At 35.7% G+C, this 72,089-nt stretch overlaps 2 protein-coding genes across 9 annotated transcripts; one reads left to right on the top strand and one right to left on the bottom strand.

Moving 5' to 3' along the window:
- Positions 1 to 25,477: 25,477 nt before the first annotated feature.
- LOC114264874 (vesicle-associated protein 1-2) lies at positions 25,478 to 35,180 on the top strand. 5 transcript variants are annotated; one of them, XM_082881609.1, is made up of 10 exons: positions 25,498 to 25,550; positions 25,583 to 25,666; positions 26,633 to 26,694; positions 28,081 to 28,151; positions 28,364 to 28,445; positions 29,526 to 29,641; positions 29,714 to 29,893; positions 30,856 to 31,032; positions 32,178 to 32,255; positions 34,817 to 35,180. In XM_082881609.1, exons 3-10 carry the CDS (start codon positions 26,646 to 26,648, stop codon positions 34,925 to 34,927), a joined length of 864 nt encoding a protein of 287 aa, XP_082737735.1. In that variant the 5' UTR covers positions 25,498 to 25,550; positions 25,583 to 25,666; positions 26,633 to 26,645; the 3' UTR covers positions 34,928 to 35,180. The 5 variants fall into 5 exon arrangements, with proteins under 5 accessions (XP_082737732.1, XP_082737735.1, XP_082737733.1 ...); XM_082881607.1 differs by having other exon boundaries at positions 25,505 to 25,546; XM_082881608.1 differs by having other exon boundaries at positions 25,518 to 25,546; positions 25,577 to 25,666.
- Positions 35,181 to 36,170: 990 nt separating this feature from the next.
- On the bottom strand, positions 36,171 to 46,428 carry LOC114264872 (sodium/hydrogen exchanger 2). Of its 4 annotated transcripts, none has more exons than XM_028205587.2 (16): positions 45,962 to 46,062; positions 45,747 to 45,805; positions 44,399 to 44,745; positions 44,184 to 44,302; positions 43,225 to 43,322; positions 41,306 to 41,365; positions 41,160 to 41,206; positions 40,882 to 41,076; positions 40,741 to 40,787; positions 40,263 to 40,329; positions 40,016 to 40,116; positions 39,792 to 39,893; positions 39,514 to 39,652; positions 39,360 to 39,422; positions 39,081 to 39,164; positions 36,171 to 37,084 (listed from the first exon to the last, which is right to left on the bottom strand). In XM_028205587.2, the coding sequence occupies exons 3-16, from the start codon at positions 44,570 to 44,572 to the stop codon at positions 36,755 to 36,757; spliced, it is 1,626 nt and encodes a 541-aa protein (XP_028061388.1). In that variant the 5' UTR covers positions 44,573 to 44,745; positions 45,747 to 45,805; positions 45,962 to 46,062; the 3' UTR covers positions 36,171 to 36,754. The 4 variants fall into 4 exon arrangements, with proteins under 4 accessions (XP_028061388.1, XP_082737731.1, XP_028061387.1 ...); XM_082881605.1 differs by having other exon boundaries at positions 43,225 to 43,315; positions 45,962 to 46,030; XM_028205586.2 differs by having other exon boundaries at positions 45,747 to 46,428.
- Positions 46,429 to 72,089: the final 25,661 nt, after the last annotated feature.

The following is a 72,089-nucleotide window of genomic DNA, read 5'->3' as shown; positions in this document are numbered from 1 at the left end:
GTGAAAATGTCACTTTTTGCAGCTCCAATGGTTTCATCAAATTGGTATCAAAACGAGAATTCACCAAATTTTTCATCAAAGTGAGAACAGTGGGAAGATTTCACCAATTTACTGTGCGTGGCCGTTGGGGGAGACCAACTAGTCGACCGGCCGGTCGACCCCTGCTTTGATGACAACCATTGGAGCAGTCTGTATCAGATTGAGAAAACTATCTTTTTTTTACTCAAATTTGATAAAAATTTTGATGAACTGTTGGAGATGCTCTAAGTCCCTTGATTAATTAGATTTACTCAAACACTTCCATGGGGCCTAGTAAGCAACCATTGTTAATTGAAACTTTAACTTAGAACTAAAAGATGGAGCATGTGACTACTTTAACATATTTGGTGGAAAGTTTTAATGATAGTGTAGAAAAATAAATAAATTAAGAATACCAATTAATTTTAGAATAATATACAAATGATTGTACATATACATATATATTATTTTTGATTATCATTTGACGCGTTATAATTGTATTGATTTAATAGATCTTATCATTCACATTTATTATCTATCAATACAATAATTGACACAAAATAATAAATAAATGTGTTATCATAACGTTGTTGCTAACTTTATAGTGGTGATTGGTGTTATAACTTTGATGGAAGGATCGAAGTGTTGTTAATAGGAAATAAAAAAGAGTAAGGTTGTGTTTGATGAAATTTACTAGCTTTAAGTTTTAGAAATGTGGGTTGTTTGCCGTTGTAATTTGAGATTGAAGAGTATTCAGTAAAAAATTTCATATTTTCAGCTTATTTACGTGCTCATTTAAATTCTATTTAATAGATTTTTTAGGAAAAAGAAAAAGTTAAAGTAGTTTGGTGATTTTTTTTTTTTAAATTATCTTTTCTATTTCAAAAAATGTTCTCCACTTTCAACACGTGTCATATTCAATAACAACTAAATTGTTTTTCTCATTTATCAAACTATCCGAAATTACTAAACTAAAATTGTTAAAATATTTCTTCTAAATTTATGTCAAATTTTAGTAAAGCTTTTTAAAATTTATGTCAATTTTTTTCCCTTTCAGGTTGTTCTGGTTTAGAAGTATCCGAAAATTAAATTTTCTTCTTGAAAAAAATCACTAAAAAAAAAAAAAACAATTTTTTTTTAATTTCTTTCTTTGTTGTCTTTAATAAGAATTTTCAAAATTTTCTATTTTTTAATAAAATTTGTAGTGTCTTCTTGTATAGTAGAACTACAAGTTAAAAGTTTTTAATTTTTTTAATAAGAATTTTATTAAAAAAATAATATAATTTTTTTAAAAAATATTTTTCAAATCTATAACTCAAATAAAAAAGTAAATTTGAATAGCAAAATCAAAGCGCTATTTAATATTTATGATTATGGAACTCACTCACGTCCTATTATCGTGCATGTTTTTGGAAAGAAGTTTTTTATTTTTATCTAAAAAGTTATTAAAAAATATTTAAAAAATAAAAAATGTAACATGTTTGCATGTATATAAAAAAAACTAATTTATACCAGTGTAAAAAGACTAGCGCACCCTTATATTAACTTTTTCCATACAACTAAAATAAGAGTTAAAAAACACAAATTCTAAGTAAAAGGTTAGAATATCACATCAGTTTTTCATTTTTTCAATATAACTAAAAAGGCCATAAAATAATAATTTTTAAACACAATGACTAGTCTATTTCATACAAAAAGGAAAAAAATTTAAAAACTTTTTTCTTAATGAGACCTCAATATTCTTGGCACAAAACTTACACATAGGGGTAACGTGCCAAAGTCAAAAAGACGCCGAAGTGCTTTTACAATTGGCATTTCTTTTACATGCTGGAATAAGCTAAAGTGCAACCGTTAAAGTTACTTTCTACTACTATGCTTTTGTTTGCTGATGTGAAAGTGGTCTTTTAATTTTTTTCTTTTGGTAAAAGTGAAACTTTTCATAAATTTTTTATTTTATTTTTGCTTTTAAAATACTATTTTATCTTTATCTTTTTTTTATTTAAAAATTTAATTTTCTCTTTCATTGGGATTTCTATGCTGAAAATGAACTTGTCATTGGCTTGAGCTTTGTTAAGCCTAATAAGCATTGTGAATTCAAACTTGGACTTTTTTGTTACTATTTTTACATTTTGGTAAAAATAACCAAAGCCTACACTAAAGGGTTTATTTGGTAACATGATTTTTTAGTTAAAAAAGTTAAAAAAATTAAAAAAAAATTACGAAAAAAATTAAAAAATCAAAATAAATAAATAAATAAATCATACAAACTCATGTCTTGAGAATTCTATAGATTTAAACATTAAAAGATGTTTTTTTGTAGTAATATGTATAATATTGAAGTAGTTTGAAATATTAATAATTGATTTCCAAATTGACCTAATCTAAGAATTTATCTTAATATTTATATTCTTTCAACTAAAATTCTGAGTCGACCACTGTATGCATCTTACCCATACTCAAAAGGCATGAATTGATACCATGAGATATAGTGGTATTTTGAGAAGTTGATAAAAAGTTAACCTTTTTACTTTTTAGCTTTTTTAGTGATTTTTTTAACAAAAAATTGGATTATTTTGAGTAAAAAAATTAAAAAGCAAAAAAAATTGACTTTTTTTTAGCAACTTCCCAAAAACAATGAAGTTAAGAGATGGTTCATAGAAGTGGTTGGGTGGTTGCCCTTCCTAGCACAAGTTTCAGCAGGAGGTGGTACACCTATAAGTGGATGCCTAGAAGCCAATGGTTTGGTACAAAGTTGTTAGGAAATGAGATACAATCTTGTGACATAATTATACATTAGTGATAAATTTTTAGGTTTATCCTTATGATTTAGCCCTACATAATCTCCTTAGGTTTAGAAGTCTATACCTAACCCATTGCAGTTAGAATTCAAGTACAAAATCCAACTATATTAACATTTTTTTTTTTTTTTTGTGAAAAATCAATATTATTCAATTTTTTTACGTTAATGTTCCTTTGTATACTAGAACCATTACCACTATCTAAGGAGTTATTTGAAATGATTTAAATAAATATAATTTTTCACTTTTTATATAAAAAAAATATATGCAAAAAAATAAAAAAATGATGTAACAAAAAAGATAAAAAGATAAATAAGTTCACTTTTGTAGTGCACCCCAAATAACCCCTAACTTTCTCTTTCTCTTTATCCAGTGTTTTTCCTCTCTTTTCTTCTTTTCTTCAATTTTTGGGTGGTTTTCTTCTCGTTTTCTTTTTGCTTGCTTCTCCTTCTTTATCTCTCTTTTTTTTTTTTTTCTCTTTTTTTTTTTGCTTCTTTGTCCTCTTTTCACCTCCTATACTTTGCTATTTTTGTCATTTTTTCTTTTCTTTTTCTTCTCACTTCTTCAACACACAATCCATACACCTCGTTTTCTTTGGACCATGGTCTCCCATATATCATCTCTTGCCTCATATAATTCATTATCTTCATTACCTTACACACACACACAATACACTACTCTGTTATCCCCACAATAGATGTATGTATGTGTAAATAAATGTATAAATAAAATAAATAACAAAATAAAAAATAATTAATTTAGAAAATAATTATATAAATTAAATTCCGAATCAATTGCTTACAGAAATTATAAATCGAGGCTTGTGTTGGACACAATCTCCTTAAAGTAGATTTTCCCCTCACTCTGATGCTTTGAGATTTACCGACGTCTACTTCCCAGGATGCAACGACTAACACTTAATTTGCAACACTACAAAATCAAGTCTGATGAACTAAAACTCTGCTATGACTCTCTCTTTTTCCTTCTAAAATTAAATGCAAAACAGATACAGAAACAGGAAGACTAAAAAGAAAGAGGAATGAAGGAAGGAAATTCAATTATCAAAAAATGCTAGAAGGCAGGCTATTTATAGAAAACCTGGTGGCTTTTCAAAATAGGTACCAATAGGAAAAAAACCTGTTCGGAACATAAACAGATCTGTTCAGAACAGGAACAGATCTGTTTGGGTGGAATTAAACTTGTTCGAGTGGACTTTAACAAGTATGAACCTGCTCAGGATCTGTTTGGGCGAAGGAAAAATTCTGGACCAATTTATTTTGAATTTTGAAACCAAAATTAAATAAATAAATAAATAAAATATGTACGAGCACGAAATAATCTTCCCGTATAATCATGTTGATCAAGTTTGCACTCCTCCAAACCTTGTCACTTTGCTTCCTGAAAACACAAGCGTGAGCTAGCCGACGGGTGTGTGCCGGACACCTCTTCGATGCCTGAGTTAGCGAATAGACAATAGACAATAGACAAAAAGCTCAATGTATTCGAGAGTAAAAATTGCGATACCTGTACATAGGTCCTGTCATGAGCTTTTATAGATTCTGCCTGGCACAATCCTAGCAGGATTCCAACTCTCCTTAGCAGAGTCCTGCTAGGAATTACACTCCTAGTCAAGAGTGCCTATCCTAATAACACTCTATTCACCACCAACCAAGTAAGATATTTTCTCCTTTGTCTAGGCTGGCGCAATTTAACCGAGCTAGCTTATTTCGGTCATGCTCTCAACTAAGCAACGATGTGATGGCATTGACCGAGCTACACCTAGCTCGGCCCTCCTACCTACAAAACACCTCGGCTAGCCGCCGGGGCTAGTTTTAGGTAGCTTGGTCAACCACTCCGCCCAATTTGGTATTCAGACAAAATGGGACCGAGCAATTCGAAGTCTATACCTCGATCTTTAGCCCGGCCCAGAACAGAGACTAAAGGATCGTAGCTCGGCCAATATTTCTTTATAAATTACCCTCTCAATTGCCCTTTAATTCCATCTGCAAAGCATGCTTGGGATTACGAACTTCGGGGCGAGCTGATGATTTCAGCCAATCGAACTAAAATAAGCAACACAACAGAGATTAAGATATTCAATCCCACCGAAGTTGGGTTATCTCAGTCCGTAGTACCGTGCCTGTCCCAGCCTGTCATTTCACGTACCTGACATCATGTCCTATCCGTGATACGTGGCACCTATCCATTGCGTCTCCGTTCTGCGACAGCCGTTACACACCTACCAAGAAATATTTGAAAGTCCCGTCGTTTTCGTGCCTCCACAAAACCTATTACTCAAATTAAACCCTCACTGTTCACCTTCTTCCCCCTTTCACTTCTGAAACCTACTCTTGTGCCTCCTGCGCTCCAGTTCCTATCTTTTTAGTTGCTCCCTTATTTGGCTGGATTTTGCTCTTACGCTTAAACTCGTAAGTTGTTCAATTCCTTTTCTTGATGTTCCTTTGTACTTATTTCTTCATTTTTAGTATTTAGTCTCCATATACGCGTGTTGAAATGCTTGAACAAACACAATGAACTTAAAATCCTTACTCCCAATCATAAAGGCTCACCAACTAGTTTTCAAAAAAAACACGTTTTGATCCAAAATCGCTCTGAGACCGAACTAGGTACTTGTTGGTGAATCCAAAGTCGCTCTGAGACCGAACAAGGTACTTGTTTGTGACTTCTAGGTCTATTCGTGACCGAGTCATGAACCTCGGGTCGGTTCTACCTTACGGCCGAACTAAAAACCGACCGAAACCCAGATGTAGCCGAGCTAGGTTTATTTTACTTCTGCCTGTTTTCTTAGCCCAATCCAATTATCTGGGCATAACACTTTATTGTCACTTTGCAGACTCAACTAGGTTAGCCAAGCACACCTTTGCACCTTGCCCCTAGACGGATTTGCTCAACCGAGCCAACCAAAGCCTCAGATACGCCGAGTTAGGCCACTGTGAACAATTTTGACAAATAATAAATTATCATGGGTAAATATCAGTTTCTTGTGGACACCCCTAGGGCCATAGCTAAATTCCAAAGGGACTACCAAATTCCTGACGACATTCACCTCTCCCTAGCCGAACTAGAAACAACACCCTGGGGCAAACCGAGCTTCATCCCGTTTACCGTGATATCTGTTGTAGAAGTCGGCCTTCGGTTCCCCGTTCAACCTCTGATATGTGAATTCTTTAGGCAAACAAGACTCTTCCCGACCCAACTCTCCACAAATACTTATAGGATAATAAATGGCATCACCGAGCTAAACCGCCGGCTAGGCCTCAACCTCGGATTGGCCGAGCTATTCCACCAATATTCGCTCAGCTAGAATGATGACGGTTGGGTGTACTATTTAAAGGTAAGAAGAGGCCGGGAAAAAATCATAAAAAACACACCGGACAAAGATCTGAATGACGACGATTTCCTTTGGGTTTTTGGTAATTTTGAAGACCAGAAAGCCCACATACCGGGCTATAATATAAACTGGAACAAAGGAACTACTGGTAAGAATACCTCGGTTCAATTTTTCTTTACTGTTCCTGCAAACTCACCGTGCTAGACCTTGTCCTTATTTCTTGCAGATTTGAACCAACTTAAATCACACTACACATACGCTAACCAGGACGCCCTTCGAGCCGTACTCCGGTACTGTCACCGTGATTGGGCCGAGCTGTTAAACTTCCAACCGACCTACCAATATAGCGGAAGAAGGAAGACCAGAGTCACCGACTTCCTTCTAGAGCCTTCCCCAGAGCCAGATCCCACTCTTTCCCAAATTAACTTGATCCCCCTAACCGAAGAACAAGAAATGGCCAAGCACCATGTTGTTCGCACCCTGATCACTGAACAAACCACAACTCCAACTACCGAGGTTTAAACCGAGGTACCACAAGCCGTTTAAACACACGAGGCTGTGGTGGCCCTTCTTACAACTTGAGCCTCGTCATCTCGGCCGAACAAGCGGCCATGCACACAAAGCCTGAGAGATGAGGATGAGCCATCCCAAACCGAGCTTCAAGAAACAACACTCTCCCAAGGTTGTAACCGATCTAGCTCTTCAAATCCTCCCACCCCACCAGCGTGGGCACCATTAGCCATATTCAGCGGTCGCGCTATTATGGCCTCTGACTTCGTCAGCGCCGAGAAGGATCACCTGTTGGCCTTCAACTTAGTAAAGAGTGTCTGCCTGCCTACCAACATGGAGTGGCATAAGGGTTTGACCGAGCTGAAAGCCATTCGCTCGACATCTAAATTGATGATACTGGTAAGTCCTAAAAAACCCCTCAAACTTCAACAAACATTTGTTACGGTCCCAGTGCATTGGTTGTCCTCTAACCGCTCTGAACTACGTAGGCCCTGTAAAAGAGCCAAGTGTCTCATAAACGAGTACTTGAGTTAAGGAAGATGGCACGGTCAGCTGTCACTAAGGCAAAATCCAAGGCAACCGAGCTAAAAGACGCTCAGGCCAAGCTGGCGGAACTAGAGGCCGAAAACTCAAGGCTTGCCGGACTGGTCAGCACGGCCGAGGCAGGCAAACAGAAGGCCTTAGCCGAGAAAAAAGGCCGCTATCTACGTGAGCTGGCCAAGTTGGAGAGGAAGAAGAATGCCGAACTTGAGGACCCTAAAGAAAAAAATATAGAATGTAGAGGACCGAGGCTTCAAGGAAGGAGAGGAGACTTACGTCCAACAGTGCGAAGCCACCAAGGATATTTTCTTCAAGTGCGGTTGGAAAGCCGCTGCTGAAAAGCTTGGTTGCAGACACGACTCCGAGGTCTTCCTGAATCCCCCTCCCCACTTCATACCGGGCTATATGGCGAACTATGCTAACGCGGTCCAACAAAAGTTCCTTCAAGAGGGGAAGGAGGATGAGGTCCCTACTCTTGAAAATGCATCCAACACTCAGCTCTGTCGCCAGTCTGCCTCTCCTACCCCAGTGGACTCTAGTCCACCCTTGCGTGCTGCAATTAATGAGGCACCTACGACCGAGCCCAACCAGGGGGCTGATCCCGTAGCCGAGCTACCTTTGGGCGACGTCCGGGTTAACTTGGACGCTGACCTGGACGATATTTTTACTTGATTTTTTCTTTTTCCTTTTGATGTTTGTTTTTAGTGAAATTGCAACCGAGCTCAAGCCCCTCCCTTTGTAATGAACGTTTTGAAATGGAATGAAATCTTGCTATTTTCCCAACTGTTTGTTCGGTGATTGTATTTCAATATTTTTGCACCATGCCAAGCCAGACTAATTTAGCTAGGCCTTACCTAATCCTACTAACTTTTTTTGGCCAAGATATTTATCCCGGTCCAAGAGCCTGGTATAATGTTGGTCGTACCTGCCAACTGTCTTCAACCTAGATCCTTATCTCGGCTGAAGAGAGCTAAATGTTGGTCAAACCTACCAACCTTCTTCAGCTTGGATCCTTATCTCGGCTGAAGAAGAGAAGATGTTGGTCATACATGCCAACCTTCTTCAGCCTAGATCCTTATCTCGGCTAAAAAAGAGAAATAAATGTTGGTCATACCTGCCAACCTTCTTCAGCCTAGATCCTTATCTCGGCTGAAGAAGAGAAATAAATATTGGGCATACCTGTCAACTTTCTTCAGCCTAGATCCTTATCTCGGCTGAAGAAAAGAAAATGTTGGACATACCTGCCAACCTTCTTCAGCCTAGATCCTTACCTCGGCTGAAGAAGAGAAATAAATGTTGGTCATACCTGCCAACTTTCTTCAACCTAAATCCTTATCTCGGCTGAAGAAGAGAAAATGTTGGTCATACCTGCCAACCTTCTTCAGCCTAGATCCTTATCTCAGCTGAAGAAGAGAAATAAATGTTGGTCAAACCTGCCAACCTTCTTGATTGCCCCTAGCTGGCAATGACTAAGAATAACTTTTACAGTAGAAAGAATTATGCTGAAAAAACTACTTGCTTTATTTGAAAAAAGAGAAAATTACGAGAATTTTTAAGGAAAAGCTAAAAATAAAATAATTTGAGATTGGCAGTGTTCCACGGCCTAGGAATAGTTTTACAGTCTTCATCTTCCAAGTGATATGCCATTTTTCCTGCTAAACCGACCACTTTGTATGGCCCTTTCCAGTTGGGTCTTAACTTGCCATCTCCAAGTACCAAAGTATTGCCCATTACTTTGCGCAGTACCCAATCTTTAATCTTGAATTGCCTCGGATGCACTGTTTTGTTATATTTTTTGGATAACTCCTGCTGGTATGAGGTAATGTGAACTAGTGCTTTTTCTCTTCTCTCTTCTGCAAGGTGGAGTTCCAAGGTTATGGCTTTTTCATTCAAATTTGGGTCAAAATTTTCACTTCTAATAGTGGGGAGGCCTACTTCCAATGGGATTATTGCCTCCATGCCATAGGCCAAGAAAAAGGCATTTCTCCAGTTGACCGTCGAGGCGTGGTACGGTAACTCCATAAAACATGAAGAAGTTCCTCTGCCCACTTGCATTTTGCTCTTTCTAACCTTTTCTTCAAATCGTCTAAGACGACTTTGTTCGAAACCTGTACCTGGCCATTTGCTTGAGGGCATGCTGGTGTAGGATTGTAGAATTCTATCTTGTATTCCTCGCAAAAGCCCCTAAAAATTTTGCCATCGAACTGAGTGCCATTGTCAGATATCAGAGCCTTGGGTATGCCGAATCGAGTTATGATGTTCTGCTAGACGAACTTTTTAACGTCTTTCTCCTTTATTGATGCGAGTGCTTCTGCCTCCACCTACTTTATGAAGTAGTCTGTTGCTACAAGAAAGAACTTTCTGTTGCCCGGTACTGTTGGAAGTGGTCCCACTATGTCCAGGCCCCACATTGCGAAGGGCCACGGGCTAGTCAATGGTAGAAGTTCTCTAGGTGGTTGATGTATTTGGTGTACAAACTTCTGACACTTCTCACACTTCTTGACATATTTCTCTGAATCTGCTTGCATGTATGGCCACCAATATCCTTGTGAAATTGCTTTGTAAGCCAATGATCTTTCCCCTTGGTGGCTTCCGCAGACACCTTCGTATATCTCAAACAAAAATGCCTCGACCTTGTTGGGATAGACGCATTTCAGGTAGGGTCCTATGAAGGATTTTTTATATAATGCTAGTGATGGAAAAAAACCAAAATCGCTGTGATTTAGCTCTAATTCTGTTGGCTTCTTTCTTTTCTTCAGGCAAGATGCCATCTTTTAGAAATACTATAATGGGATCCATCTAGGATGGGCCTAGTTCGGCACAACATGTCTCGGCTGCTTCGGGTTCCTCAATACTTGGTCTAGGTAGGAAGTCGATCAATAATGGGTATGGGATAGATGTATCTGCCATTGAAGCAAAACCTGCCAGCTCGTCTACTCTACTATTTTCTTCTCAGTCGATTTGCTCTATCCGGACTACTTCGAACTTCATGATCTCCTTTCTGGCTAACTCTTGGTACTTAGCCACCCTCTCATCTTTTGCCTCGTAGTCGCTTGAAATCTGGTTTACTACCAGCTGGGAGTCATTATAAACCATCAGCTCAGTAGCCTTCATGAAAAGTGCTGATTTTAAGCTTGCTAACAATGCTTCATACTCTACCTCATTGTTGGATACTGGGAAGCCGAGGTTGACTCCCTGTTCAATTGTTAAGCCATCTGGTGAGATGAAGACTATGCCAAGTCCTACACCGTGCCTATTGGATGCTCCATCCACGAAGAGTTTCCACATCTCTCCGACGAATAGCTTCCTACAAGTAGAAGGATCGGATGATGTCTTGGGATCATAGGTGTTGTTGGTGTTTTCTTCCAAGTCCATGCCTGCTGTTGGGATTTGATCTTCACTGTCTGACTGCCTCAAGTCTTTACTGTTTGATGAGTCCCCATTGGGAATAGCATTGTTTGTTCTTTCCTTCCTATCCTCAATCCTCTATGGCTTGCAATGTAGCTGGGCATCCTGCATTAGGGGTTGTGTTGTTCCCGCGGCACTTTCTCCCCTCATTTCTGTTGCGTCGGTCAAATCGATCGGGCAGACGTGATAATTTCCTGGCGTGAACTCAGCCACAAAGTTTGCTAAAGCTTAGGTTTTTATTGCGGTTCTGGGTTGAAACCTGATATCAAATTGCCCCAACTCCACTGCCCACTTCAAGATTTGTCCAGAAAAATCTGTCCTCTCAAACAAGGCCTTTAAGGGAAAAGTCGTTAGGACGATCACGATGTGGGCATGGAAATAGTGTGACAACTTTCTTGAGGCCATCATCAAAGCTAATGCCAGCTTTTTTAATGGTAGGTACCTTGTTTTAGCGCCCAGCAAGGTCTTGCTAACATAAAAGATAGGCAAGTGTTAGATTCCTTCCACTCTGACCAACGCTGCGCTTACTACATGCTGTGAAACTAATAAGTATAAAAAGAGCTCTTCTCCTGGCACCGGGGTTACTAACAACGGAGGACAGGTCATGTAGTCTTTTAAGCTTTCTAGGGCGCGATCACACTCCTCATCCCACTCAAATTTGGCCTTTAGTGCCTAGAAGAATGGTTGATATCTGTCTGATGACCGACTTATGAACTGGTTGAGTGCGACTGCCAGACCAGTGAGATGCTGTACCTCTTTGACTGTGTTGGGCCTCTCAAGACCTTGGATGGCTTTGATCTGAGAAGGATCATCTTTTATACCCCGGTTGGTCACTAGAAAACCTAGGAACTTGCCTGATCCCACGCCGAATGCGCACTTAGATGCGTTTAGGCGCAACTTGTGGGACTTCAAAATTTGGAATATTTCATCTAGGTCCCTGAGATGGTCCTTCTCATCCATGCTTTTGATCACCATGTCATCTATGTAAGCCTCTATCATTTTGCCTAACAATGGTTCAAACATTTTAGTGACCATTCGTTGAAATGTAGCCCTACGTTCTTTAGGCCAAAGGGCATAACCTTGTAACAGTATAGTTCTCTGGGCGTTGTAAATGACGTGACCTCTTGGTCTGGTTCATGCATAGCGATCTGATAGTAACCTCGATACGCATCAAGGAAGCTAAGTCGGTTATGCCCTGTTGTTAGGTCCAGCAGTTGGTCTATCCGCAGTAGGGGAAAACTGTCTTTTGGGCATACTTTGTTGACCGTTTTGTAGTCCACACAAACGCGCCACTTTCCGTTCTTATTTGGCACTACTATAGTGTTGGAGATCCACCTAGGATAGTGTACTTCTCTGATGGCTCCTATCTTCAGCAGGTTTCCTACTTCTTCTGCCACTATCTCTACGTGGTGGAGTGCCGATCGGCGGGTTCGCTGGATAATTGGCCTAGCAGTTGGGTGGACATTAAGTTGATGGCAAATGAAATTAGGGTCAATGCCAAGTATGACGTATGGTGTCCAGGCAAACACTTCAATATTAAAGGTTAAAAATTCCATGACCTCTATTCTCTCAGTGTTAGACAAAGACGAGCCGAGCAAAAAGAACTCTTCTAGGTTCTTTTCATCTATACTTACCTCAACCAAGTCTTCCATTGCCTTCTGTTCGGCTGTTTTGCCGACATCTGCAAATAGTTCGTTGCTCTCTGGCTCCTCCACCATCTATACAAACCCTTTCGCAGCACGATTGCCGTTTACCGAGACAAAGCACTGCTTCAGCATGATTTGGTCTCTTAAGACTTCTTCAATCACGTCGATTTTGTTAGGGAACCATAATGCCTGATGGTAGGTTGATGCCACCGAGTGCATGGCATGCATCCATACTCTTTCCAAGATTATGTTATTAGTGGAAGAGACCTTCAATACTCAGAATTTCACTTGTTTTGTCATTATTCCTGCCTTAACTGGGAGGATTATCTTGCCCACTGGCCATTCTGGTATTGAGTTGAAACCGACGAGGGGAGATGTTGCAGGTGCCAAATCCTTGTCCTCCAATTTCAGTTGTTTGAAGGTCTCGTAGTATATTATCTCTCATGAGCTTCCTTGGTCAATCAAAATCCGTTTGATGTCGAAATTCTTGACGCGCAAAGTGACCACCTGTGCGTCATTGTGAGGGCAATGTAGTCTTGCTAGATCCCTGTCTGAAAAGGATATGACGTTCGTAGCCTCTGTTTTGCCCTTTTTGACGGTAGGTTGCACTTAATACCTCTCTCAAGTGCTCAGCCTTTTTGATCACCCTTCTGAGCTCACATACCCACTCAGGTTCGACGATCCCATGTATAACATTGATTATGCCTTGGGGTGGACCGTCGACCAGCATCCTGCTTGGTCTGTTGAGGTCCTGGGGGGCTGGTTGCGTTCCCCCTTCTATATACTGGTCCAGGTGTCTAGCGGCCACTAACTCTTCCAGATGTTGCCTCAATGGTGTGTAATTTTCAGTACGGTGCCCATTCTCATCATGGAAAGTTCAACGAAACCTCTCATCATAACCTCTTTGTGCTTCTCCTAACTTGGCTGGCCGCCGAACGAAGGGTTCATCATATATCTCGCTTAGAATCCGGTAGATAGGTTTATTGAATACTGTGGTAATAGCAGTGCGGACTCTTAACTTCCTTGTTTAGGGGTCCTCTTTGTTCACCCGCCTGCCTCTCCCATTCTTGTTTGGTTGTTCTACCGTGTTGATTTTTGCTGCAGTCTTTTTATCTGGCATCGCTATTATGCCAGATTTTGCTTTAGCATGGGTGCTATCTTCCTCTACCCGGATATGTTGATGCACTCTCTCCATTGGGGCCTCCATTGTGAGGGATGGCATCATTGTCATTGAGTCCCTCAACTTATTACCGACTGGTAAACCCCATTTGTATTGTGCGATGGCGAGATTTGTAGGGCAATCCCCAATCTGGTTGAAAGTCTCCCAATATCGACTGTTGTAAGACCTTAATGTCTCCTTTTCGCCCATGTCAATGGAGAGTAGCTGGTCAATCTCCACTGGCGTCTTGGTATTCATTCTGAATCTAGTCACAAACGCTTCTGCCAACTGTGCCCATAAGGCTATGCTGCCTTCTGGCAGCCTTTCGAACCAGGTTAGACCTAGGTCGCCAAGGCTGGATAGAAACAGGATACACATTAGAGCCTCGTTTTGCCGGTATATAGCCATTACCTGGTGAAAGTGGCTTAAGTGCATGTAGGGATCTATCTTCCCCTCATAAGCGGTGAATTTGGGCTGGTGGAAGCCTGAGGCTAGCGGTGCATTCTCAATTGCCGAAATGAACGGCGAGCTCTGTAACCTTGCTAATACTTTATCTGCTTGTTCGTAAGTAAGGCGCGGCATTGGCATCCCTACCTCGACACTCCCATGTGTCCTAGGGGCCAATCGCTGTAGGGCTTAAACTTTGCGTGGGTCACGAGCCCTGGTGTTCTCCTTCTATCGGGTCCTCTCCTCAAGCACTGTTCGCAGGTCCACTGACCTAGGCAACTCCATGTGCCTAGATGTCGTTTGGTGCGTGTGCGAGGGCCGATAGTTGCTTCCCTCTGTATACGACCTTTTAGTTCTCATTCTCTCAGACCTAGAGTAACGAGTCCTAGAAGTCTTTGATTGAGTGTCGCCTGTTCTAAGGCTCCTACTTTTTGCTTGCGATGGCGTGACATGTCTGTCACGACCTTCCGAGTGGAAAGAGGGCGTGTTGCTTTTGCACCCCTCTTCCGTTGCCACCCATTTTTCCTTTATCCGGCGCTTCATTGTCTTCATGTCTACCGTCATCCTCTTTATTAACTCGTCTTGCTCCCTCACGTGATCCTCTAGAACTTGAGGATCCAACCTCCGCCTCTGTCTTTCAAGACTTTGAGAGCGACGGGGACTGGTGCCCCGTCTCTCCCATGTGTCCCTCCGGGAGTTCTGTCGCTGGGGTTCTAATTCTGCTATGGGTGGGATAAAAGGTAAACCTTCACGCCTCCCGCCCCCGTCCGGGGTTTGTTCATCAATAGTAGATTGCGGCAAATATTCATTGTGCGCCATTGATTTCAACTAGAGAGAAAACTCGATCAAAAGGTTTTGTTCTTTGTGCAATTCCCACAGACGGCGCCAATTGTACGAGCACAAAATAATCTTCCTATATAATCCTGTTGATCAAGTTTGTACTCCTTCAAACATTGTCGCTTTGCTTCCTGAAAACACAAACGTGAGCTAGCCAGCAAATGTGTGTCGGATACCTCTCCGATGCCTAAGTCAGCGAATAGACAATAGACAAAAAGCTCAGTGTATTCAAGAGTAAAAATTACGATACCTGTACATAGGTCCTGTCATGAGCTTTTATAGATTCCGCCTGGCACAGTCCTAGTAGAATTTTAACTCTCCTTAGCAGAGTCCTGCTAGGAATCACACTTCTAGTCAAGAGTGCCTATTCTGATAACACTCTACTCACTACCAACCAAGTAAGATAGTTTTCTCCTTTGTCTAGGCTAGCGCAACTTAACCAAGCTAGCTTATTTCGGTCATGCTCTCAACTAAGCAACGGTGTGATGGCATTGACCGAGCTACACCTAGCTCGGCCCTCCTACTTACAAAACACCTCGGCCAGCCACCAGGGCTAGTTTTAGGTAGCTTGGTCAACCACTCTGCCCAATTTGGTATTCAAAAAAAATGGAACCGAGCTACTTAAAGTCCATATCTCGGTCTTTAGCCCAGCCCAGAATAGAGACTAAAGGATCATAGCTCAGCCAATATTTCTTTATAAATTACCCTCTCAAAATACAAATGTTTTTTTGTTCAAAAAGATAAGTATTGGGTCGGACAAGCCTAATCCAACCTCGCACCCGCGCCCAAGCCCAGCCGCCCGACTGACCAGACGAACGGACAACAGTGGCGCCTGCGTGTGGCTTTTGTTTTAGGTCCAATGGGTCTAGCCCACTTTCTGTTTGGGTAAAGAAAAAAATCTGGACCAATTTATTTTGAATTTTAAAACCAAAATTAAAAAATTAAATAAATAAAATACAAATTTTTTTTGCCCAAAAAGATAAGTATTGGGTCGGATAACCTCACACTCAAGCCTAGCGCAACCCAACTTAGCCAAATGGTGGCGCATGATTTTTATTTTAGGTTCAATGGGTTTAGCCCATTTTACTCATAACCTCACCATTCGACAAACTTGGGTACTCCTTGAGGCCCATTCTAAGTATCCTAAGCTAAAGTTTGTACACCCATACAAATCTTTAAGCCTTTCCAATGTAGGACAAGCGCATTTCACAAATGTGTAGAAAACCCACCTAAAGTCATATCCACAAACCCAAAAATGCGCGTTGAATTCTTATTCATTTGAAAATAGTTTTGAGCAATCAAATACACAATATTATTCAGTACGCGGCATTAAACATTAACCCAATTAATAACGTTAAAAATAACGCTTAAATCCCACCTTAATTTATACTCAAAATTAGCAAAAAATAAAATTTTCTAAAGTCATTTTCCAACATACTCGACATCCTTTACACTCCACGACACCACCCAATCAACACCACCCAGACAAACATAAAGGAAAAATATCATTTAATTAGCTTATTTTTACGAAATCAAAACAACGCGGTTGATCATACACTATTAACTTTACCAAAAATCTTTTTATATTATACTTCACTGGTATATAGTGAATTACATGTGCATTTTAAGAACGACATGAGCTATGTTTTTTGAACTATTAGAAGTGTGCACACACTAATGTGTGCAGGAAATTGTGGATGAGATTAGAGTGAAAATTTTAAATAACAGTGATTTGTGTAGTAATTTTAACTTCTTGACTTCTGAAAATAATTTTTGAGAGCTCAATATCTAAAATTTGTTTGGTTTATAATTTTCTCAAAACTGTTTTCAATCACTTTTTTTTAATCTCCTCTCTCCTCCTTTCACATTTATCTATCTATCTATCTATATATATTATATAAGTTAAAAGGAGTTTTTAATAAGCCTTGTGAGAAATTTAAAGTCTCATTCTATAATTGTTAATTTTTATAATTTTAAAAATATTTGAAAATAATACTATTGGCTAGCAAACTAATTATAAATTTAAAAAATACAATCACCTAAAATTTTGAATTGCAAATTCCTAAAATCTCTCTCCTAATATTTCTTTCTTTCTTAAATTTCATCTCATAACAAAGTAATTATACATTAAAAAAAACACACACACACACACACACACACACAAATCTCATATCTCATAACAAAGCAATTATACATTTAAAAAAAAAAACACAATCACTTAAAATTTTCTCATTCCACAATTGCTACTTTTTTTAATTTTAAAAATATTTAAAAATATACTATTAGTAAGTCTCATTCCACAATTGCTAATTTTTGTAATTTTAAAAATATTTGAAAATAATACCATTGGTTAACAAACTAATTATAGATTAAAAAAAAAAAAACTCAACTACCTAAAATTTTGAATCGCAAGTTTCTAAGATCTCTCTCCTAAATTTCATGTCATAACAAAGTAATTATATATCAAAAAAAACATTATCTATATTTCCAAAAAAAAAAAAAAAACACAAATCTCATCTCATAACAAAGCAGTTATACATTAAAAAAAAAACACAACCACCTAAAATTTTCTCATTCCACAATTGCTAATTTTTGTAATTTAAAAAATATATAAAAATAATACTATTTGTATTGACTAATAAAGTAATTATAGATTAAAAAAAAAAAAGACACAACCGTCTAAAATTTTGAATTACAAGTTTCTTAAAATCTCTCCCATAATATTTCTTTGTTTCCCAAATCGCATCTCATAACAAAGTAATTATCCATTTAAAAAAAATGTTATGCATTAAAAAGAGAGAAATATTATAACACAGCCACCTAAAATTTTAAATTACAAGTTTCTAATATCTTTCTTTTCATATTTCTCTCTTTCCTAAATTTTTGCTTCTAATAATTCTTTCTTTCACGCTAATCATCTTTCTCTTCTGAAATAACCTTGAAACCCTATCTTCTCCACTCATCACTCTCACAATATTCCCCACAAGCTACCTACTACCTTTATTCCTTTTCCAGGATTGTCTCTCTCTCGGCCATCATCAGGTATGTTTTGTTTTGTGTTGAGTGTGTGTATTTTGCGTGTTGGTTGTTTGTCTCTTTCAACATCTACTCTATGTTACATCAATATTTTTGATTGTCTACCATCCTTTTATTTTACAAGTCAATTGAATTTTTATTTTTTTTAAATGCTTAATACGCAATATTTGGTTTATGTACTTCAAAAACAACTTGGCAATGAGGCCTACTGTGCCCGCATTCATCACAGGTCTCGTTTGGGAACAGGTTAATTTAGTAATTTTTTGACTATTTGGCTAAAAAGATAGGTAAAAAAAACTTGTATGTTTGGGATGACTTTTTAGCTAATTACGAAAAGATGTGCAAAAAGTAGAAAAAAAAGAGAATCTTTGACTTTTTGGTATGAGTTGTTGGCTTTTTGATTAATTTAATAACTTTTTGACTAATTAACTAAAAAAGTAAGTCCCCAAAAAGTAAGTCCCCAAAAGACAATCTCAGTCCCAAAAGTAGAGTAGAATTTTTGAAAGATCAGTACTTTAGTATGGATGTTCATAGTTCAATAATTTATTTATTTATATTTTTTTTGTTGTTTTTCATTGTTTTGTTTCATACTTACTAGTTATTCCATCCTAAACTTGATCCTGCAAAATTTTTAAATTTTAAGCTTGCTCAATTAAACTATTATTATTATTATTATTATTATTATTATTATTATTATTTTATTTGATGGGGATGTCTATAGTATAACGTCTTGAAAAAAATTTCTTCATCGCTTGAGCGGTCTTTCGGGTCTTGCGGTACTTTTGTTTGCGGACTGAATTTCTAGGAGTTCGTGTTCTGTGCTCGAGCGAAGTTGTTTGAGCGCAAGTACTTTAAAAAGTCACTTTTTGATCAAATTTAGATCATTTCTCTCTCTCTCTCTCTCTCTCTCTCATTCCTCCACTTCCAAAAGTCCCAAGCTTTCAAGTTTGGATTTCATCTCCTTTTACTTAAAATCTCTCTCATTCCTCCACTTCCAAAAGTCCCAAGCTTTCAAGTTTGGATTTCATCTCCTTTTACTTAAAATCTCACCCTAAGTCTATATACCAAAACGTAGAGGAGAGCTATTAAGTAATCTCATGTTTTCGTCAAAGTTGGACTTTTGGGCTTTCTCCTCTTCTTGCTAGAAGTAGGGATTTCTTTACTCTTTTTCAATACTTCTTTATAGATAGACATGTAGTATATTTTTATTACATATTTATTACATAAAAAGCATGATTTAGTTATGTGATTTCAAAATCATGAAAAAAGAGTTTTTGGGTTTGAGCTTTAGAAAGTGAAATTGTATTTCTTTTGGGGATTTTGATGTATTAGAAGTTAGATTATCTTGTTTAAGTTAGGAATAGAGAAAAATCCTAATTTTTATTATTAAAGGCTTAATGGATTGAAAAGGGATAAAGTTGAATAATAAATATTAAGGTGAATTGCTAAAATGGAGTTAACCGAGATGTTGGGATTATTTGATCAACATAAGGTGAGTTGGGTTATGGTTTTATTATCTATGGAGTTGAGTTTGTCAAAAGGAGAAAAAAAAAAAAAAGGATTTTTGGAACATTGTGAATTGAAAAATAACGGATTTAAATTTTGGAAAGAAATAAAATCAAAACTCTTTTATAAATTGATAAATGAACGGGATTAATCTTCGGACATATCATATGTTGTTGTTGGGCTTAATGTGTCATGAGAAGTGAGTTATTATATTAAGCATATTGAATACTTGTGTTTAGAGGTTTTGTCTTTGGTCATTGGTGGATGATGATATTGTTGTGTTGAGTAGATTATGTGTATATAGTACAATTGTGTTATTTGGGTGTTTAGCTTGTTTTGATGGTTGATAAGGTAAACGTACTGAGAATGAGAGGTACCATTACCTTCTAGTTAGCGCATGGAGAATTGGCCGCACTTAGAATGATAGGTATTATTACTTTCTAGCTAGTGTCTAGATAAATTGGCAAAGATACCATTACCTTCCAGCTTGCATCTAGTAAATTGACATTCGTTATGGAAAAATGTGTTTCCTTAACTTACCGTGCTTAAGACAGGTAGAGTATTATTTCGTTTCTCATTTGTCTTGGTGTGTCCATGTACATCATGTGTGCTAGTGGTTATAATTAGATGAGGCCGAGTTATCTTATGTGATAGTGTAGTGGTCGTTGCACCCGTGTTATTTTAATATTCGTGTTTGGATGCATGTATATGTGCATAGGTGTATTGAATGAATTGTTGAAAGTGTTTCTCTACCATAAGCTCAAGGTCAAGGAATGTGATGAACATATTAACAGTGATGCCATGTATTAAGTGTACGTAATGAGGAGTAATCAGGTTTTGTGAACATGTTTTCAAAGAAAACCAATTGTCATGTGATATTCTGAAATAGGAAAATGAGAAAGCAAATGGATCTTTTGTGCTGTTAAATAAACTAAATAATTTTGGAAAAAAGTGTTTTTATAAGTATATTTTGATTATAAACTGTCATATTATATATATGGTATGATATAAAGTATTTATGATCATAGTATATTGTTATTGTTTACACTACTACAAAAATAGTTAAAGATCACACTTTGACAAAAAAAATATTTCACTTTTATTGGAAGTGTGATAAAAAAAATTAGATTGATATTTTAATCACACTTGATTTGATTGAGTGTGATAATATTCATTTTTTATGTCACTTTTCAATTAAGTGTGATTATATATATATATATATATATATATATATTTAATCACACATTCTAATTAAAGTGTGATTATATATACACTACTACTTTTTAATCACACTTTTTAAATAAGTGTGGTTAGATATATATTTTTTTATCACACATTCTAATTAAGTGTGATTATTTATATATTTTTTAATCACACCTTCTAATTAAAGTGTGATTATATATACACTACTATTTTTTAATCACACTTTTTAAATAAGTGTGATTATATATATATTTTTTAATCACACATTCTAATTCAAGTGTGATTATTTATATATTTTTTAATCACACCTTCTAATTAAAGTGTGATTATATATACATTATTACTTTTTAATCACACTTTTTAAATAAGTGTAATTATATATATATATATATATATATATATTTAATCACACTCCACTGCAAGAAAAAGCATCTTTGGCGACTAAAAAAGCACATTTGGTCGTTGAAAGTATAGGTTTTGGCGACTAAAAAAGCATTAGTAGCCAAAATTAAAGATTTTTGGCAACTAAAAAAATTTAGTAGCCAAAAGTATAGGTTTTGGCGACAAAAAATCTATTTGGTTGCCCATATATGGCTTTTACCGACTAAAAAAATTTTAGTAGCCAAAAGTAAGACTTTTTGGCTACTAAAAAAAAATTGTAGCCAAAAGTGAGGTATTGGGTGACCAAAAAGATGTTTGGTCGCCAAAAGTGAGGTTTTTACTGACTAAAAAAATTTTAGTAGCCAAAAGTGAGATTTTTTGGCAACTAAAAAAAATTTAGTAGCCAAAACTGAGGCATTGGGAGACTAAAAAGATGTTTAGTAGCCAAAAGTGAGGCTTTTTGGCAACTAAAAAGAAGTTTAATCGCCAAAAGTAGTAATTTTAGCCCGAAAATTAAATTTTTTAACAACTAAAAAATAATTAGTAGCCAAAAGTATAAAATTGGTGACTGAAATTATGTTTAGTCGCTAAAAGTGGTCTCTTTTTTTCTAGTAAATAATTTATTTTTACATAAATTATGTTCAATAAAAAATAATTATCTTTATATATATACTTTTATATTAATACGGGTCTATGTACTATATAAATAATATATGTTGCATATATAATCATATGGTGTTATAGAGGTGTAGTGGAAAGAGTGTGTTGTCTAAGGTTTATAGTGTGAAAGGGTTGATGGTTCGAATCTCCACAAGAGCAAATGAGAAGTTAGTTATTAATCACACTTAAAATGTGTGATCTAAATATTTTTAATCACACTTAAAAGGTGTAATCTAAATGTTATTAATCACACTTAAGTGTGATCTAAATATTTTTAATTACAACATATATCACACAAAAAAAATGTGATCTTTATCTGTTTTTGTAGTAGTGTTAGGATCATGTTGGGATCCCTACTAGACTTTATGTCCATCCCACGTTATTAATCCTTTCTCAGGTGTATGTTGAGAAGTGTCTCAAGATCGGGGATCCTCTTATCTGTTGGCTACGAGGCCTATTATTTGTTGGCGGAACACCTTTGTTGTAAAAAGGGTTGAATCCTTTCTCTTTTATATAATAGTGTAAGCTTACAGATAATTTATTTAATTGTAATTCATATTGCATTTCAAATTGTATATACGATGGAGGGAATCTTTCTGTATTTATGGATGTCAGTGGATTTCGTTTCCATATTTTATTAATGAAAATGAACTAAAATGATGGATTTGGTAATGTTAGCCTTGTAATAAAAAGTGGGGCATGACAATTTATATATATTATCAATGTAGTAGAGATATCACATGATAAATAAAAATATATTATTGTTAATAATAATATTATTATTATTATTTCTTTTTTTTTACAATGTTAAAAATTTGTTTGTGTTCATTATTAATTTTGTAGATGAGAAGTCAAAAATAAATTTTAACCATATTTATGTTATGTCTAATTTTATATTTAAAATGAATGTTCAAATGAAATTTAAAAATATTTAAATGAAAAATACAAAGGAAAATTTTAACTATAAATTATAATTATCAAATTTAAATTTATAATTATGAAATATTTTAAAATTAATAAATCACTTTTTTATTTAGCTTCTAGCTTGATTTGTTCTTAAATAATTTCTTAGGTGTAAATATACCTTAATATTGATACAATAAATATTATTACAAGTATTTTAAGAATAACTATATAATTTCTTAATTAAAGTTTAAAATTGTTAATAAATATACCAAACAAATATGTGCATATTTCCTATTTTTGTTATAAAAAATATTTTTAAATATATTTACTAATTAAAAATTAAATAAATAAGTAGGCCAACTAACTCATGGGTTGTACATGAACTAAGACAATTCTCCAAGGATCTTAAACCGATAATTTTTGGTAAAACAATCTATTCAAATTAAATTTTGGCTACTTTTTAGTATTTAATCCAATATTGAAACCCCTAAACTAGCTCATATCGATTATAAACTATAATATAATTTAAACATAAAGTGTTAATTTATTATTATCAAATATTTTTATTAATTAACGGATAGTTTTTTAGATTAACTTTAGAAATATGTCTTATAATTTATGACAACTCTATCGTAAGATAGTTTTTTCATATGTAAACTATTCATTTAATAGTTTTAAACATAAATATATAATTTCTTTTAGATAAATTCAATTTTTTTTAATAATTATGCATAAAAATGTTCATATTTCTTATTTTTATTATAAAAAATACTTACAAGTGTTTATTTACCAAATTAATAAATAAATAAGTCAAATGATTTATAAGTTGAGCATAGACTAAGACAATATTTAATGATTAAGTGAGGGTTAAATTAGTGTAAATGTTGAGTCGACTGACTTTTAAGGCCAAGTTTGGGAAGACTAAATAAGTGCACTTTTTAACTTTTTATGAAATATGAGTTAGATTTGAGTTGGATTTGAAATGATGTGTTAGAGAGGTGATGTGACTTAAATAAGATGATGTGACTTAAATAGGATAGTGACTTTTTAACTTTTTAAATTTTTTGGAGGATGCCAAACTTGGCCTAAGTCACTCATAATATTTAGTCCAATTCTAACAAATCAATTATAATCCATTCTTACTAAAGAGTTATGATATAAAACAAATTATAAATTTGATGGATGAGTAGGCAACTTTTTAGGCTTTACAAAACATAGAAAAAATAGTATATGGACAAATGTGATTTATTATTATCATATGATAAATTAAAATTGCGAAACTTATAAGATGAAATGTATTTATGTTTTATCATAAATATAATTTTTAAAATTTGTACAAATTAAATTATGACATATATTTTTTATTAAAAACTTAGAGCACACAATTAAGTTATGTTTGGTTTTGCCTTTTTGACTAAAAAAACACAAAAGACAAAGTTGACTCATGAGCTAATAAGACAAAATGTCACATCTAAATCATAATCATTATACTTTTTCTCTCACAAAAATCAAAAAAACTAAAAACAAAAATCAAATGATATGAAATTAAAAAAGTCAGGCTAAAATAGCCAAAAAGCCAGGCTATTTTAACTCTTCCCAAATGAAGACTTAATGACAAAAGAAAAAATTTCTCTTATATGTAATTCTAATAAAAATGAATAAAATCTAATTGATTCTAAATTCTAGATAAATTTTATATTATTATTTAATTTTAAAAATTAATTTATGATTATTTATGTATATTCGTGTTACCCCGTGCATATGGGCATTACGCTAGTTTTACATATTAATCAAAAAAAAAAAAAAAAAAAAAAAAATTCTCCCACACTCATATATTCAATTATAAAAAAAAAAATTATCTCAAATTACAAACCTCAAACTACAAAGCTCTAATTATAAAACTATTTTCAAAATATACAACTAAATAAATTTAAAAACTTTTTTAAAAACTTTTTTAAAAAATTTATCTTTCAAAATTAATTTCAAAACTAAACCAAACACAACTATAATATTTTTGTGTTTTTTTGAGAATTTAAATTAGGTGACAAAATTATTCATACTAACTAGTTGTGTATTTTATATATAACTAGTGTTGTCTGTCCAATCGATGGGTTTACTGTTAAATTTGAAAAATATAAATTTTAATTTTAATTTAAAAATATATATTTTATATATCACGTAAGGGTCTTATTTTTTCGAAAATTAATTTCACTTTATATATAATATTGAAAATATAGATGACAACAAGGAGTAAAATGTATCCTAAAGTTTTCACAATGCAAGCCAAGCCAAATCGAGCGAAGCCGAGTATGTCGGCGCCGTGTGAAAAAAAAATGCAACCGTAACGCAACAAGCAAATTGGGTACAACCGCCCACTGCAGACCCCACCACGTACAACCCCACCAGAACTCTCTCTCTCTCCTACTGTACAAAAATTAAATCGATTTAGTAATGTATCCAAAAAAATAATAATTAATTAATAATTAAATATTTTTATTAGGATAAATTATAAATATCCTCCCTGAAATTTAATTAAAATACAGATTAATCCTTATGATTTTAAAAATTACATTTTATCCCTTAAAGTTTCTAATTTTGTAACAAATGACGTATTTTATTAATAAATCATGAAATCAATGAATAATTTTTAATGATATTATAAATATGTTTCAATTAATAATTTAAATAATTTTATTATTGTATTAGAAAATAATTATAAATTTTATTTTTTTAATTAATTCTGTTAAATAAAAAATTTGACAAAAAAATATTTTTAATTTTCAAAAGTAGAAAAGACAATCTATACTTTATTTATAATTTACCCTTTTTATTATTAACTAATCATTTTATTAATGCATTATTAAAAAGGGCGCTGATTGAGGGCCCGAGGCTTCGGGGCTCGAATGCCCCGAAATGCCATTTTAGGTAAAAAAAAAAAAAAAAAAAAGGAAAAAAGAAAGAAAAAAAAAAACAGTTTCCAAAAATGGAAATTAGGGGTATTAGGGCCAACTTTTTTAGGGCCACCAATCATTTTCCTATTAAAAAATAAACTTTTACATCATTTTTCAATATATATTAGATTCCATCCCATACATAACTTCACAAGTGTTTCAGATCACCAACTCTCTCTCTCTCTCTCTCTCTCTCTCTCTCTCTCTCTCTCCCTCTCCCTCTCCCACCTCCATTGATGCTACCAACTCTCAACTTCGAGCGGACTCGAATTCATATTCAAGGACGAATCTAATCTTCGCTATAGTCGGTATTGTCTCTTCGCTCTGTGAATCGTTCAAGCATATATATATGCTTGTGCTTTTGTTTCAGTGTTGTTAATTATTTTGATTGTTTTGTTCTCGTTCGATTAACTTGTTTGAACAATCTGAGTTTGAAGTGTGAGAGTCGAATTCTCAAGTTAGGGTTTAAGTTTTGATTTCTCAAGTCAGGCAATGGCATTTTGGTACAGTGAAGGCCTACTTGTGAAGTTGATGAGTGCGTATATATATATAGTTCGTATATACATTTAGTGCAAAACTAATGTGCTTCTCGAAGTTGATGAGTCGATCAATAGATAAATATTAAACGCATATACAAACATGCTCTGTTGTTGATTTCTGGTTTTTGATTTATCATGAATATGAGGTTTTTAAACTTAATTATTTCTTTTATTTTTGAATTTTATGGAGTTCTGTGATTTTTGGACTTGGCATGTTGATGTTGATTTCTAGTTTTTTTGCTTATTTTGATGTCTAATTGGCTCAATATTTAGTGTTTAGCATCATAAAACATGAAACACATTTGGTGAATTTGTTTTTTGTATTTTTTGTTTTTCTCAAGAATATGAGGTGGTTTAAACTTTACTTTATTTTATTTTTGAACCTTATGGAGTTCCGTGATTATTGGATTTGGAATGTTGATGTTGATTTCTGGTTTTTGCTTATTTTGATGTCTAATTGGTTCAATATTTAGCGTTTATCACCATAAAACATAAAACAAATTTGGTGAATTTGGTTTTTTATTTTTGTCAAGAATATGAGGTGTTTAAACTTGATTTTTTATTTGAATTTTATGGAGTTCTGTGATTGTTGAATTTGGGACGTTGATATTGTGTTGAAAACTTGATTTCTAGTTTTTGCTTATTTTGACATCGAATTGATCACCATCATTAGTCAAAACTTGGCAATTGTTGTATACACTAATGACTTCAGCATTGATCGGTTTTGTTTTCCAGGCAAAGAAGAACCATGAGTACACAACTATTGGACATTCAACCCCGTGAACTAAAGTTCACATGTAAGTATAAAGATATAAAATTCCCCATAGTTACTGAATCTTTTGCTTGATATTGTTGCCAATCATCAATATTATGTATTTCAGTTAGAAGATTCAGTCTCACTTGCAAGTAATAAATATGGAGACTTCTGATTATTATTTTTATTAGTGTATATCTGATATTAGCTTCCCTTAATGCATATAATTGTATGTGAAGACAGAGAAGCATTGATTTAACTAGCCCATGAGCAGGTTATCTCTGATCTGAGGTTTGTCTTTGCGTATTAACTCGAGGTGGGTAACAAGGAACATTCTGAGGCATGCCAACAAGGCATATCCAGGGACATTTTCTTCACTTCTCCGCATGTTATTCTTACTTTATTTAGATGACAGTTGGATAACCATAATATTCATGATTTTGTTGTTCTACAATTTTTTTGGCCTAGTTAGTAGAAACATATATATGCAGAAAAACATAATCAGAGACTCATCTGTGTTTGGTACAAGGCGATATTAAGCCTCTTCTGTGTGAGGTGAGAGCGCGGCCATTACCTTGTTGCATTTAAATTGTAGCATGGAAAAGCAATGTAATACTGGTTGCTGCACTTTCTTAAGCCCATTTTGAGATGCTGTTGTTGTTGGTCACAACTATTTATATATAGCCTTGCCCAATAAAATAGATTCCTCACAGGCCGAGATGTACTTGTTTCAAGATGACTCTTCTTTAGGGCAATCCTTGTTTCTCTGTAGGCATTTCTTGCCCTCGATTGGATAACTCAAATACCGTAATACCGTAATATCGTTTAAAATTGTGTTGAACTGTCAGATTCATGTCAGACAATAATTACATTATGTTGCGATGAGGGAAATGGTCATCATGTTGAGGGGAAGAGGGTGGATTTCTGGGCATCCTAATACATAAATGGTCTGGAATTTTTAAGTCTCGAAGTCAGTTTTAGGATAAGAAGATGAATGAGCTGAGTATGGTTTTTTTTTTTTTTTAGTGAACTTTTAGGTGCCAGCTAACACATACATGAGCATGCACAACAAAATTATGGTTCTTGCAGATTTCTGATGATTACTGATTTGCTTACAATCTTGTAAAGGTCCAATTACCAAAAAAAAATTCTGAGCTCTGCATGTTAAAGATGACAATAATTTTATCTCTTACTTTGCTTCTTATCACTGGTAGTACTAAATTTACTCAATATTTCAGTTGCTTTTGTCCTTTGTCCTGCTCTACAATGTGGTGGTGTTTTCCTACCCTTGCTTACCTCAAGTTGATCAAGTAAAACAATGAATTACTGCTTGTAGGTTGTGTATAGTGTCCCGTTGTTATTTATATATTATCTTATACTGAAAAACTAATAAGTCTCTCTCTCTCTCTCTCTCTCTCTCTCTCTCTAGTTGAGTTAAAGAAACAAAGTTCATGTGCAATTCAACTTCACAATATCTCTGATCAGTATGTAGCTTTTAAGGTATGGTTATTTTTTTGCTTTAACTTTCATCTAGTTATTTTTGGTTAAAGCGTCCTTTATATTATGTTATCAGTTTTCCTTGTATAAATCTTATCTCCTCTCTACTTTATATAATCTAGGACTCAAATATGATGATGACATTAAGGTGAAGATAATTTGTTTTGAAATGGAGACTTATGGAAGTTCATGTAATTGGAAAATCATATTGGCAGGTGAAGACTACATCTCCAAAGAAATATTGTGTGCGACCCAACGTAGGCATCATCAAACCGAAGTCAAAATGTGATTTCATGGGTATATACATACATACTCCATTTTCTTTCTTTTCCAGAATTTTATTTTTGTGTTTCTATTACACATGAAATTGTGAATAGTACCACCTTTTTGCTTAAGTTAAATACTTTTCCCAAGGCTTTGTTATGTAAGATTTTGCCGTTTATATATTCTGTTAAAACTTTTTCTGTCTACTTTAAACTAAAATTTTCTTCTCTAGCACGCAAATCAGAATCATCTTGCTTGATTGAGAAAATTTCGATACCAGCAAGCATCAAGTTAACCTCATAAAGGAGACAAACAAATGGCTCGTGAAGTGTTCCAGGAATGTTAATAAGTTGTGTGGAGTGAATTGGTGAGACTATTAGCTAAAAACACAGTTATGAAAGGAATATGGCTTCCGTTTGATTGGAATGTGGGACAGGAACCAAATTCAATATTTAAGACAACTATGATCATGGTTTCAAACTTTGAATCCATTCAACACTTGAAGAGGCCAAGTTTCAGAAATCATTCGAATTGAACAATCTAGATTTTTGAAGGTTCCAAGAGAGTCTGAAATTTAGGATTAAGGAACAACTGTAAAAATATTACAAGACTCTGTAGCAAAAAGGTGACAAACTGTTTGGAATGCAGAATCTTAAATCAACGGACGATGATATGCACTGTTTTGTATGTGTGGAACAATCAGCCAAACTGAATGAAAGAACATCTATATGCTCACTTATGGTCCACATCTCAATAATTTCTGGCATACTATATCATGATTTCCATCACAAATGGGCTTCCCTGTGAAGTGAAGCTATGGTATATGTATGACAACAGAGAAAACTTGCCTGTATGGTGACATTAAATGTCATGATTAACTCTAATTGTGTTACTAAGGTTGTGGGACTACAACATGATGGTAATAGGCCTGGTATGTCCTTAAAAGTAGCCATTACCTTATAGTCACAAATGGCATATATCATCATTGTTATTATTGTTTTGTTAAGAATGTTACATGCCTACTCATTATTGGACACTACAGTTTTGTTATTATACAAGTTTAAACCTTCTGACCTTCAACAACTATTCACTCCACTTCTTTGGCCAACGTAGTCACTATGCAAGCTCAACCATCAGCACCATCTGATATGAAGTGCAAGGATAAATTTCTAATTCAAAGCACTGTTGTACCCTTTGGGACAACTGAAGAGGATATTACACCTGGCATGGTAAGGATCTGGGCAGGGGTTGTAGATGATTTTAGTTTTTTCATGATTGTTTATTATTGTTCTCTGTGGCAGTATGCGAAAGATAGTGGCAAACACATTGAAGAAAGTAAGCTCAAGGTCATACTGACTAGCCCATCCCATTTGCCTGTATTGCTACTAACTAACGGAGTTATGAAGCAAGAACCATCATATGGAACTTCAGTACAGAAAGACAAACTGCCGAGCGGAGTTGAGAATCTTCCTCCTCATGTGGTGAGTACAAAAACATCCTATCTGACATCATCAGCTTTAAGGCCACCTATTTTCATTGGCCATTATTGCTACCTGCATGTGATCTTCATGCCCTTCATAGGGCCTAGATTGCAGTGGCCTTGGATTCACCGCATCAATTCTTCTAACATTGCCCACTCACTCTCTCCTCTCTCTGTATATGAATATTGTTTTATGTATATAGATGTATGTATATCTTCCTCTAAAAATTCTAGATTGATGTAAACAACAAAAACTGAACCCCCAAGGACCAATGCCCTTTTTCTAAAAGAAAGAGAACAAAAATACAAATGAAAACCCAAACACTAATTCCTATTTCTTGAGAAATTCCTCAATTACCCTAATCAATTATGGGTAATTGATTGGTGATTGGGGTGGCAGTGGAGGTGGTGGTCAGAGGAGGAGTGTAGAGAGAGTGAGCAGTGGGGGCTGAAGCGAAGAAGAGGAGACAAGAGAAACAGATCACTGTTCTGCCTTTTGGGTTGCTCCCATTCACGTTCTATCTCTACTAACTAAACTGTTTCTTTCTCTAAAAATATTAACTTTGTTGTATCAACTAGCAAGTCTGACATGGGAGGTTAGTTTAATTTCGGAAACCACATGAGAGGTCCTGTAATTGTCAAGAACCTCAAGTGGGGTCCGTCTAATTATCTCTAAAGATAGCCCAACATCCCAACTATACAGCAGTCTCATTTTCATTTCTGGATTCTCCCTTTGGTTATTTGTGTTTTTTTCCCCTTCTTTTGATAAGTATTTTCATCTTTGGATTCTAAGTTGAGAAATGTTAAGCGTAGCCCTGCTCTGATTCTTCTCTTTTATCCTTTCCCCACTTCTTTGCCTTGACTAGTTGGCCTTACTCTCAGAGTAGTGAAAATGTTATTGTGGAAATTTCCTATAACGAATTTCTGCTTATGAAAATTTGTCTTTTTCTTTACTTGTGCCAGATAGCTAAGGATGTTGAGGATGTCAAAAGTGCTCCAGTTATGGAGTTGTTGAGGCCTTGCAAGGATGTAGAGTTGAGCCCATCAAAGGATGTCGAGCCAAGACTGTTTATGGATGTGGAGGATCCAAAACTGAAGTTGGGTAAAGACATTGAGCAGCTGAAGTCAAAGCTCAGTGAGGTTAGTCTTTGCATACTAAGGCCATGTTTGTTTAGGTGGACATGAGCTTGGGATTGGACTAATAGTTCAATAAAATTATTAATCCGATGTTTGGTTAAACAATTGAAGTACGGACTAATTATTTTAAACTTGACTATTAGTTAAGATAGGATACATAATCCAACGGATTCGTAGTCCTAAGACTATTAGTCATGGGAATGTTAATCCAATCCACCCAAACAAACATAGCCTAAGTTTATACTATATAGGATAGCTAACTAGCCGTAGGTAGACATGCACACACTGATCAAGTGATTTTTTTTTTAAAAAAAAAGCAGGACAAAATATATTTGGGACATGTTAAAATTTTATATCTTTTATAAATTTGTCATATATCAAATATATGAATTATTTATTCAAAAAGGTAATTAAAAAAAAATAACACTGATTAAAATTAAAAGTCATATATTTCAAAATTTAAACTTAAAAAATCATTCACGTAATAATTGCATTATTGAAAAACAATTGTACATTACTGAAATTCATGCAAAAATGCTATGAATTCACCCTTATCAACCCATAATTTATTCCAAATGTGTTTGTGTGGTAGAGATTAAATTGATGAAGTATAAAGTCCATAAGTAAAATAAATTTGAACTATTGATTCCTTTTTGTAGATAAATTTTGAGTTTGTAAGTACGGTTTTGTCGTATTGTTGAAATACATATGATGTGTTCATCTTATAAATCTTCCAAAATATATCTAGGGTGCACAAGTTGCATTACATAAAATGCAAAACATTGTTACTATGATGAGATTTCATCACATAGGTTGTGTTCGGAAAATTCAAGAAGGGTTGTCGAAATGTCTGTTAAGTATTTGATATTATGAATTTAAATTTTTAGTTAAGATATATTGAACAAGTGTCAGACGTGCTTTTAGAAATGTTTGCAAAATGTCTGATAGTAGTGTCATGCTTCTTGGTAGGATCACAAACACTTAGATCAGGTGAGTTAGGCTTATCAAAGAGTGAATAAGGCTTATCAGTGGTCATTTAAATTATATTTTCATGAGCAGGAATGAGTTTTTGTTTTTTGGGAACCATCACGTGTTACATTCTTTAAGTTAGAGAAAACATTTATAAGAAATTGTGGAATTTGTTGTAGGCTGACTTAACCATTTCGAGGCTAACCGAACAGAGAGCCACAAACATTCAAGAGAGGGAAACGCTCAAGCAAGAACTGGTTACTTTTCTTCTTCTTCTTTTCCTTTTCTTTTTTACCGCATGTTTATTTTGTTTTTTGTTTCTTGTAAATAAGTCACATTTTTTTTTTGGTTGTCTTTGGTAATCTTTTTTTAAAATTATGTCAATTTTTTTTACTTTTACAATTTGTCTCATATAGACGAATCTAAAAAGTAAAAAAATTATGGAAAAAAAAAAAAAAACTGTTTTTGGCTTTTTTTTTGGTGGTGTTTTTTGGACTTTTTTTCAAATATTTATAAAAAAAAAACCTTATTTTTTTGGTTTGTCTAGTCATGTAGAACTTAAAAACCTGAAACTTTTTTTTTAAGAAAATTAAAAAATCACTAACGACAAAAAAACTATTTTTGGCTTCTTTTTTTTTTGTGGTGTTTTCTGTACTTTTTTTTCAGATAATTTTAAAAATATTTATTTTTCCTGTTTACCTAGTCGAGTAGAATTCAAAAACCTAATATATATATATATATATATATATATTTTTAAAAGTACACTAAATACAACAACAACAACAAAAAGTTCAAAAAAGCAAACACCAAATAGGAAATATCCAAAAGCAATAGTTTACAAGTTGATTGGAGATTGTATGCAAACTTGGTTCAAATCTGGAAAACTAGATGGCAAGTTAGAAAATAGAGTTGAAAATCTAACAGCTAAATCCGCAACGGGTGACAAATCCGACGGATAGGAATAATTCGAACACTTTCCACCCAGCCTCACCTCTACCAAGGCTTGATCCCGAGTAATACTAAGCATACTAAGCATCCTGAAAAGTTTCATGTAGATTTTTTATTCTTAGATTACACGCAATAAAGCATAATACACTAATTGAAGTATGAAAATTTTTTATTAAAGTATTTTAAAGATGTTTCTTTTGCAAACAGTCTATTTCAAAGGCAAAGTCATCATGTAACTTATTTTGTATTAGTTAATTTATATGTTGTTTGAAATGTAATGATCTTATTTTTAATGAATAATGTTTGCACTTTCTTAGTTATAAAATTATCAACAATGCTAGGTATCATGAAATACTTTTCATGAAAATAATCATGAAAGTTTTATGACCCTTGAATTACATTTAGAATAAAGTACCACACACTAATTAAGGTAATCCAATGATCATAAATCTTTCATGATCATTTTCATGAAAAAATTTTCATGATCCCTAACTTTTCTCAAAAATTAAAAACAAACTATTTTTATATAATTTTATCTTTTAGGAGGGTAGAAATAATTTATTTATTTATTTATTTTCGTTAAATTAGTTTCTATTTTTACAAAAGCCAAACATGTCGACAACGTTAATATTATTATTAAACCAATCTAATAAATCAAAAAAATTTAGAACTAAAAACATTTCGTATATTAAATATATTGTAACACATTAAAAACTTAATAATTAGTTATTACATGATAACTATTCAAAAATATATTTTAATGGAAAAACAACCATCTATTACATGATAACTATTCTAAAACATCAACTTAAACAATTACCCGTTACATGATCGTTATTAAACGTATAATAAAAACTAATTTGGTAAAACAATAAAAATATAAAAGATTTGTCATATTTATATAATTTTATCTTTGGTGGGTATAATTTTTAAAAATTAAAAAATAATTTTTTAACGTTTATTTTTATTAAAATAATTTATATTATCAAATTGATGACTTTGCTCTTAAAATTGAGCATTTTCTGTTTGCAAAAAAAATGATGTCTTCAATTGTCGTCTTTATTAGGAATGAAATTTAAAATTCACGATCAAATATATCACAATTAAAAGGATAGAGACCAAAGTAACATAATCGCAAACCACAATAACCGTTAATATAATTCACCATTTTCTTTTTGTTATTTATTTCCTTTTCTTTTTGTTATGCACAGGTGAGTTCCACAAAGGAAAATGAAACTGCAGTTTTCACCTTTGTTTCAAATTGTTAGTCCGTAATGAAAGAATTTCGTGTCGAAATTTTTAATTTTTTTTGACGAAATTCTTAATTTTTTTTTATCAATTTGTGAAAAAATTAAAAATTTCGATGCAAGAATATATTTGGTTTGGAGTTTTACAATTTTCTGAATTTTTAATTCTTTTTAGTAATTTTTGTTAATATTTTAGTTAATATTTTTTAATTTTTAAATTCACTTAATCTAGATATATTTAAAAGTACAAAATCAATGCAAAGATCTTTTAAAAATTAATTGAATACAAAAAAAAATCAAAATTCCATACATATTTGTATTTTATTGTATTTAATGAATTTTTAAATAAAAAAAAAATTGTACAAATTTTGTACTTTTAAAGTACGTCTAGATTGATTAAAATGTTGAAAAAATACAAATTGAAAACTCAATTTTTTTTTTGAAAGTTTCAAACCAAATAGAGTGATTATTTTTATGTTTTCAGTTTTCATGTCCTAGAGAAACAATTTAAGACGGAAGGAGTACAATTTTTGGCAATGTTTCACACAGGATTCAAAAACGACTTTCCTTGCTGTACCATAATTTTGACATTCAGCATTTCGTTTTGTTTTTGTCTTGCGCAGGCAATGTTGAGGAAGAATGGGGTAAAGACAGTTCAGGTCGGATTTCCCTTTCTTTTTGTTTTTATGGTTGCGCTAATCAGTCTTGCAGTCGGATACCTTCTGCGCCCTTAGGGAAGAAGAAATCTTTTGTGTCTACTCAAGTTTTAAAATTGCTTGAACTCTTTGAAAGGGGCTATATTTAGAGGTGGGGCATAGGATTAGCGGTTAGCGGTCATTTAATCAGTGCAAGCAACTTCGTAGCAGGATAGTCGTCGATACACTGGACATATTGCAGTCTCTTTGGAAATGCATGTAGAAGGTGAAAAAAAAAAAAAAAAAACCCAGATGGCCTTGAATGAAAGAAGATAAATAATCTCTATTGTGATCATTCCAATTGCATTCCTTTGCCCTTCTATTTTTCCGGGAATATTTATGCCATTTGTATTGTATTGTTAAGTTCAGTTTTTTTACATTTTCTAACATTTGGTGAAATAGAAATAAAAAAGCAACATAAAACATTTTTTTTATAATCAAAGAGAAATATTTTTCAAACTAGAATCTTACCACCATCACACCAAGACGACAACTATAGCACATTAGTTCAAATGAAAAATATTTGCTGTAAAAAAATATATTTTCTTCATCGTAGGTGTTGTACTAGATCAATGAATATAGAGTGACTACCAGACTTCTCCTAAGATTGCATTGACTGGATATGGATTCTTCATTGTAGAACTTCACATTGGGAATTGGCTTAAATTCAATTTATTGGCTTAAAAAAAATAATAATAATGTTAGAAAATAACTTATTTACCCTTCATACTAACAAACTTAATAGGCAAGGGCAAAAATGAAAAGAATGTAGTATTAACTTTCTACCGAATTTTTGAGCTTTTTGCTTCTTTCTTCTTTTAAAAAACACAAAAATAGAGAAGTTGGTTTCCTTAAAGGAATGTAAACAGACAATACTTTTTATTTCTTTAGACTAAAAAAAAAAACTTAATATGCAAGTTTTTTAAAATTTGCCTAACAAAGCCTAATAATATATATTTGAATAGACATGCATTCAACATTTGGTCCCTAAGAGGAGAGAGATTCAAAATCCTATTCACATCATTTTTGGAAATACAAATTCAAAAATCCTACTTGTGTTCCTGGCTAAACAGAGTTATTTAGAGCACTACCGTAGCATGTGCAATGAGATTGCGCAAAAAGAGATTGATAAGACTGACCTTACTTCTTATCCAGCGGACCAAGGTTGGCCAAGTCAATTCTACGCATCTCCTGACTACTGCACTATGTCAACATACTACTGAGTTAATGCTTTACACAATTCTGAATAATTAGCAATAACAAATAACAAAGTCGATACCTGGAGCACCAAGAACCATCTTATTGACTTCGAAGAACACTTGCAATGAGAATATCATCAAATTTATAACTTACATATACAACAAACAAGTTTACAGTGACAAAATTGCAATCTGTAAATGAAATCTAAGTGCACAAGAGATTTTCACAAAATGGGACATAGATGTGAAACAAAAGATGGATTCTACACCTTTGTCTCACATCTGTGTCTCATTCTGTGAAAATCTTCTGTGCCCCTAGCTGATCTGCAAAGCCAGCAAAAATTACAAGGGAGAGTAATATGCACAACTTGGACCACACAAAACAGTCATACAAAAATATGCAAAGTTCTGATTTTTCTGGGGAAAAATGCAGTGAGTGAACCAGCCTCATGGGAGAGCCATGAATGAACTCTTTAATCAATGGCTGACCCTCGATAAAATTGAATTGAAACCACCATAATGAATAAATTCTATGATGCCCTCAAGACCCCATACTGCAACACTCGTAGATTTTAGCAAACAACAAACCTCAAATCAACAGCCGATTGCAAATCCTACCAACAAAATGCTGATGAAAATCAGTTTTGTGCTACCCTTCTTGTTTCCCTTATTGCAATTGGTGATCGCTTTGTTCAGGTGGTGAACCAGGAAGGACGGGTACAAAACCCCGCCCGCCAAAAACGGGCCGCATGAAACCATTATCAAATTTACGCCAATAGTAGTGGACAGAACGAGAAGGGGTGGCCAGAAGCATCCGTAAGCTGTTTGGGCGAGGCACGGTTGGGCTACAAAGATCGGCTTCTGAGCCTTGCCCGTTGGCAAGGAGTGGCACAATGAAGGATTTCGGAGTTGTGGGTTCGGTGGACAGCATTCTGCTTAGGTTATTTGGTGAAGGCAACAGGAGTCTCACCAAAGGTTTAGTCATCAACCCAAACACCTGCGTATGCCCAGAAGGGTAAACGACGTTAGACCTCCTTTAGATGTTGGGATAATATCAGAAAAATGAAAAACGGGAAAATTACTTGCATAAATTATAGAGTGCAAAGGGTGCCAGTGAGATCTATGCCAATTTTGCACAGTTTTTACTTGCGCTGGGCGCGTATGTCACAAAGGAAAAGAGAATGAAAGAAAGAATAACATGTCAAGAAAACAAATGTATAGGGCGGGCGCAAATGTCATATTAGACAAATTATAGCTAATGATAAGGATTTTTAGGATAATAATATATCAAATGGGAAATCATTTCATTAATCTATAGCCAAAAAGGTTTTATTTAAATTCAATATCCTCATGAGTCATGGTCAAACTACCCAAACAGTTATCTAGTTGCTAGGGCCTTTAACACATTTATTTTTAGAGTAGTGATTGGTAGCTCGAAAGAGCTCCCCCGAATTTCCCCCGAAACGAAAACGACGTCGCTTTCGTCGTTTTTTTTTTTTTTTTTTTTCATTTTAGAAGAAGAAGAAGAATTTCATCAGAAGAAGAAGAAAATCAGAAAGAAGGAAGAAAGGGAAGAAGAAGGAGGAAGAAAAGAAAGAAGAGAAGGAAGAAGAGAAAGACTGGAGGGGCCATCAACCAGGGCGGGGGGGAGGCGGAGGCGGAGGTGGAGGCGGGCGACGATCGGACAATCGGGGACGACAATCGGAGTGAGCTGCGACGATCGGACAATCAGGGACAACGATCGGCGGGACGACGATCCCCCTCCATTCCTCTTCCCCTCCTCTTTCTCTTCTCCTCTCCTCTTCTCCCTCTCTCTCTGTGTTTCGGGGGATTCGGGGGACGATTTTTCGGGGAAAAAATCATTTCTCTTATTTTTATTATCAAAATTAAATAGTGCACAAACAAACTTTATTCCTAAATTACGTTCTTTTTAAAAAGTTTTTTTTTACAAAGTGTGGTTGCAAAGCACGTTTTTTACTTAGACTCCGTTTGTTTCGACGTAAAATATTTTACACAAAAAAATATTTTCCTTGTAAATTGATTTTACATAGAAAAAATGTTTTTGTTTTTGTTTTTGTTTTTGTTTTTCGGTATTTAGTTGACACTTGAAACAAAAATATTTCATTGTCTAAAAGAGAAATTTTGATTCAATAATGTGTCATTTATGACTTTTTAGTGAGTTAAAGATATTTATTTGAAAAGGCTAAATGTGTAGAAAAGATAGTAAGAGTCAACTTTTTAAAAATTGACTTTCAAAATTTTTAAAGGTAAGTCATTTTTGGAAAAATGATGCACAAATATTTTTCTTAAAAAAATTTTTACTTGCTTTTTGTTCAACCAAACAACGAAAAATGAGTAAAATATTTTTTACAAAAACATTTTACGTCAAAACAAACGAAACCTTAATGCAAAACACTATCTGAACTTTTTTTTGTCTCAAGTGTTTATATTCAAGTAAGAACATTGTTGGCAACACCACTTTTCAAGAAAAATGTGATTGATTGCTAACCACGTTTTACCGTAGTTTGGAAATAAAGTTTGTCCATACAATATTTGTTTAATTTTGATTTTAAAAATAAAAAAGGTTAAAGAGCCCTTGTTGCTAGTGACCAGGTTCAGGTGAGGCTGACAAGACCATGAGCAGAGGGTATTAATGGACAAAGCTCAGTCCAGCCTCACCGCAAGCCATATATCTGAAAAGTTTAGGTCGAATCAAATCAAATTTGGCGCTATCTCACATTCCATTGAATTTTAAAAGCCCAAGGAATCTTTAATGCTAATTCTTTTCTATGAACGGTCATTTTGGCAGTTGAAGCAAGTTTTGAGGAATCATGGTAACCGTTCAGAACTCCACCCCCAAAAATATTGCCAATATTTTGGAAATGTTCAGGAAACAGAAACTCTTGAAGAGTTATTCAGGGTATCATTTTAGCATGGCTAGGTCCAGCCCTGTACTTGACCACAACTGTAATTAGAAGCGTAAGATATCTTACCATTGTGCTGAAAAGAACAACTGTGATGGTACTGGTGATCATGACTGCATTTGCACGCAATTGGGTATGGCCTCCCTTTGTGAACTGCAAGTATGAAAATTAAGAACACATTATATAATATTCCCACATCGAAAATTGGTTTCAAAACCCCTGCTTCCCAGGTCACATAGAACCGCCTACAGAATCGACTAAATGTAGACACATGCACATGTGTATCTTTACTGTTGATAGGAAAAATCAATCTCTGTTTAATGAAAAGGATACGCTTGAATAAGTTACCTGATTATAAGCAAGGGCTATAGAAACAGCACCTCTCATAAGACCTGCCCACCAAATGGTAACCTGAAAATAGAGGGGTTAAATTAAAGGGTGTTGAACATGCCAAATAATTCAAGGACATCAAAAACATGGAACCAGAATGATAAACTTATACTTGCTGCTTTAGTTCAATTTTTTCATGTGAAGACTTCCGAGTCAAATTGGATAAAAATGATAATGGGAAAACAAAGGCTGCTCTTCCAACTAAAATCAGTCCCAATAGTATTGAGCTGACTCCAATTGATGTTCCAGGGCTGCAAGAGAAAAAAGTCACATAAATAACCAGCCATTCAATCAGGCAATAACAGATATAATTCACCATCTTTCATTCGTAACGACAGTCCAAGACAATGTGTAATGGCCACTAATTTTCTTTTGACATATGAACCATACCTGTCACTTACAAATCTCCACTTTTCAATATCCAAGGCATCCATACCAACATAAAGAAAGATAAATATCTCACACATAAATGACAGTGTTGCAAAAGCATGCCTGCAAACATGTTTAAAGGCAACTTAGACATTAGTACCATCATAAATTGGATGGCACTCTGCCAATACAGAAACAGTATAAAAATAAATAAATAAAATTTGTTCCTTGGACATTAAACATACTTGGTAGTGACTCTTGAACTCTCTGTGACATTATGCCAGGTGTAGTGGGACATCACAATCCCACAAAAGAAGACAGTGAGAATCGCACTTAAAAAGAATAACTGCAAGACAAATTAGGCTATTAAAATTTCCGTGTTAAGATGATAAAATTCCACAACTCCAAGAAGAAAAAACAAAAACAAATACAAATACAAAAGAAAAGGAAAAGGAAAACGTAAAATAGGTGCCTACAAGTGGAAAATCTTACTTCAGACAACATATACGAAAGGTAAGCCATGAGCATCATAAGAGCAACCTCACGATCAGTAGAGTGCCTGGAGTATACAATGAAAAGTATAAATAATTATCCTCAATAAATAATTGAAAATTATCGCATTTGATCCTATCATTCTCTCTTTCCATAAGCTACCAAAGATTTCAAAAATGGCCTCCCTCTCTCTCTCTCTCTCTACGTGTGCCCGTGTCCACACATGCACAATCCAAATATAGCAGCCAGCAGAACCACATTCATATGCTACTAATGGCATACCAACATATCAGGTGCAGAAGCAGAGATAAAGGGAGATTTTAATCACCTGCAACTGAACCATTCCTATGGCCCACATTCATGGATTCTCTGTTTTAAACTACAAACTCCCCAAAAAATATCAGGCACTCGCTTGCATGGTCAATTAAGTGACAATGACATAAGACAAATTTACAACCATGACAATCATATTACAAACCTGCCAAAATAAAGCTTTCTGATTATGAATGCACTAAGCAATCCAGCCTGCACAAGTATAAAATCAAATGTCATAAACCATATGGCCAGAAGCAAATACATACACACATATACACACACCAGAGAGAGAGAGAGGACTCACTGCAACTCCCAACAAGGTACTTGTGAAAAATAGATATAGGAAATTGCCGACTAACTGCAACAATGTGCTAGAGTTGATATTAGTTAGGTCAAAGCTCTGAATTGCATTGAAAAGAACAATTGATGTGGCATCATTTACAACCCCTTCCCCAAAAACAAGACTGTACAGTAGAGGTGTCTCATCTTGATTAAGAACCTGCAACACCAAACCAGATACATTGAAGCATGAGAAGTGTTCTCACTTAAGACAAGACCACAATATCAAAAAGGTATCCTTACCTGCAAGGTACAAACAGAATCTGTTGCAGAAAAGATTGCTCCAATTGCTGCAAACAATCAAGTAAAATGAGAGAAGAAGAAGATAAGTTGTATAAGAGAGAAATAGTCAGGATTAAAGTATAAAGAAAACAGAAAGGGAGTGGTACCAAGATAATCTCCTATATCAAGGGAACCAATATTCATTTTCTTAAACAAATTCATAGCACCTGAGCCAAAAAGAAAAAAAGAGTAGTGAATAATTGTACAACCATGAGCTGCATTCAACACTAGTAAACCCAAAAAACAACTAATATTTTAGTAAATAAAATTTGAAATCACAAGAATTTCACAGAAAAGTCAATTGTTTTGCCCATCTCCGTTTTCTCTGTTCTGATAAATGGAAGAACATGTAGGAAAAAGCGAATATGTAGAACCAATGCAAGAGGTCCCATAAACTCATTTGTTTGGGGACTAACATCCACATCCTCCAGACAATGAAAAACAAGTGAACTATTCAGAACACCAACTTATGCACTTGTGTATTCAACTCTCTTCCTTTATGCTCCTCCAATCTCCTATTTATGGCATATTAGGCCTGTTTGGTAGAGCTTATAAACTGCTTATTTCAGCTTTTAGCTTAATTTAAGCTAAAATACTGTGTTTGGTGCAGTTTAAGTTAACCAGCTTATAGCTTAAATCAAGCTATTTCTCAGCTTATCTCAAAAGCTGGTCAGGGGGTGCTTAAATTTTTTACTTAAGCGCGCAGCTGGTATGGGGGGCTAAAATTACTTAAATGCCCTCGTCAATGCTCAAATATTAATATTAATTAATATTAATATTAATTAAAAAATAAAAAATTGTATATTTCTGAAGAAAAAGAAAAAAAATCAATATTAATTGAAAAATAAATATTAATTGGTATTAATTATTAATAAATTCGTATTGTATATTTTTATATTAATTAAAAAATAAAAAATTGTATATTTCTCAAGAAAAAGAAAAAAATCAATATTAATTGGTATTAATTATTAATAAATTAATATTGTATACTTTTGTAATGAATTAATTATTAATTGATACTAATTAATGGCAATTGTTGATTATTAATATTAATTGATACTAATAAAAATTAAATATTAATATTAATTTATACTAATTAATAATTTTAGTATTAATTAAGACTAATTAAGCCATTAATTGATACAATTAATAATTTTAGTATTAATTGATACTAATTAAGCAATTAATTAATACTAATTAATTTATAATGAAAAATAATTGTGACAATAATACTTCCATTCATTTTTAGCAAATGTATCAATTTTTATATTAATTGATACTAATTAATACTAATTATATTAACTTTTATTAATGAAAATTAAAACTAAAAAAAATGACGAAATAATTATTTTTATATCATATAAGGGTAGAAAGAACAATTATACAGTAAAAAGCTATTTTACAGTTTATTAACCAAATACTACTCTGCTGCTTAAATTCATAATCTCACAGCTGCACAAAACAAGTTAACAGCTTATGTTCGCAGCTATAAGCCATAATCTGTTAAGTTATAATCTATAATTACTTTTCCACAGCTCTACCAAACGGGGCCATTATAATGAAAAGAGTAAGTTGTTATGGTTATTGCACATTGGAACATGTAACAAATGCACACATAAACAAGGTAATTGAAATAATTAGCAGCAGGCATGACCGATATGTGAATTTAACTGAGTTTTATCACCAAATGAACACTTGGTGCATTTACATCTACACAAAAGTACTGTAAATTCTTATATATTTCAGAGCCATTGACTTTTCATTCAACAATCCTATTAAAAAAGAAGGAAAACAACTACGAGCACAAGTACAGCACTTAAGAGCTTCCTGCTACAGCATCTTGCCTTTAGCATCGCAAACAAGTTGGAACAATCACTGTCAGGGATGTGGCAGTACTCTTTCGATGAGAGAGTTTCTTGCCCAATAAATTTTCATCAGAACTACTATTGCTGTTTTAAGCTTTTTTCTTTTTATACAGAGATGCAGAAACAAAAAAGAGGAAATGACCACAGATACAAGAGCATACCGAATGAGATGATGGCAAAGGATATCAGAGTACCAATTGCACCAAACATCATGATAGTCATGAAGTTGCGGAAAAATTGTTTCTTCTTTACCTGGAACCTGATAAAATATATTCAGATAAAGGAAAAAACAAAAAAAAAAAAAAAAAAAAAAAAAAAAAAAAAAAAAAAATTGAAGAAGAAGAAGAAGAAGAAAGAATTGACGTCATTAAAATTCAGAATGTACAATACAATCATCTAGAGAGAGGGATATTTCAAATTATACTTTCCCACTCCCACCAGTCTATGATTTATTCATGAGCCACATAAAAGAACAGCCTATTATTAAACATACTAAATACACTAGGAACACTAGAGGACATTGGCAACCAAAAATGTAGTTACATTAATTTAATGTTAAATTTCCTGTTCAAAATGCCCTGATATAAATGGTAATTGCATAAAAATTCTATCTCCACTTCTAGTGTCAATGAGGAAAAGAAAAAAGAACAGAAAAAAAAAATGTTGATAGAAGCTATTAAAAAAAAGTATTACTCAAGTGAGGACCAACTAACTTTTCAATTATTATGACAGTCATGTTGTATGTTGCAGTTAGTTCATCACCTCTGCTGGGGGCAAACAATTTTCTACAATAATCTAGAGTAGCTCGTTATGCACTATATAGATGCCACAATGAACAAATTATAAAGTATTTATGTCAACATCAAAACACTATCATACCTGATGTGGAAATAACAATGCATAATCAAACGAACAGATGACCAAATGGAAGTAAGGTTTCAAAACTTTGATTAAAACTTCCAAACACTCTAGCTCATGTCACATGTTTAAATTTCTGTGCATGCACACAACAATTTAATAACAAAATTTCATGTGCCTGATTTGATAGAAGACTATCATCACAAAGAGTCAAACCCAATTTTGCTCATAAAAAGCAGATAACCAATGAAAATGAACATACCCTGCATTGAAAATGATAGGTGGAAGAAGATATATAAAGAAAAGATCTTCACTGAAAACTAAAAGATGTGAATTTGTTCCTCCACTAGTTAGTAGAATAACAACTCCAGTGCACAGACCCTGTCATCAACCCACAAAAAATCAAATTCAGTTCATCTTTACCCACTATAAACTACAAATATATGCATGCACACACCAGTTTATACACAAACTCACAATTATGAGGGCTGTGATGGACTCGTTCATCCAACGATTCTCTTCCAACAGATGCCCGAGCACAATACACGTACAAAGAAGTGCCACAAATAAGTTTATAGAGACCACCGAAGTGTAATCAGACGTAGATACCATTTCCATCTTCGCCAATAAAGAAACTAAGCCAAGTCCCATCTTATCCAACTCGATTGATCACAAAAGTGAATTAAACTAAACTAAAACACCAAACTGTTTGCTTCCCACAATACAAGACCCAACTAACTTTCAATTTCCCTTCAAGCCTTAGATTTTCAATTTCTGAAATTCGTTCCAGTGATGGTGCCAGCTCTCACAAAACCAAATAAATTCTGTAAAACAAAACAAATAGTATACTGTTCAAATCAATTGTGTACGGCCAGCTCAAACTTTCACACAAGCTTAATTATACAATACAGATATAAAACATGTATTGAAGCCGATTTGCATAGCTCAATCTTAATCAGAAATTCAATTAAACACAAGCACATATATACGATCAATCGGTTATAGAAAGTTCAAACTGTCTCACAAGTTCAATTATACAACACAGATTTATAACATATATAAAAACTGATTGAGTAACTATCACCAGATTTGCATAGCTCAATCTCTATCAAAAGTCCAATTACAAGCATGCACATGCATATATATACACATATATAGGATCAATCGGCTATATCAAGCTAAACTTTCTCACAAGCTCAATTATACGATACAGATATAAACATATATTGAAGCTGAGTGAAAAAGCTACTACCAGATTTGCATAGCTCAATCTTAATCAGAAGTTCAATTACACACAAGCACATATATAGGATCAATCGGTTATAGAAACCTCAAAATGTCTCACAAGTTCAATTATACAACACAGATTTTAACATACATAGAAACTGATTGAATAATTACCAACAGATTTGCATAGCTCAATCTCTCTCAAAAGTCCAATTACAAAACACGTACATGCATATATATACACATATATAGGATCAACCGATTATAGAAAGCTCAAACCATCTCATAAGTTCAATTATACAACACAGATTTTAACATATATAGAAACTGATTGAGTAACTACCACCAGATTTGCATAGCTCAATCTCTCTCAAAAGTCCAATTACAAACACATTCTTGCATATATATATACACACATATATAGGATCAATCGATTATATCAAGCTCAACTTTCTCACTTGATCAATTAGATAAGACACCAGATTTGCATTAGCTCAATCATTCTCGGAAGTCCAATTACACACGAACAAGCACAAATACAAGTATAGAACTCTTCATACGTATATACATCTATGTAGGAGATGAGTGAATTTCTTACCTGCAGAGCTGGAAAAATTCAAGTACGAATCAGAAATTTGTGATCCAAGTAGATCTCGACTGTGAAGAACAAATTCAAACTGATCACCTACTCGAAATTGATTTTTGCTTTCAAAAACACATATAAATTGAGTAAATTCGTTGTGAAATTGTGAATGAATTGAAGAATCGAACTCTAGAAGCAGAGAATGAAGAGAGAGAGAGAGAGAGAGAGACGTAGGGTATTGCAGCTCCGTGCCAAGAACGAAATTTCTAGAGAGAGGAGAGAGGGGGGACGGAACGTTGGGGCCGCGAAAAGATAGTTAAATAGTCCGTGTGGAGAGAGAGAGAGGAGTTCTGAAGTTTGAATTTTTTGTGGAGTGATCCTGACCGTTGATTTTTTGGGGCGTGTGCTTCGGATGGCTGATTTGTTAGTATCACGAGAATAGAATCTTTTTTTTTTAGGATCTGTTTGGTTGTGCATTTTTTGTTTTTCTGTTTTCATTTTATTACTTTTAAAAACTTTTTTTTAGATTTTTTTTGAAAAAATCCATAATTTTATTTCTGAAAATAGGAAAATTGAAAATGAAATATGTTTTTTGTATTTTTTTAAGAAAAATAAAACAATAAAATAGAAAATAAAAATACAACCAAACAAACTGGACTTTACTCCTTTATGTCTTTAGATGAAACAATTATTTGATGCATCATGCAATCATGTCATACACTATTTCTACTTTTTATATATTATTTTTAAAAATATTAATATGATGTTTTCCAATATACAAAGCCAATCTTCTCTCTCTGGGTCCGGCTGCTGCCTCCCAGTGCTGACTTGTTCTTTTTTGTTTTCCAATTTGAGTTGGATTTGAAGATATTTTAATTATAAAAAGATAAAATAATTTTTTTAATTTAATAAGATAAAATATTATATTCAATTCATAATTATTATATTCTTTTTCTTAAAAAAGTTAAAAAGTTAAAAAATTAATCTCAAATCAGGCTTTTTAGCCAAAAGTCAAAAAGTCAATCCGCTTCCCAAACGAACTCATAATAATTATTTTACTTTCATGCCCCTCGTTTGCGAATAGACTATTTTAGTAACTTTTAAATTTTTTAACCAATATATAAGATAAAAAAAATGAATATGTTTGGAATGACTTTTTGATTTTTTATGAAAAGATATACAAAAAGTAAAGAGAAAAATGAATATTTGACTTTTTGATATAAATTATAGGTTTTTTAATTTTTTTAATAATTTTTTGACTTTTAGACTAAAACTGTGCATACCATACGAGGCATTTTGAAATAACTTTTGTTTTAAATGTTATTTGAGGGATTAATTTAGGAGAAATTACAAATTAGTGAATTAGAAAAAAATATTTATAAAAAAGTTGTAATTACTTTTTCTAATTCAACCGTTGTGTAATTCTCCCATTACTTTATTAAGTGTTCTGGGGTAACAAGATGATTCTATTTCGTGCAATTTATTTTAAGTTAAAAGTTAATAATTAGATAGTAAAAATTAAAAATACTCATTCTCTATTTTTAAATAATTAACTTTTTCAGCTTATTTAAGATATTTCTACCTAATAAGTTGTAGGAAAAAATTATACTAAACAGTTTTAAGCAAGCAAGTGCAGAACTAGAAAGTTGACTTGATGGGGGCCAAATTATGAATATCATATATTCCTCACAGAATTTTTCGAAATATATTTCATTACGAGAAAATTTTAAAAGTCTAATTGACGTATATATGTTTTATAATTTATTTGTTATTACGTGATACTTTTTGTGCTGATTTTATTTTTTTTTAGTCCAAAACTTATATTATTTGTAGCACTAATGCCTCGTTTGGGAATATATTTTTTTAGTAACTTTTTTATTTTTTAACTAAAATGTAATATAAAAAAAACTAGTATGTTTGGGATGACTTTTTTGACTTTTTGTGAAAAGATGTACAAAAAGTAGAGAGAAAATGGAATCTTTGACTTTTTGATATGAGTTGTTGGCTTTTTGATTTTTTTAGTAGCTTTTTAACTTTTTGCTAAAAAAGACAGTTGCCAAACGAGACCTAAATATAGTATTCATGTGCGGCTAATAAATATCAAAATTTTATTGTTTTCTTATTATAAAAAGTTTCCTAATTAAATTTACCTAAACTTTACATATATTATAAATACTTAAAATTTTGTAGAGGACTAAATAATTTTTGGTTTCTATTTTTGTTTATTTTATTTTATTTTTGGTTGTCTTTTTGCGGGGGTGGCCTAGGTCCGCCCGATAAGCAAATCATAAAATATATAACAAACCTCCCCAACTTCTATTTACAGTTTACTAGACATAATTAATTTAAATAAATTGAAAAAAAAATATGAGTGAGCGATGCTTTTGATTTATACTTTTAGATTATTAATTTTTAATTTATAATAAATTACATCAAAGAACACGATAGTATGTCAACTTAATTTTTATTAATTGAAATGGTAAGACTTATCACTTTTATATTATTTTTGATTAATTATTATTGATAAAATATTCATACTACACAAACCAAACATGGTGTTCAAAATATCTATAAATTTTCTTGAATCTTATCTTATGAACCTTGCAAGCATATCATACAATGAATTTGTGTCTTGAGAGTCTCTAACAAATAGTTTTTTTTTTTTTTTTTTTTTTTGTCTACTAGCCCCTGGTTGGTTGGTTCTTCGGTGTGCCAGGTAGATATCAAAAGTGCTCCAACTACGTATATAAGCAGGACTCCTTTTCCATTCATAGAAAATTATATTTAGAGTAAATTACAAATTCTTCTGTGAGATTTTGAAATTTACAATCAGCCCCTTAAAATTTTATATCGCACGATAAAGATCCCTTTTGTTAGTCAATTGTTAAGTCAACTAACTGATTTTGTTAAGTTGCTTATGGACTTATTGGTTTATTTTCATCACATCATCTCTCTACTTTTTTATACATCTTTTTATAATAAGTAAAAAAGTCAACTTATAAGCGCTACATCCAAAACAACCCTTATAATATTTTTTTTAACTCTCAATGCACCAAAAAATTGAAGGGAAACAAAATGAAAGAATGAGAGGTTATGAGGTAACAATAGAGGAGTGAAAAGATAAAGATATAGCGGTGGAGGAATGGAAAAGCAATTTAGGGAGTTAATGGAGATGATGGTCGTCATGGTGAAAGGGTGGAAGAGGGGAAAAAAGTGGCCACTGTGTTGATTCTAATGAGGAAGAATAACAAAGTAAAGAAAAAATGAAAAAAAAAAAAAGAATGAGTGGAAATGAAGGAAATAAGGATACTGGTCATTACTTTAGTATTGGAGGGTAATCAAATAATTTAGTATTAACATTTCCAAATGCCCATACCTTTCTTCTTAGGACCTCTCACTTCTTTGTACCTTCACCAACAAAATTGCTCTCTTCCTCATTTTTCTTTAGACCCCTACCATAATCTCGAATATACCCTCACCTCAATATTTTGTCTCTCTTCTCTCACTTCACCGGTCTTTCAACCATAACCCATTTCGGCCGACGACCTCTTCCCCTCATCACAGCCTCGGCCGGCAACTTTCCTATCATCACCCGCTCACCTCCAGACCAAACCTACCACCACTACCACCTCTACCTCTCCCCCATCTACCATCTTACACCAACCTCCCCATTGACGTCGCTCTCCCTCTTAGTCATTCATCAATGCTGCTACCCACAAAATAACCCTAGAGCCCTCCTTCACCATGCTCGTGTTTGATTTTTCTTCATTTAAAATAGTCCGGCTTGGTTTGGAAAACCAATACCAAACAAATTGTGGAGGTTCAAGTGCAGACTACCCAACAAATTGTGGTATTTCGGTTGAAGACAGTCGAACAAATGGCAGTGGTTCAGGCCTAAAGTACCGAACCGAATATGAGAAGAGAATTTGGTACAAACACAAGCAAGTTTAACCTAGTTTTGAGGATCGTCTTTGAGCATGAAGAAAATATTGAGAACAATGTCCTAAAAGAGCTTTGAAAACACTATATCAATCATTTTCGTTACAAACAAAGAAATGGGTATTAATACAAATCTTCGATTGTTTTGTTTTTCTAATCCTCCTCATCCTCCTCCTCCTCCTCCCCCTTTTTCTTTTCTTCTTCCCCCAAAACCCTAACCCTAGATCTAGGCTTTTTTTATCTAAAAGTAACAATCTTCGTCGGAGGTGAGGAAGTGGTGACTGCACCACTTCTCTCTCTCTCTCTCTCTCTCTCTCTCTCTCTCTCTCTCTTTGTGTACGATGGTGGTGAAGGGCTACGAAGGTGAAGGTGGTAGTGGTGGTGGTGGGGGTGGGGGTGATGGTAATGAAGGTGAGACATCAAAATGAGTACTGGTTGCAGCAACTAGGGGCTGTTATGGTCGAAGATGGTAATAACTACCGAAGGTAGTGAGGGATGGAATTAGGGTTAGGGTTTGGGTTTGAAAAATTAGAGTTAGAAGATTAGAGATAAGGGTAAAAATGAGATTTTATGTTTGGACAAAATTAGAATTAAAAAAAATAAAAGAGGTGGGAGTTCAAAGTAGAAAGGTGTTAGCTATATATTTTGTGAAAGCCAGTTACAATCCGACACGTGGCAGAATAAGGGTATTATTGGAAAATAATTTAAGTCTCCAATCCTGATCGTACACGTGGTGATGATGATTGGTTCTCACATGGTCTGAGCAACATTGGATCAGTAAAGAAACGCAAGGTGACGTGGCTTCAACGGTTACTCATATTCAAATTCAAATACAGGAGGGAAGCCTAACTGCAAATGGTGGCATAATGGAGCTATTTGTAAGGCAACATGATCAGCGATCATGGAGGAGCAGTTCGACGGTTCGAAGAGCAGTTCGAAGGTCATCTTCGACAAGTATAAATAGCAGAGAGACCCCCAGGAAAAGGGAGGGGACTCAGATCATAGATACCAGTCTTTATTTCATATTTTACTTTTCAGTTTTACATTCCTGTACTTTCAATACCTGCACTTTACATATCTGCACTGCACTTCAATTCATAGGAGTAGTCTCAAGTAGATTCAAGTGGACTGTTGCTGTAAACCTCTTCGAGGCTGAGTTCGGACTATTGTAAGTTTTTCATTTTTATGAAATACTTCCATTGTTCTTCATATTAATTGTTATTTCTCTTAATTTCTCCTAAGTCAAGCCACCAGTAAAAGTCCTCTTCAATGAGGCTGAAAGAACTAAAACACAATCGTCTGGTAATTGGTTGGCAATCACAATTTCTGTAAGGACTAATTGATCCTTGCTGGCATGCTCACATTTACAAAAATACCCTTCGAAAAGCCAAAAAGCCAACATATATTTTTGGCACGCCCAGTGGGACTATTAAAATATGGCTAGACGAAGACGACAAGGAGAAAATGAACGCTTGGAGGAAGGCGTAGAAGGAGAGGTAGAAATACCTAATCCAGAGGATAATGTGGTAACACATCCTGTGGAAACTCCCATGTTATCAGAACCTTTGGTCGAACAGACCAGTACTTCTGGACAAGAACCATATGCTCGTAGTATTGGACGAAACCAAGGAATTGGACCATCCACCATTCCATCTACTTAGCTAACAAATCCATGGGATGGCTTAGTAGATGCTATGGGACAACAACTAATGAACACAATGGAAAAATGGGCAACATCCTTCTTGGATCGAATGAATAATCACCAACCAACAAACACAAGACACACGGAGGAGGTTTTAAATGTCCCTCAGCAAAGATTGGCTAGAGATAAACAGCCTATGCAAGTTAATGGACATTCTAATGGTCAAACTAGTACCCAAAACTTTGAAAGACCATCACCTCAGTCTTGGTATGAACCTGTTTCGAGGCCTGCAGCGGGCCAAAATGCCTCAGTACTCAACAATGAAGCCACACAAATTGGTGGACCTGGCCAAATACAAGAAACTGGCATAAGAACGGTTACAAATCCCATGTTCGAAGCCATACCTGGTACTAGGGGGTATAATAATCCTTTATTCGAATTCATACCCGGGGGGTTGGAAGGTTTTCCCACAAATGGAAGGGATACAACATCTGTTCCAACATCTTTTGCAGGTCCTTTCACAGGACAGGCTCAAAGGGGTTACCCACACCCCCAACAGCAACCTGCACCACAGGGGCACTCAATCCCAAATATGCAACCTTATGGACCAAGAGGACCACAGGCACAAGTTTGCCTACCAAACCCTGTGTTTGTCCCTCCAGTAGTGGTTCAGCAAGCACAAAATTTGGTTCCTAGAGACCAGATTGCTGATATTGTTAGGGAGATGTGTGGACCAATGGCTGGGGGGGTTCAGACTCCTATATACAGAAAACCATACCCAGAATGGGTAGATAGGGTACATGAATACCCAAGAGGATTCAGAATACCAGATTTTACTCTATTTTATGGAACTGGAAATCAGTCAACTGTAGAGCATATTGCTAGATTTGCTGCTCAATGCGGTGAATTCACTAATCATGATTATATGAAACTGAGATTATTTCCAAATTCTCTGACTGGAGGAGCATTCGTATGGTACATCAACCTTACACCTGGGTCCATTCAAAATTGGCAACAGATGGAAGAGGCATTCCATGCCCAATTCTTCCAATCAGAGCCAGAAGTTTCCATGGCAGACTTGGCTAGATTGAGTCAAAGGCCTGAGGAAAAGGCTACTCAGTTTATTGCCAGATTTAAAAGGGCTCGGAATAAATGTAGAGTCATTCTCCCAGAGCCAGAGTTTGTAAGATTGGCTCAAAACGGTTTAGAGTTCAGGCTTCGAAAGAAGTTTGATTCAACTGAGTTCACGGATTTGGTCGAATTAACCTATAAGGTGTCTAGATATGAAGCATTATTAGAAGAAGAACAAGATCGAAATAATGCCTCGTATAAGACATATTATAGAGATCCCAATTATGAAATCGATGCAGCAGAGATTGTGGGCAAAGAACCTGTAATTTGTAAAGCATTGATTCATAAAGACACCACCATCGACCAGCAGTTTAAAAAGAAAGATTTCCACAGAAAGTATTCTTTCGATTTGGCAAAAGCAGATGACATTTTTGACCATCTGCTTGCAACCAATTTCCTTAAGTTACCAAAGGGAGTAAAACTGCCATCTCCAGATGAACTTAATGGAAAAATATATTGTAAATGGCATAACTCTTGGTCTCACTCGACTAAAAACTGCATTGTTTTTCGAGACAGGATCCAGGAGCTGATTCGGAAAGGAAGTCTGAAATTCCCAACCAAAACAGAAAAGATCATGGGGATTGATAGTAACCCGTTTCCAGAAGTTGGAGAAGGCATAGCTAATGTGGTTGTACCAAACTTCCAGAATCTATCTCTGCAGGAGTTGGAAGAGGTCAACGTGCAAATGCATACTGCCAACCAGACAACTGCTAAGAAGGAGACTAGAAACCCACCAGCTATTGGACAAGGTTTCTCACATCAGAAGGAGCAATCTGACGAAGAAGCACTAGATGACAATTCCTTGTAAGCAGCTGTAATGCAGATGATGTGTCCCAGGTGCAGACTGAGTCATAAATGGTTGAGGGGGCTTCCAATTGATGGAAAGCAATACTACAGAGATGTTCAAAGACATTCTAAGCCAACCAATGCTTACAACAAAAGGCCGTATCCGGGTAGTGATAGGCAGCGACCATCAATAGTTGAACCTGCAGTGGACAGAATGCATGCTAAAGGCAAGAGGTCCTTGTATGAGTCTAGACCACCTAACTACTACAGAGTAGAAGGCAACCATTCTGAAAGAAGATTGGGGAAGAGTTCAGGTTACGGGATTAAAGCCAGGGATTGGCCTCCTAGACCAACCTCACGCAGAACTGAAAGTGGCCACTTTCATCAAATGCCAGAAACAGACTCGAGACATGAAGTCAGGAACAAGCATCTACCTTCACAGCCAGTTTCGAAGGCGGTTTCGAAGGTAGAAAGAAACAGTTCCACATCTGGATCAGTAGGTTCGTGGGTGCCTGGAGTCCCGGACTGGTTTGTAATGCAAAACAAACCTAGGGAAGTGCTTGCTTATGGAGATGTTGTAAACCAAGGCAGGATGATCAAGCCTCCTATGGTGGCTCCGAATAACTGGGTGCTGCTTAAACACCCAAAGACGAGGGAACCAGACATGGTCCCAGTCATCTCAAGATCACAGAGGAGAAAAATTCAGCGCAGGTACACCCAGTACCAGAAAGATCTGAAGGAAAGTGGAGAAAATTCTTCACCAGTCAAAACGGAAGGAAGGAAGAACCCAAAGTCAGACCATGCTCCAAAGCCGGTTCCACAGAGCAAAGTGGTCTGCAGCCGAGAACAATTGGCTAAGGTTCATGCCGAACTAACAGCAAGAGAGAAGACTAGTTTAGTTGGATTAGAGAAGGCTCTGATGGAGAGTGATAGTGAGACAGAAGAAGAGATTGGCACAAGCCAAAAGAAAGAAATGATGGAAGAAGAGATGTTCGAAGCCTTCATGGCTGAACAAACGTTTCTGACTAAAGAGCCAGTTGAGAAAGATCCTTCGAAGGGATCAGTTAGCAATGAAATACCAGAATGCATCATGCAGGATGTTTCTGAGGAAGTCGACCAAAGTGACCAAGAGGGGAAACAGGTACAGCCAGCCATCCAGTTTGGCTCGTTTCCCCCAGTATCAGTGAACATGGTACACATACTACCACAGGAATTCCAAGCTGGAGATGAGAATCAGGAGGGGCAGGAAGCTGATCCAGTTCAGATCTCTAGTGAAGACTCATAAGCAAGTATGGTGCAAGATAATTTCGAAATGGTTACCCCGATGGAAGATGAATATGAGAGCGAGGAAGTGGTAAGCATCAACCTATCGTATCCATTCGAGTATCCCTCGAATTCCATGACACAACATGTTAAGCCTTTGTACATCAAGGCTTTCTTCGATGGGATACAACTGAATCGAGTCCTAATAGACAATGGGGCAGCAGTAAACTTGTTGCCAAAATCTTCTTTGAAGAAACTAGGGAAAAGGAATCCCAGGTTGATCCCAACCAGCACAACCATCGCTGGTTTTGCTGGAGATAAGCAAATGGCTCAGGGGATTCTACCCATTAATTTAAGTGTGGGAACCAGGGATTGCATGACAGCATTCTTTGTAATCGACAGTAATGCTAAATATAATGCTTTACTTGGAAGGGATTGGATCCACACTAACAAATGTGTGCCTTCTTCTTTGCATCAGAAAATCATGATGGCTTTAGGTAATGGAGAGACAGAGGAAATCGATGCAGATCCTCAACTCTTCATAGCCTGTGCAGACTTTGCGGAGGCTAAATTGTATATTGAGGGAGTGACACCGCTCAGTATACTGATGAAAGATGACGGTTCAGCCGAAGTGACGGCTGATGAGGAAGTGACACACTTGAAGCACTTAGTCCAAGAAAGTGCTGATGAAGAGGTCGTTCTAAAAGATGACAATGATGCATGGTTATAGGCAAAGAAGTGAAAAGCAAGAAGCCACATCCTTGGCTCTGATTAAATTCTCAACATTGGATGTAGAAGCTATAGTCCAGAGAGTACAGGAGCAAGAAAGGGAGGCCATGATACTCGGCTGCAAGCAGAAACAGCAACAGGTCAGAATTTTGACCCTTGGGAAATATTGTGCATTGGACATTGAGACAAAAGTCCAGGAGATATAGGAGGAGGATGCCTTATGGACAGATTTTGTCTATGAGGAGGAGGGCAAGGATGTTGAACTAAAGAACCTAGGAGCAGAACAAAGCAAGAAGGCTACTTCGAAGGTTGAAGAAATCAAGGAAGAAGCTTTGGTAAGTCCTCAGGCACAAGACCCTTTAGAAGAAGTAAATCTAGGGGAAGGTTCTGTACAACAGCCCACTTATATAAGTGCTTGTTTGAATGCTCTGGACAGAAACCAGCTATTGGTTGTTCTGAAGAAATACAAAGATTGCTTTGCATGGTCTTATAATGAACTATCAGGATTGGATAGGTCATTAGTGGAACATAGGCTCCCCATGAAGCCTAATTTCAAGCCTTACAAGAAGAAACCAAGGAGGATGAGTCCAGAAGTAATTCAGAAGGTCAAGGAAGAGATCCTTAGACTCCTCAAGGCAGGTTTTATTAGAACAGCCAGGTATGTCGAGTGGCTATCTAATATTGTGCCTGTAGTCAAGAAGAATGGCAAAATGAGGGTATGTATCGATTTCAGAATCTTAAATCTGGCAACTCCCAAAGATGAGTACCCTATGCCTATAGTGGACTTGCTGGTAGACAGTTCAGCAGGTCACCAAGTCTTGTCAATGATGGATGGGCATTCCGGCTATAACCAAATCTGCATTGCAGAGGAAGATATCCACAAGACAGTATTCAGATGTCCTGGGAATATTGGCACCTTTGAATGGGTTAAAATGCCATTTGGTCTAAAGAATGCTGGAGCTACATATCAAAGAGCCATGAACACTATCTTTCATGACCTCATTGGAGGGTATTTAGAATGTTATATTGATGACATTGTGGTTAAATCCCAATCCATGGAAGAGCACCTGTTTCACTTAGAAGCAGCCTTTGAAAGAATGAGAAGGTTCAAATTAAAGCTCAACCCTCTTAAATGTGCCTTTGGCGTATTATCTGGAAACTTCTTGGGTTATGTGGTACACAAGAAAGGAATACAGATTGACCAGAACAAAGCCAAAGCCATCATTGCAGCCAGGCCTCCATCAAGTAAGAAAGAATTGCAGAAGTTCCTTGGACAGGTTAACTTTCTTCGAAGGTTTATTTCTAACACTGCAGGAAAAACTAAAGTATTTTCTTCCTTGTTAAGGCTGAAAGCTGAAGAAGAATTCGTGTGGTCAGCAGAGCATCAAATTGCTTTCGAAGGTATCAAAGCCTACTTGGCTAACCCTCCAGTGCTGATGCCACCAAAGGGGAACAAGCCCTTGAAGTTGTACATAGCTGCAGCAGAGGATTCATTGGGAGCTTTCTTAGCCCAAGACAACGAAGAAGGCAAGGAGCAAGCTATTTATTACCTTAGTAGGTTTTTAAATTCTTGTGAATGTAAATATTCAGCTGTTGAAAAGCTGTGTCTTGCTTTGTATTTTGCTGCAATAAAATTAAGATATTATCTTTTGCCTACAACTGTCTTGGTAATTGCAACCACAGATTTGGTTAAATATATGTTATCTAGACCAATGTTGAGGGGAAGAATTGGCAAGTGGATACTTGCCTTATCAGAATTTCATCTAGAATATGTCCCTCAAAGGGCAGTAAAAGGACAGGTTTTAGCCAATTTCTTGGCAGATCATCCATCTCAAACAGAGAGCCAGGAGATAATGGAGCTTGGTATGGCTAATGTTGAGCCATGGCAGATGTGGTTTGATGGGTCGAAAGCCAATGGTTTAATTGGAATTGGTGTTGTAATAAGATCTCCACAAGGGGTAGAAACCACACATGGTTTCAGAGTAGATGAAGCCACTTGTTCTAATAATCAGGCTGAGTATGAAGCTTTAATAGTAGGATTAGAAATCCTTATTGGGCTACAAGTACATGCAGTTGACATATTTGGAGACTCTCAATTGGTGGTTAATCAAGTGAAAGGGATTTTCAAGTGTCAAAGCATAAGTATTTTGCCATATTATGTTGCTGCATTACATTTGCTTTCTCAGTTTCAAATAGCAAATGTAACCCATGTTCCAAGGTTCTTGAACATTAGAGCTAATGATGTGGCTCAAAAGGCTTCGAACTTCAAAAGAAAGGATAATTCTCAAAGGGACATAGGTCAGACAACATACCAGAAATTAATACAACCTTTGAATAAAAGGAATATGGTCTTGGAAGCCAACCATAATGACTTACAGGAACAAGATTGGAGGCATCCAATAATGCAATATTTAGCTGGTCCATCTTCGAAGGCCAGCAGGAAGGTCAAATTACAGTCCATGCAATATATGATATATGCTAATGCTCTTTACAAAAGAGGGGGAGATGGCTTATTGCTGGAGTGTTTGGGCCCAAAAGAAGCATTAACAGCCATGGCTGAGGTTCATGAAGGCATCTGTGGCGCTCATCAGCCTGGTGTTAAGATGAGATGGTTGCTTGGAAGGCATTCCTATTATTGGCCAACCATTCTTAAGGATTGCATCGAATATGCAAAAGGTTGCCAGGCATGCCAAAAACATGGCGCAATAAGGCATGTGCCCATAACTGACTTACATGCAGTAGTGAAGCCTTGGCCATTCAAAGGATGGGCCATGGATATGATTGGCAAAATACACCCACCTTCTTCGAAACATCATTGTTTCATTCTGGTGGCCACTGATTACTTCACTAAGTGGGTTGAAGCCAAGCCATATAAGGCTGTAGATCAAACAGAGGTCATTGGGTTCATTAAAGACTTGATCCATAGATTTGGCATCCCACAAACCATAACTATAGATAATGGGACTGTGTTTGATGGGAAGATGGTGAGATCTTTTGTGGCAGAATTTGGAATTAGTCTTGTTAATTCCACACCTTATTATGCACAAGCCAATGGTCAAGCTGAATCATCCAATAAATCCTTGAAAAAAGGTATACAAAAGGTTGTGGAAGATAATCCTAGGGATTGGCACAACCTTCTGTTGGATGTTTTGTGGGCTTACAGAACTTCTCCAAGATCAAGCACAGGAATTACTCCTTATGCCTTAGTATATGGGCATGATGCAGTGTTACCTGTGGAAATTAATATTAAATCTTTGAGGGTAAAATGCCAAGATCAGTTAGATCCCGAGCAATACCATCAAAGCATGTGCCTGGAGTTAGAAGGCATAGATGAAGTCAGAATCCTGGCTTTGAATAGCATTCTTTTACAGAAGAAGAAAGCAGCCAAGAATTACAACAAGAAAGTTAAACACATTGGCTTTGATGAAGGTGATTTGGTATGGAAAACAATACTCCCAATAGGAATTAAAAGCCATAAGTTTGGCAAATGGTCACCTAACTGGGAAGGGCCATATCAAATTCATAGAGTTTTGCCTTTTGGAGCATATCATTTAAGAAATTTAAATGGTTATGTACATCCCAAAAAGATTAATGACAGGTATCTGAAACCTTATTTTCCAACCATTTGGGAAACACAAGGAATAGGATAATACAAAAACACAAGGCTATTCGAATGATGCACAAGATTTGTTCTTTTATAAAGAATTAAATACGTTGTGCCACAGATTGGCCCAGAAATCATTACAATGTCTTAATTGTTTTTGTACAGTAGACTTTCTATTGCTAAGTAACGGAAATAATTGGATAGCTGCAGCCATGTCTCCTTTTCGATCAGTCAACTCTTGATTGGTGATGTGCAATTTGGTATCAGTTCGAACCAAGGCCCGATTTACTGCAGCTAGCTCCTCTTCAAGTTGGGCTTTCTTCTCCAGCAGCTGAATTCGAAATTGAGAAGCAGAAGAGTGCTGTTCCTTGAGATCTGATACTTCAGTATGCACTCGAGAAACAAAACTCTGATCCTTAGCCAGTTTCTCGTCTGCAGCCTTAGCAGCATGACAAATGTTGAGGTAGAAGTCAACAGTAGCTGCTGCCTGAGATAGATAACTTGAAACTTTCATACCGGACTGCTCAGCGATTTTGCAACATTGAAGGAACCCATCTCTGATTATTGGCCTTTGCAGAGCCTCGAAGGGAATTCTTGAGAAAGAAATTAGCAGTTCTAGGCATGTGCCCATATCTATCAAAGGTGCAGAAGGCTTGCTGCTAGAGGAAGAACTCTCAAAAATTTCTAGCAAGGAGTCAGCCAAGACTAATGGCTCAGCTTCGGCATTAAATAATGGAGAGGTAGACGGTGTGTCGGAGAAACTAGCCAGTTTAGCTTCGAAAATGTCTACCTCATCCATAGACATGAGGGGTGCAGAAAGTGTTGTGGTGAAAAGCACAGAGGACTGCATGGGAACAGGAGAAATAGGTGGAGCATTTCTGGCAGCCTCTATGGTCTTAACCACCAATGAATCAAGTGAAGAGGGGCTGGAAGGGGGTAAAGATGATGAACCAAGAGTTGGGGAACTATCAGCACCCTCTGAAGGAGAATCAACTGCCATGTGAGATGAAGTAGCAGTAGGAGGAAGAGCGAGGATCAAAGAAGCAAACTGAGGCAGATCAAGAGTCAAGAAAGGGAGGTATGGCTCTAAGCCAAGGAAAAGAGATGCAGGGATACTTGGACTCGGAAAAGATGTATTGAATATAGGCTTAGGAAGTGGGAGCATGATTTGAATGGTTTTCACGCGTTGCATCTGGTCAACTTCAACTGAAATTGGGGAAGGTCTCGCTGGAAAGATGAATGCAGTGGTCGTTGCTGCAAAAAGAAGAAAATGTGAGGTAATGTCAAGTCTCAGTCTTGAAGATTCGACAAGAAAAGAATAAAGGCATGAAGAAAATTACTTGTTCCAGTGTATAGTTCAATAGTCTGTTGTTCTATTGCCATTTCCTTTGGTAATGCATCAACGGCAACGACCTTCTCTCTTAGGAATTGTTGCTGCTGCCTCCCCTCAGCCCTATCAAGGACAACTATGGCTTTGGAATATTCTTGTTCTACAGCCTTATGGTTGGGGTCTTCAAACGAGCCGGTAGCTAAAGCAGTAATCTTCCTCCTCTTTTCTATTACTTGGGCAATTGTCTCGGAATCAGAATCTTCAGTAAAATCGGAAGGAGAAACAGTAATTTTTCTTCTCCTTTTCCTTTGAATTGATATCATTCGCTCCTCCATTGTCTTCTCGACCTCTTTAGGTTGGGATCCAGACTCTTCAAAAATGAGCTCCTCCTCTACCTTCTTAGCGGCCGTCTCCTCTTGAGCCAATTGAGGTACTCTTTTGCTTCTTTTCAAGGGAGACTCTTGTTCTTGATCTTCTTCTTCTTCTTCTGTCTCTAGAAGCTCAGTTTTTTCCTTTTCTAGCTCAAGGAGTCTCTTCTTCTTTTGTTGTTGACCACCTTCATAGAAGAAGGATTAGAGATAAGATAGCAAACATTATGTGGGGAGGTTAGAGAAAAGGAAAAAAGGGGTACATACTTCGGGTGACTCTGGGAGGAATTGAAGCAGCAGAAGTAAACTGAGTTGTAGCAGGTATTATAATTGAAACATTGGAAGAAATGACAGTCTCAGCTCCCTTGGGTTTGGGCACATCCAGCACCTCCAATAGGTTCTGAGGGGGGATAGCCAAATAAACCTCCATGTTGCTCACCCACCAATTTTGATATCTCTTCAATTCAGTACCTTGAGGAGAGAAAGGGGTGAACTCAAAACTGGCCAAATCATCCATAAACTTGAAGGTTGCCTCTTCTAACCTTGATTTTTGAACCTTCAAATCCCTCTTAGTAAGGCTCAGATTGGTGTTGCTACAAAGAGGGATTGAGACCCCTTGTGTGAGACCAAATTGTCTAGCAAATTGGGCAGGACAATAGGGCTCAGCTATACATTTATAAGCTCTAGGATTGGTGATCCCGATGAATATCTCTCGAGGAATTAGAAGAGAAGCCCATATCTCCTTATGAACAAGTAAGGTGCAGAGCTTGTCACTTAGGAAATTATTCAACCAAGTTGGGCCAATATTGGATTCGAAGGGACGGAAGTAATGAAGAGGAGGGGTGGCTTGTAGCTGATGAAAGAAAGAAAAATAAAAAGAAAAAGTAGAGGGATAGAGTGAAGCACTGGCCAATCTTATGCCATGGGTAAGAGAAAACGGCCCAGAAAATTTGAGGCATTTGGATTGCAAGTCGGTGAAGTAGGCGAAAAGCCAAAGCTGAAGGATCCAGAATGGCCCCCCTTGGTTAGCATCTAAGGGTTTTTCACAAAAGAGAGAGCAAGCTCTATATGTATGGCCTAAGATATATGGGGCCAAGGCTACTCGTTTCCGCAAGACGAAGGCTTTGGCAAGAGGAGCAAATTCTGACATTATTCTTTGGGAAGAAGTACAGAAGAGAAATTTGCAAAGCCAGTATAACAAGAAGGAAAAGAATTCCCTATCAGTTACCGGACCCTCTTTTTTATTCTCAGCTCTAACAAAATCACTATAAGAGGAAGTAAAAGAAGGGAGAAGGAAAGGGACCGTCAAATCAGGGAAATCTGGGGTAATGGGAGTACCAATAGGAGATACTCCTAAAAGATGGCAAATGTCAAGGATAGTGGGAGCCATCATCCCACACCTAAACTGAAAGAAATTGAAAATAGGGTTCCAAAAACATAAAGCAGCAGGAATTAGAAAAGGGTCTTCTGAGATAGTTACCCTAGATAGTCGAAGAGCATCGAAAAGGCAGAGTTCTTGAAGGTCCAGTGTCCTAGCAGGGACAACCCGGTCGTACCATTCTTGCCACTCTGGTCTCATCGTGGGCCAGCATCGGTGAGGACGATTGACTTTCCAACCTTTCCAGTCGAGACCACCCTCATACAGAAGACGTTGATTCTCCAAACGAGGATATAGGGCGGGAAGCTCAGAAGGGATCTCCTTGAAAATGGGCCCAAGCACGTACTCTCGCTGCACATGGCGACGAGGGATAAAGATACGCCCATCGATGACACTTTTCTCATCACGCTTGTATTTCTCACATTCAGCATCAATAAGCCGTTTCAAAGCCACAGATGAGCTTACGCGCTCTATGGTCGGAACTTTTGATGAGGAAGAAGCCATTGATAGTGAGTTTTTTCGGAAAATATAGAAGGGAGTAGAGAGAAATGGAAATCTAAAGGGGGTTTGAATGCGTAAGCAATTCCGGAGCACAGAGTAAAAAGGTTTTAAATAACTTTTGTGATCGGGAATATATCTCGTAAGTCGTTAAGTACTAAAACGTGCGAATACAAGGAATCTCTTTCAACATCGATAATTTCTGGAGGGAAAAGCACATTGATGCCAGCTTCGAAGCCAAATTTTGGCGCTAAAATTTCAAACAAAAACGGCTTCGAAATGCAGAAGCCGACTTCGAAGCATACGACATGCTTAAAAATGCTTGAATGCTCAAAGTATTGGTCTACTTCAAAAAGTCCAAAGACCTGTTTGAAGGTTATCAGTCAAAGTGACAACATTCGAAGCAAACCCTAAGACTCTTTAAAAGAAGAGGGGCACTGTTCGAAACATCTAAAACCAATCATTGGTTTCTATATGTGCAAGAAGGAATTGCCATAGGTTGCCCTTCAAAGCCAAAGAGATCAATTTAAAATTGATTGGCTATATCAACCATGACCATATATTGGTTACAGTTAGTGTTGAAGAGTAAAATTGTTGAAAACGAAGCACTAAGATAATATCTGCCAGAATTGTCAATTTTACTCCATGAATTGGAAAAAGACATGATTGGTTCCTTCTAGTGTTTCATTATTATCATTAAAAGAAAATGATTGAATATATAATTCGAAGGATGAGGTTGTCCAATTCGAAGCTCTAAATTAGTTTTAAAATATAAAAGGAAGCAGAGTCAAGAAATGGCGAGTGCAAAAGAACTTTGTTTGTATTAAAGATAAAGAGATTACATTGAATAACCCCATTTGGGTACAAACTCAAGTTCATAAAAATAAGGAATAGAATAGATAACAAGATCATGAAATTTAGTCCAACAATGGTCAATGAATTTCTGTTCTTTCTTTATTATATCTTCTATTTCTTCAAGAGTTGGCTGCATGAGCTGATGTGCTCTCACTTCATAATAGAGCTCTTCAGCCTTTATTTCAAAAGCCTCCTCCCTCAATCTTTGTTCCAATTCGTCTACGATCAAATCATCCCAATATGCAGAATCTTTATTCTTGAAGTCGTCGAATTCTTCGGTGAAGTTTTCTGCTTCATACTGGGCCTGAATCCGCAGAGACGAAAGTTGGTCTAAAGATTGCATGGTGACCATGGAATTCCGATGCCAATAAAGGAACACTGGAAGTTGGTCCAAAAACAAATGAAGCTCTGCTTGGGCAAGAGGGTTGAGGACATAACCCCTAGTCAGGACATCACAAGCCCATCGAAAGTTCTTAAGATGAATATCATCCTCAAGAACATTGAAGGGCAGGTGAGAGAAAGCCGCGAGCAAAAGTTGAGCTTGCTTTCGCTCAGCTGGAGAAAGGGGCGACGGAGGTTGGTAAGGTGGGAAAACTTTGTCCATTGGAAGGGCAAGCCTTAGTTTCTCCATCCAGGACAAAGTAGGAGGAGGAGACGGAGTGGATGGTTCTGCTTCAAACAGTGAAGAAGAAGATGTAGATGCTTCAGCTTCAAAGGATGGAGAAGAAGGTGTGGATGCTTCCATTATAGGAGATAGCGTGGGAGCAGAAGGAACAAAGGCATTAATATAAGCAAGCCAATCAGAAGAGCAGATCTTCGCCTTCTTGGCTAAGAATGATGGGTTGTACCCTTGTGCTTCTTCTGAGCGCCGGGTAGCAGGCATTATCTTCGTAGGTATAGAAGATGTATACCAAGCCACAAGCAAGTTCTCCTCTAAGCTATGTCGTTGGTCAATGGGCACATAAGGATAGACCACTGAACTTCGAGCGTAGGAAGGAAATTCCAAAGGATCAGTGAATTCAACGAAATGGTGATTGATTCGCTCCCTCAAATCACAAGTCTCAGGTGTTGACCAGTTGGTCCAGCCAGAGGCCCCAGGAGATGAAGAAGTTGTAGCCTCATCCCATGCAGAATTTTTTCCTAAATCCATGGCTGCAAATTGCTGAATCGAGGGATCGAAAGCAGTTTGTTCGAAATACAAGGAAGAATCAGAGGAAGAACTTCTTGTATCTATGGCTGTAGTTTGTCGAATCGAAGCCTTAAGGGCAATATATTCGTGGTCCAAAGGATGATAATTTGCAAAGGCATCCATAATCTGAATATAGGAAGGTGAATAAAGGTGGCTAATGAATGCGTGGAGGTTCTTTCGAGGGGGATCAGCATTACCCAATGACTCTTCGTATGCTTGATCAGTAGAAAGGGGAGTTGGTTTAGCCATGGTCTGTTCGAATACTAAGGTGTTGGGATATCCAACAGAATCAAAGGGGAATTAATGCAAATAATCATCAAATAGGTGACGGTTATGTTTCCTGGAGATGAATTCCATACACGATCCAAAAGCGCGGGAAAAGCTTCTTGGTCCACTAATATCACCAAGTATTGGGTATATTAGTGCGGGGGGTAATGTTAGCTATATATTTTGTGAAAGCCAGTTACAATCCGACACGTGGCAGAATAAGGGTATTATTGGAAAATAATTTAAGTCTCCAATCCTGATCGTACACGTGGTGATGATGATTGGTTCTCACATGGTCTGAGCAACATTGGATCAGTAAAGAAACGCAAGGTGACGTGGCTTCAACGGTTACTCATATTCAAATTCAAATACAGGAGGGAAGCCTAACTGCAAATGGTGGCATAATGGAGCTATTTGTAAGGCAACATGATCAGCGATCATGGAGGAGCAGTTCGACGGTTCGAAGAGCAGTTCGAAGGTCATCTTCGACAAGTATAAATAGCAGAGAGACCCCCAGGAAAAGGGAGGGGACTCAGATCATAGATACCAGTCTTTATTTCATATTTTACTTTTCAGTTTTACATTCCTGTACTTTCAATACCTGCACTTTACATATCTGCACTGCACTTCAATTCATAGGAGTAGTCTCAAGTAGATTCAAGTGGACTGTTGCTGTAAACCTCTTCGAGGCTGAGTTCGGACTATTGTAAGTTTTTCATTTTTATGAAATACTTCCATTGTTCTTCATATTAATTGTTATTTCTCTTAATTTCTCCTAAGTCAAGCCACCAGTAAAAGTCCTCTTCATTGAGGCTGAAAGAACTAAAACACAATCGTCTGGTAATTGGTTGGCAATCACAATTTCTGTAAGGACTGGTTGATCCTTGCTGGCACGCTCACATTTACAAAAATACCCTTCGAAAAGCCAAAAAGCCAACAAAAGGTAATGGCATTTAACAGCCCTCTATAAGAAAATATTTGTAATTTTCAAATTAGAAAGAAAAATTTATATTTTAAACGAATTCTAGGGAATATATTTATAATTTACTCTTATATTATATATAGCTTAGGTGGACCATGAAAAAATTGAAAATAGGCACGAGGGTTGGCTTTGGTGGACCTAGGGGTGTAAATTTGGGAGTAAATAACCATTAGGTCCTAAGAATATGATTTAATTCAATTCCTATCAAATTCTATTGAAAATAAGTTATAGTTAAATTATCGTTAAAAATAATTTTTTATAATAATTTTTTTAAAATGTCACTAAAACTTATAATTAATGACATTTTTTATGACAAAATTTTCAAATGATCGCTGAATATTAACAATTATTAACATTTTAAATATTTTTTGATAAAAAAATGTCATTAATTCTCAGAGGACCTATTGGACAATAAGTGTGAAAACCCAAATATGACAATAAAATAAATAATTAAATAATAAATTTTATAATCTCAAATATTTTGCTAGTGAATCCTAAAGTACAAATTAAATATTTGGAGGGTCATTTAATTAATTTTAAACCTAAAATAAATTTATGGTGAAAGTCTTTAATTTAGAGGTAAGATTTATTATTTAAAAAAAAATAGAGAATGGGATGTGACTTGAACTTTAGACCACAAAATAAATAAATAGGGCTTTTACAATTTCAGTTGCATATAACTTATATATATATATATATATTGTATATTTATTTATTTATTTGACCTACACACGCATTATGTATGCCCACCACTAGTATAAAATAAAATAAACACAAACCCTACTCTCTTATTTGTTCACCACGCATAGCAGCAGCAGGCACACTACCACGGGAGAGAGATTGAGAGAGAAGAAAAAAAAAAAGTTGCAATCAAAGAAGAACTTTTGGGTGTGTTGTAGGTTTCTAGCTTTCTTCTTTCTTTTCATTTTGTTCTTTATCTTTATTCTATTTTATGATTTAATTCATTGATGGAGAGGTTATAAGTATGTATATTTTGTGTATATATATACTGTTAAGAAATCTGAGGAGTTAAATTCAAGTATAAAGAATGGGTGTAATTCTTAGTTGAAAAATTCTGCACAGAATCACAAACTTTAAAAATCAAGAAACCGTATCAAACGGATGAATTTTGAACTAAAGTTTTTACAGTAAATTAATTACATATTTAATTGTATACCAGAATTTTCTTATAATTTTTGGTATTCAAAATCCATATAAACTGATACGTTCAATTCTGTCTAGAAAACTAGTACAAAACAGTAACTTCGGAAGTATCATTCTCTTTGGGTATAAATCTGAAAATTATCAAATCAGCGTCATTAGAACTGGTTATGAGTGTAGTTTCTAAAATTTTTGGCCTTGCATTGATTGCTAGTGTATAATAAGAGAACCATTAATTTATTTAAAGTGCTATAGAAAGCGATGTGTTTGGATATAATTAATTGTAAATAATTGTTTTGACAAGAAAATCAAGTAAAACCAATTGGGTTTGACACTTAGGATATATTAGTTGATACTTGGAGGGTTTTGGAATTTTTTGAATAGCGTAGAGTGAGTTTTTAATTTTCAAAGTTAGCGAATAGATTGGGCAAACTTGTTTAAAATTCTGTTTTATCTTAAAATTACTTATAATTAAGTTTCAATCTGAACTCATGTCTTAGGTAATCTTAGACCTTGAAGAACATGAACTTAGGTATTATTTAAGAGTAACAGTGAGTGGGGTTGAGCTGTGTTAGTGCACTTTAGTTTGGAGTTAGTTAGTTTATTATTCCTTTTAATATATTTGAATTAGTAGTGACGTGTAGTTTTAATACTTTGTTCAGGGCACTAGTTGGACTTTCATAATTTATTCGAGGATTATATTATAACGTGTTCAGGTGAGTAGTTGCATGCTACAAATTTTTATAAATGTTCCCCTACCCTTAACTGTTAAAAAATTAAATTGTTGTTTTAGGACTAAATTGTTTTGATAAATTATTATATTATCAATAGAATTAAATTATTTCTGAAACATATGTAAACTTGACATACTGTAAACTATTTGTTATGGTCTCGTGTTTATAATGGTGAATTACCATGTTTTGCGAAACTGAATTGTATTGATTATCGGGACCATCTGTATATTTTAGTCCAGGGAAATTATTCCACTGTGTGTAGTAACTCTGGCCACTAGGGAACAGATCTGAGTTAGGCCGTGATGACTCTAGTACTCAACGATTATAAGGAAAAGACCTAGGCTACGCTAGGTGACCTTCAATGTTTGATATTGGATCCAATGGGCTTATAGCCTTAAGAACTTTGTGGCATGTTACTTGTTATTCTTGGTACCCAAAAAATTGTTGATGATGATGTTGTAATCTGTTTTAAGTGGAGAATGTCATTTGTTATATTCTTGAGAGACATGAATATTTTAACTGTTGAATTGTGGAACCTCATTTTTGAAACATATTGTTTTTATCAAAATTGTATACCTATTTAGTTTCTGTGATATACATCTTATTTTGAAATTAAACCCTATTTTCAAAACTATATTACTATCCATACTTTTACTCACTAAGCTATCAACTTACTTAGTTGTTATCATTTCCAGGTGATAGAAAAACTTAGAGAGGACTCATGACATAACAGAGACTCAATTGCATGGACCTCTAGAGCATTCATTATTTTGTTTTAGCTTGTTATGTCAGTTTTGTGCATACATTGTGGTTGGATTTTATTTAGAATTATTTTATTTTATGGGCGGTTTGTGTTCCATTTAGTATATATTGTTGGAAGTTAGTTATAATTGGTTTTACTATTTATACTTATGATATGTCACTGGATTGGGTTTTGATTTATTTATTTATTTCTGGGCTATTGTCACATTTATTCGTTGTGATTTTGGGTTGATGTTTAGGCTTACGTGTGCCTTGGTCTAAGTCCCTGTGGGCCATGGCCGATCATGCCTGGATTTGGGGTGTGACAATTGTGGTATCAGAGCTATAGTTTATCGAGTTACATATCTTGCATTTCATCATTTAAATGAGGTTTGAGTCCCTATAGTCCTTAGTAGTGCGTGGTTGAGTTTGTTTTGTTTACACTTGTGTTGAATCTTTCTTGGTTTCATTTTGAAGGTTAAGAGTTGGCACCTAGGTGTCTACATGGATTGTCTATTCCTTGTGAACCTTTGATGTTTGTATTACCGTGTCTACTCCATTAGGAGAAACAGTTGTATTGAGAGATGTCTGTAGATCTTGTGTAGTAGACTTGTATGGTAGGATTTTTCCAGTGGATTTGATTTCTTTAGAGATGAAGGATTTTGAGCTAATTTTGGGGATGGATTTGTTCATAAAGCGTCTGTAGACACCCCATTTTTGACCGACCTTAAGACTCAGACGTCATCGATTGAGTGCTCGGTGATGGTGCATATTGTGCTCGTTCTGAGGTTTCGGAGTTTTGGCTGAGATCCTTGCCTCCGGGCCTCTGAACTCTTTGTGCTTTGGCTAGTTTTGCGGACCAAGTCTTGTTTTCCCTTCCCGAAGGGAGGGAGTGGTCTTGTAGACCATCTCTCTGTGGTCGTAGACTACTTTTCGTAGTCGTAGGCTACTTTTCCCGTTTGGAGACTAGTTTTCAGTTTTTGGAGCCTTTGGTCGCGCGCCTTGTCTCGGGACCGCTTAACATTCTCTGTTTGGTGTGGTCTTTGAACCACACCTTATTGCCTCTGCCTAGAGGAACACTGTGGTCCAGGAGACCACTTTTGTGGTTGCATACCACTTTTGGTGCTCGTCAGCTAGTTTTCGGGGCTTTCGGCCGCGTGCTTGGCCTCCCGATTTCCCATCTTGCATTCGCTTTGGGTTGTTTTTGGTGCAAACCTTGTTTTCCTTGTTTGGAAGGTGGTACAAGGGTGGGAGACCAGTATTTCTCCTGGCCAACCACTTTTCCTTTTTCCAGCTAGTTTTCTTGTCAGATAACTGGCTTTCTTGGTCTTTGGACCATCTTTTCTGGTCGGCCACCATACCACCACCTTACATTTAGTGTGTTGACCTCTCCCACCTATGGCCAACCAGTTTTTGCTCAGATTGACCACCTAAAGTGGTCGGCCGACCACTTTTACTAGCAAGCCGACCACTTCAACTGGTCGGCTGCTTTTTGGCACCTTTTTGGAGATATTTTATGACAGATGGCACAAGTGGAGAGCATTTGAGCCATCCTCCGTACACGTGTATGGAGGGATGGCATTCAAACTTAGCTTCTCCAAGAAGCTTTGGCTTTCCTCTTCTATAAGAAGGAGGCTCCTCCTCCCTCCTCCAGGTTCAGAATTTTGCCCCAAGAGAGTTACATATGGCTTTGTCTCTATATCACTCTTATTCTTCATTTTTGTGTTCAAAAATGTAGATTTGTCTTACTTTAACACACAAACACACACTCAAACACCATCTTTTTGCTACTGAGGTGCTTAGGGGCTGATTTTGGTGTTCTTGGGTTGCCTTGAGCTTGAAAAACCTACTAGAGTTACAGTTATAAAGAGGGTCTTCAAGGGTGAGCTTTTGACCTTTAAATCTCCCTTTCTTACTTAAGCTTTTAGCCTATCTTGCATGTTGTTTTAAGCTTAGCTCATAACTGATAAAAGTTCTATTTTTGCATGCTTAAAATTTTTGTTTCGGATCACTTTTGTGTTTGGGGTTGTTTACCTCCTCTTAGGCATTGTTTGGCCTTGTTTTTGAGCCTTTTTCGTGAGCTTCGAGACCACCTTGTATTGGCCTTCTCACCACTGAAATCCTTTCAGTGGTGAGGATGGTGTTTTAAGGTCCTAAGAAGGAGAGGGTCATCCCCTCTCTTTGTGTCTTCTTTACATGCCTTAATATGCCTTATGTTTGAGGACCTTTGTTAAGTGTATGTTGACCATGTCTTAGCATGTATTTGTGGTTATTTTACTGAGGCATACCACTGTTTTTACTTGTCTTGGTCACTCCATGCATGATTAATACACTTGTAGTGTAAATCACACACACTAGCTTTGTATGCTTCATGAAGTAGCACGTATTTCTAGCCTATGTTGTGTCCATTTTAGCATGTTCTTGGACTTGTTTCACCATGCCATATCTCTGTTTAGGTTTTGTTTGGTTAGCCTTTGCATGCTCCATGCACTTGTAGTGCATTTCCATGAAATAGCCTAACATGCATCATGTTGTGACATGTCATTCTAGCATGCTTTTGGCTTAACTTCATGAAGTTTTTGTCTATGTTTTAACATGCTTTAGCTCTGATTTTGGTTGTTTTGGCCATGCATGACTTGCTTGTATAGCTATAGTTCAATCTAGCTTGTTAGCTTTGTACACCAAGTCCACTAGCATGCTCTACTTGGTTTATTTGAATGATTTGGCATCACTTGTTACGTGATTTCAGTCCATGTTTCATGGCCATGCACTTGCATTTATCACTCATTCAATGCGTTGGAGGGTTTCTCCCTTTATGTCTTAACATGAACCATTGCGTATGCCTTCATGTCTTTGCTTGCGAGCCACCATTTCAGTGTTTATTTGGGGTTATTTTGCCATGATATAACTCTAATTTCTATTGCTTAAGTTATTCCATGCAGGGTCTTAATAGGTGTAGTGTAATTCACCTTATTTGCCTTGTATTCACCATGCTGCATGCCCTTCATGCTAGCATATTTTGGCCTACTTCCATGCATGTTTTAGACTCATTCTAACATGTACTAGGACTGTTTTGGGTTGCCTTGATCACATACTTCATGTTTTGCATACTTGTAGTACAAGTGCCCTTGCTTGCCTCAAGCTTTGAGCATCATTGCATGCTTCATTTGTGTTGTGTACATGATTTAGCATCATCTAACATGACATTTCAGAGCTTATAGTATGCTTATGTTCTCACTTCATTCATGTTTTGAATGTCTTTAAGTGTTGTGCATTATGGCCTTGTTATGGCCTTAGCTTGTATGCTTGCATGCCTAGGCCTTTGGGCCCTCATCTCAGCATGTTTTTGTCCTTGTTTTGACCTACTTGAGCTCTGTCCATGCTTAGTTCATGCATTTGTGCCATGTGTTGCATGCCTCCTTTGTGTTGCTCTTTGCTAGCTTTCATGCCTTAGGACCCTAGCATGCTTTACTTATGTTGTTTGAATGATTTGACATCATTTCTTGCTTCATTTCAATGCACTTAGTGTTGTTACACTTCCACTTTTGTCACTCATTGAGCACTCTTGAGAGTTGTGCTCTTTGGCCTCTTTGATGGCCAATGCATTGTGCATGCATGCCTTGCTTTATGTGCCTTCATTTCATCACCAATGGCCACTAATTTGGGCATGACTGAGGTCTACCTTTTTTAGTTTAAGTCCATTAAACATGCCATGTTGATCGTATGCCACATTGTTCATCGCATTATGTATGCCTTGTACT

This window comes from Camellia sinensis, chromosome 7, assembly GCF_055761805.1.
Source record: "Camellia sinensis isolate YWXY chromosome 7, ASM5576180v1, whole genome shotgun sequence".
Classification (NCBI taxonomy): domain Eukaryota; kingdom Viridiplantae; phylum Streptophyta; class Magnoliopsida; order Ericales; family Theaceae; genus Camellia; species Camellia sinensis.
The sequence above is the reverse complement of the archived record's forward strand: the minus strand, read 5'-3'. Positions and strand labels throughout refer to the sequence as shown.

What these genes read in the sequence shown, in the direction of transcription:
- LOC114264874 (XM_082881606.1), top strand. Translation starts at nt 26,646, where the DNA reads ATGAGTACACAACTATTGGACATTCAACCCCGTGAACTAAAGTTCACA. An exon ending in GTCAAAATGTGATTTCATGG is followed by an intron (nt 28,446 to 29,525) that starts GTATATACATAC and finishes TGGCCAACGTAG; the next exon opens with TCACTATGCAAGCTCAACCA. An exon ending in AGGATATTACACCTGGCATG is followed by an intron (nt 29,642 to 29,713) that starts GTAAGGATCTGG and finishes TCTCTGTGGCAG; the next exon opens with TATGCGAAAGATAGTGGCAA.
- LOC114264872 (XM_028205586.2), bottom strand. Translation starts at nt 44,572, where the DNA reads ATGGGACTTGGCTTAGTTTCTTTATTGGCGAAGATGGAAATGGTATCT. An exon ending in CCATCACAGCCCTCATAATT is followed by an intron (nt 44,303 to 44,398) that starts GTGAGTTTGTGT and finishes GGTTGATGACAG; the next exon opens with GGTCTGTGCACTGGAGTTGT. An exon ending in CTTTGCCATCATCTCATTCG is followed by an intron (nt 41,366 to 43,224) that starts GTATGCTCTTGT and finishes TTTTTGGCTCAG; the next exon opens with GTGCTATGAATTTGTTTAAG.